This window comes from Bidens hawaiensis, unplaced genomic scaffold (genome assembly GCF_021521415.1).
Source record: "Bidens hawaiensis isolate Kalapana, Puna unplaced genomic scaffold, B.hawaiensis_p1.1 tig00031471_1, whole genome shotgun sequence".
NCBI classification, from domain to species: Eukaryota; Viridiplantae; Streptophyta; class Magnoliopsida; order Asterales; family Asteraceae; genus Bidens; species Bidens hawaiensis.
This window is the reverse complement of record NW_027495305.1, coordinates 50445-122533: the sequence shown is the minus strand read 5'-3', so window position 1 is coordinate 122533 and position 72089 is coordinate 50445. Positions and strand designations below refer to the sequence as shown.

The 72089-nt window shown below is 35.5% G+C and overlaps 6 protein-coding genes and 1 pseudogene across 7 annotated transcripts; 2 read left to right on the top strand and 5 right to left on the bottom strand.

Moving 5' to 3' along the window:
* Positions 1-15778: 15778 nt before the first annotated feature.
* LOC143582156 (U-box domain-containing protein 9-like) lies at positions 15779-18936 on the top strand. The gene is made up of 2 exons (XM_077064786.1): positions 15779-16072; positions 17688-18936. The coding sequence occupies exons 1-2, from the start codon at positions 15779-15781 to the stop codon at positions 18780-18782; spliced, it is 1389 nt and encodes a 462-aa protein (XP_076920901.1). The 3' UTR covers positions 18783-18936.
* A 1462-nt stretch (positions 18937-20398) lies between these two features.
* Positions 20399-23840, bottom strand: LOC143582155 (E3 ubiquitin-protein ligase CHIP-like). Its single transcript, XM_077064785.1, has 8 exons — positions 23727-23840; positions 23574-23641; positions 23413-23476; positions 22672-22743; positions 21766-21899; positions 21478-21631; positions 21282-21392; positions 20399-20551 (listed from the first exon to the last, which is right to left on the bottom strand). Exons 1-8 carry the CDS (start codon positions 23838-23840, stop codon positions 20426-20428), a joined length of 843 nt encoding a protein of 280 aa, XP_076920900.1. The 3' UTR covers positions 20399-20425.
* Positions 23841-28194: 4354 nt separating this feature from the next.
* On the bottom strand, positions 28195-28850 carry LOC143582154 (large ribosomal subunit protein eL32z-like). The gene is made up of 3 exons (XM_077064784.1): positions 28758-28850; positions 28501-28682; positions 28195-28407 (listed from the first exon to the last, which is right to left on the bottom strand). Exons 1-3 carry the CDS (start codon positions 28845-28847, stop codon positions 28278-28280), a joined length of 402 nt encoding a protein of 133 aa, XP_076920899.1. The 5' UTR covers positions 28848-28850; the 3' UTR covers positions 28195-28277.
* A 5345-nt stretch (positions 28851-34195) lies between these two features.
* LOC143582153 (cytochrome b561 and DOMON domain-containing protein At4g12980-like) lies at positions 34196-35091 on the top strand. Its single transcript, XM_077064783.1, has 2 exons — positions 34196-34603; positions 34692-35091. Exons 1-2 carry the CDS (start codon positions 34228-34230, stop codon positions 35045-35047), a joined length of 732 nt encoding a protein of 243 aa, XP_076920898.1. The 5' UTR covers positions 34196-34227; the 3' UTR covers positions 35048-35091.
* A 3391-nt stretch (positions 35092-38482) lies between these two features.
* On the bottom strand, positions 38483-40066 carry LOC143582152 (ras-related protein RABA5b-like). Its single transcript, XM_077064782.1, has 2 exons — positions 39724-40066; positions 38483-38892 (listed from the first exon to the last, which is right to left on the bottom strand). Exons 1-2 carry the CDS (start codon positions 40064-40066, stop codon positions 38588-38590), a joined length of 648 nt encoding a protein of 215 aa, XP_076920897.1. The 3' UTR covers positions 38483-38587.
* A 17137-nt stretch (positions 40067-57203) lies between these two features.
* On the bottom strand, positions 57204-60735 carry LOC143582151 (asparagine--tRNA ligase, cytoplasmic 2-like; annotated as a pseudogene). Its single transcript, XR_013143938.1, has 8 exons — positions 60214-60735; positions 59639-59875; positions 58619-59224; positions 58354-58539; positions 57881-57945; positions 57671-57800; positions 57499-57557; positions 57204-57387 (listed from the first exon to the last, which is right to left on the bottom strand). The product of XR_013143938.1 is annotated as an asparagine--tRNA ligase, cytoplasmic 2-like (transcript).
* A 4923-nt stretch (positions 60736-65658) lies between these two features.
* On the bottom strand, positions 65659-68090 carry LOC143582150 (uncharacterized). The gene is made up of 8 exons (XM_077064780.1): positions 67996-68090; positions 67549-67705; positions 67357-67442; positions 66895-67007; positions 66753-66818; positions 66505-66614; positions 66352-66417; positions 65659-66261 (listed from the first exon to the last, which is right to left on the bottom strand). The coding sequence occupies exons 1-8, from the start codon at positions 68088-68090 to the stop codon at positions 65917-65919; spliced, it is 1038 nt and encodes a 345-aa protein (XP_076920895.1). The 3' UTR covers positions 65659-65916.
* Between the last annotated feature and the right edge of the window lie 3999 nt (positions 68091-72089).

Here is a 72089-nt window from a genome sequence, read left to right as displayed (position 1 = left end):
ACAAACTTGGCGAAAATCATGAAACCTCAGTGGTCTAAATGCAAAAAAATAAAGTTTTTGGATGAAACTCGCAAAAATAACCAAATCTCAAGGACTAAAATGACACTTTACTCCTTTGTTTTTGATGAATCTCAAATATAGGATCCCCGCATGATCAAAACTTTTTTTCATTTTTCGAACATCAAATGTCCGGACGCTAGGGATTAAATCATATCATATTTTTGACTGAAGAATAGAATATGGTGAACCTTTGTTTACTCACCTAGAACTCTAGAAGGAAATCTGCAACTAAAAAAACCTTCCGCTAAACCTAGAGCAAATTACTATTGATGAGATCATTGGACGCAAACCCACAACCTCTCATTAAAAAAAAGAAAAAAAAGTCATGATCGATTGAGCTTTTGGTGCTGACCAAAACTTTAGTTGCCTATTGTCATATTTATCTTTTTAAGAAGATTATAAAAGCAAAGGAGGACAAAACCTACTTTATTAGGGAACACAAAGAAGCAACATCTCGAATATCTACCACCCATTATAGCACGTGTGTTTAATCTGTGTCACATTAGAGTTTTGCAACCTAGTACACCCACCATAATCACAAACCGCCTACTTTCCCATATCTTCATTGGTTTTAAGTTCAATTTTGCTACTTGCTCCAAAATGAAACTCAATTCGGGTCTTCTTGTCGAATAGTCCGTGTGGAGCTTTCTTCCTATGGATTCAAACGTAGCATGCTAACATATAAAGAACTAATCACAAGTTCAATAATATATATCAGTTATGCCTAAAAGATTTAAATTTATGAGGACTCATCATGTATACCAGCAGTGGCAGAGTCAGAAAATTTTCTTATGTTGTTAGTATCTTTCAAGGTGATTGGATTTATAACTATCTAGTATCAAATTTTTAGGACATGCGTGTTGAACATTATGAATGATATATTCATATTTCACGTACTCAAGCTTGAAGAATAAAAAAAGAAACACTAATTTCAACACTAAACTTTTAGACCATAAAGGAAAAACATATATTTATAATAAATAAAAAAAATAGGTAATAGTAAAACAATTAAAGTAGTCGTAATAAAAATAGATAAATAAAAATAGTGATATTAGCAATGAATACTAAATATATATTATAAAATACTAATTTAAAAATAGGATATTATAATAATATATCATTTATCACTTGAAATAAGGTAAAGAAAAAACCTCCTATAATATAATTCTAATCAAAACTCTGTATTTCTCCTAAAAATCCTTAATCTTAATCCTTCGTCTTCAAGAATTCCATCCTTAATCATGTCCTCAGAGAAATGCAAATCTAGCAAATCAAGCTTAATCCTCTCGGCCCAAGTCAATTTGGGACGCCCTCTATCCCTCCTCCCCTCTATATTAATAGTTTCTACTGATCGAACAAGAGTCGTCGTCTCTTTTCTCTTCACATGCACAAACCATCTCAATCTCCCTTCTCTTATCTTATCTAATATTTTAGCTACCCTAATCTCTCTCGAAAAACATCATTTCTTATTCGGTCCAATCTTGTGTGCCCACACATCCACCTTAACATTCTCATCTCTGCTACCTCTAACTTACACGCATGTGACTTTTTGATAGCCTAACAATCTGTTCCATATAACATCATATGTCTAACTGCGAACCTATAAAATCTACCCTTTAGACTAGCCTTTGCCACATTAAATCGACTCCTTCCGACTCTCTTCTTAGCTTATCTCCTTAGTCCCTATATCTATGACTGATGGTTTTTTTTACCTTTTTAAAGCAATTATGAGTTAAGATAATTTATTTATTAAACAACTAATATTAATAGAGACGGAAATCAAAGAGGAGCCGGGCTACAACTGAAAAAGAGACAAATATAGCATAAAGAACTAAATTGTTCGTGAGAAAAGTACACTAGAATATTAAAAAAAGAAAGGAAAAACAACTTCAACAAACAATTAAGTAATCAATCGATGACCCGCACCGTTCCTATAGACAATCAAATTCCACTCGTGCCCATCGCACGAGAAGATAGAAGAAAACATGATCGACTAATTATGGCCAGAAAATTAAAACCGACGATTTGTAGAAGTAATTTAAATACCTCTTATCATTAAATTTACTAAAACATACATATAATTTTGCATTAGCCTTCACATAAAACATGAAATTTGATCGAGACCCATTCGAATCATAAACCAATAGACCATTTTTTAACGATTTGTGAAATACGAGAACTCAATACCAGCCGTTAGCCGTCTTCAATATAGAAAATTTAAAATTAGACATCGCACTCTCTAAGTTTCCCACGTCCGATCATTCTTCATCTAATAGATTATTATTCTTTATATAGTTCAAGTTAAGGAATTTACTAGGTGTCAAAAGAGAAAAAAAAAATAAACAAAAGCCATTTTTGTTTTCTATTATCTAACTCCTTCATTATCTAAAACAAAATTAACATCTATATGTCCTGTTTGTCGTAAAGCGTGTTTAGACTTATATGGGGAGCACGCGGTGCATTGTAAAGAGCTCCCGGGGTTCAAGTACCGACACGATCTGGTTAGGGATGTGCTCTTTGATATATTCAGGCGAGCTGGAATTTCTGTTAAGAAAGAAACACCTGTGAATTTCCTGACTGACCCGTCGGAGGGAAGATCATCTCTTCGACCGGCTGACATTTTGGTGTTTGGATGGATATGAGGGAAACACGTGTGTGTGGATTTAACAGGGCTTTCTCCTTTGGTGGGCTTAGGGAGTAGTGGTTTCGCGGTCGGTCAAGCCGCATTAAAAGCTGCTTCAGGTAAGGTGGCAAAACATGAAAAGGCGTGTCTTGACAACCAACATGTATTTATTCCTTTTGCTTTTGACACTTTTGGTTTTTTCGCGCCTGAAGCTGTGGAGCTACTTACCCGTGTTCAGCGGGTCATGCATAATAATGTTATGACTCCAAAATCAGCAAATATAGTTTTTAAAAGATTGGGTTTTGCGATTCAAAAAGGGGTGGCGGCGCAGCTTGTTGCCCACTTGCCTTCTGTTTCGATGTAATCCAATAAACAATTAATACGGCAATTATTGTTTTTAGATTTTTTAGTTTAAAAAATAAACAAATCATAAAATCGTGCATTTCATAATTAATCGAGATATACTATAGTTAAAGTTAGAATTGTCATGCATTTAAAAAAATGTCTTAAAAACTATGATTATTTAACTCAAAACAGTATTCCTCGTTTATATTTAGTTCGCCGGTCATTCAAAAATTACGATTGATATTTTTCTCGTTGACGATCAATAATCAATTCCTCAGCCCTCTTTTAGTCACCCGATGCGTTCCCTGTTGATCAAGTGTCAAGTGAGAACAAATTCATTGATTTAGATTAAATGAATCGGTTGGTTGCTCAACAAATCAAATTCAATCACCAAATCCCCCCTCTAAAGTCCGATCAGCTCGAGTAGTCAACAAGAACCGAATCCAATATGAGTCAAGGTTAGGTTACTTGGTCCCATGCATATGGTTTTGAAGTCGGAGGTCTCTCTGGAAACAACCTCTCTATTCTTTGGATGGAGATACGGCTTGCTTATATCCACCCTTCAGGCCAGACCCTACATCCTAACCTCTCTATTCTTTGGGTCTCTCTGTCAACCGCTATCGACTTTGGTTGGTGTAAGCTGGGTCTGGATGGGTTGGTTACTTGGTTTAAGCATTGACTCTCACCGGTCCTAGTATGTTTAAAACCAGACCTAGTTATTATCAACGTTAATTATTTACAGAATATACGTACGTTCTTCTACGTATCGATCTGTAAGTAAAAATATAATAATATAAATAATATACTATAAGATTAAACTTATACCTAGATTAATGTATATAAAAAGTCACCCAAACCATGATGTAATGTGCACCAACACATTTACTTTTCCCTTGTTGAGAAAATGTAGCCGAATACTATTTTTATAAATAAATAAAGAAAAAGGGGGCACCGAAACTTAAATTGGAAAAAAGGCATATTAGATTTGGTAGTGACGGTGGTCAATATGAGTCTGGTTCGCGGCTAGTTGTTCGGTCAGACTTCATGATTAACCTACAAGTGTTGACCCCACCACCGCCGGTAAACATTCACACACACTTTTTATACTGTCATTTACAAATAAAAGAATAGTGGACTATGCAAATATATAATTATTCAGAGCTTATAGAATAGATAAAAAGTTTAATTGTTATAAAGCTCTATCTATGTATTCTAATAAAGTAAAATAAATGTGGACGCATGTCATGTTTTGGTTAACTCTTATAATTTTTTCCCTTCAAAACTATTATACCCTAATATATGTAATAAATCAATAATTATTCACTTTTCTTTTACACTATATTTATATAATATCTATATATTTTTATAAATATAAATATTAACATATTATTTTACTATATATTTCAAAATACTTGGTAAATTTCAAAAATAAAAAAACAAATCATGTTTCTCAAATGAAAATTGTTTCGGGTTTTTGTGGAAGTTAAATTTGATTTTATGGGTCAAAAGTTGGTAAATAGATTGTTTGGTACAAGTTAACTACATTTAGTTCAAAATTTGTTACGAGTCAAATATGAAACTTTTGAGTATTTTTAAAAGTTTGAGAATGCAAAATAGATTTATCATCAAATTTGTTATGGGTTTAAAGTGTTGACATTAAAATGTCAAAAGTATGAAAGTTAAATTTTTAAACATGATTCAGGTTTCAAGTTTATTTTTAAGGGCATTTTTTGAAATAATCAAAAGGTTCGGGATTTAATAAATTGACTATTTTTCCCTCAACTATTAAAATTTAAGAAAAGATTGCGAACACTTTCGACATGCCACCCCTATGCCTATCAATACTTCTAATTTTTATCAAATTTGAAATATTTATGTCAACATTAATTTTTCCTTCAATTGTGATCAGAACGTTGTATGGGAATCATGTCATGCAAAACTATGCTCAAATGAAACAAAATATTCACAAAATTGAATGGGTTAACATGTTATTTTTTATGTTGTCATTATGACAAAGTCGAGAAGCCCTCTAAAACTTATCAAAATCCTTTTTATGGTGTCGCTCAGAAAAACATAGTTCTTGAATAACATCCATTACTACAATTTAAAGTCCTATTTAATTTCCTTTGACGGATGGTAAATTGATAAATATATCAATAAAGATAACGTCTCTTTTGTATTTAGGCTGAATGGTTAAAATTACTATCGTATTAGAAGTCTTATTTTCGAATTGGTTCATAACCAAAACCTTTTCAATTATACATATATGACACCGATAATGAATTTTTCAATAGAAAGAAGCATTATCGTGTACGATTTATGTACGGACATTTTTTTATTAAATTCATTTTAAAAAATCATTTTGTGATATAAATAAAATCAATTTCTGTACACATTGTATAGATACAAGCATATGTAATACATTTTTTTCATAGACGCTATGTAATTATATGTTTTACTTATAATTTTATAATTTGAATTATTCCGTGTACGACATGGGCTCTAAAACTAGTTATTTTACTATATAACAATTACAATTGTTGGTGCCGTAAAGGCACCATCGGGCCACGTGGCGGCTAACAATTGGGCCACATTAAAATTTGTTTTTTTTAAATTCTATGTTTTACTTTTGATGGGATATCTAACATAGTCGAAACCAACTGAATTTGCGTCAACTAATTACTTTAACCCTTGGAATCGACAACGCTCGGGTTTTACCAACTGATCATTACAACACACGAGACCGACAATGATCGGGTTTCACCAACGTTCGGGCTTTACTCATCGAATGAACACCGTTTTAAATAGTTTATATTTTTATATGTTAATCTTTATATATTTTAAATCAACGAATTTATATCTTGGGTTTTAACACTTAGGTTTTACCAACGCTGCTTATATAGTACCGTAATAAGCGTAACTGAAACCAAAGAAATTTATGTCGACTACCGATGTGACACACGAACCGACAATGTTCGGGTTTTACCGACTCACTGCTGCAAGCCTAGGCATCACCAATGCTCAGTTTTACCGATCAAATAAACGTTGTTCTAAATATTTTATTTGTTTATATGTTAGTACTATTATCATTATATGTATATAAAATATAACTTTAGTGCAACAAATATATGATTGGGCCAAGTGGCAGCCCTCCATTAGGCCACTTCACTTTTTTTAGTTTAGGTATCGTAACAAACGTTAACTTTGTTTTTGTTTTAATTTCAGTGCTGTATCGAACGTGGCAGATACTGAGCGAACTTGCGCAGACTCATTGCATTTTGTTTTAGTTCCGGTACTGTAACAAACTAACAAAAAACGACCGAATGACAATTTTGTTTTTGTATTTTTTACTTAGTTCTGGTTAAGTAACGAACGTGACATAAACCGACCAAATTTGTATAGACTCACTTCCTTAATGCCCCGAGATCAACAACGTTTGGGTTTTACTAACCCGCCCTGGCACAACTTGCCGGGCAAAATATACTAGTTATACTATATGATAAAATTCTACCACGTATTTTCGTTTGCTAGTCATATATTAATACTTATAATTTAAAACAAACTAGTTTTCTAAAATCACCTTGTCACACTTTATTTGTTAATAATTGATAACTATTAAATACTAATCATTTCAAAGACGAAGATAACTAAAAAAAAATACTTAAGTTGTATTAAAGATTACTATTTTTTGAATTATTAAATTTATAAAACTTACTAGCTTGAGACTCGTGTACTGCAGGCAGGGGTGGCAAATGGGTTGGGTTGGGTCGAACGGTCATGAGTTGGAACGGGTTAGGGTTGAAATGGGTTAGGCTCAGAATTGGCCAATTAAAAAAGTGTTATTTTGGTTCGGGTCAGAACGGGTTAGGTTAACAGGTTCGGGTTGGAACGAGTCCGGGTCAAAACGTGTCCAAGTCAGAATGGGTCAAAACGGATTTTGGATCGTGTTTTTTTTCGTTTTTTTAATGGGGACAATGTATTAAACATTTTTGTTTGTTTGTTTTTTTTTACAGTTTTTGTTTCGATTTATATTTTGAGTTATGAATTTTTTAAGAATTTTTTTGAATTTTCTTTTGAAGGTTTTTATTAAGATAAAAAACCCGTAAAAAAAATAATAAAAAAGCATAACTCAAAATATAAATCGAAAATACAAAATGTAGAAAAACAAAAATGTTTCTTACATTGTCCTCGTTAAAAACAACCCAATTCGGAACCCGTTTTGACCAATTCCGACTTGGACCCGTTCTGACCCGGACTCGTTCCAACCTGAACTTGTTGACCCAAGAAATGACCGAAACCGAAATGAAAAAACAAAACTGAACCAAACCAGTCGAAATCGAAAAAATCGATAAAAACGAAACTAAAAAGCTGAAACCGAACAGAAATGAACTGAAAAAACCGATCAAAACAAAACAAAAAACCGAAAACGAAACCGAAATTGAACAAAAAGAAACAGAAACCCAAACCGTCCAGTGCAAAAACTCATGTCAGCTCAAAACCGGATCCAAGCCAAAACCTAAACCAAACTCGTTGTAATCCAAAACTCGTTTCGACCCGAACCTGCCACTTTCCCTTAAGACACTAACCCACATCGACCCATTTCTTTAAATTTGTCAACCCATTTTGACGCGTTTAGTTAAAATTTATGACCCAAACCAACCCACATGTTTTTAAAAACAACCGAAATTGACCTATTTAAAATGGTCTGGGTCAAGATTGCCACCCCTATGCACAGGTATTAGATGAAAAATAATATTTAATAATTAAGTAAAATACAAAAATAATAAACTCATCATACATTGTTAAGAGACGGTGTTATTCAGTAATGTTTATATCTATAAATATCACAAGGATTTGATTTTTAAATCTTAGTATTTTCGGGGTTATCATCATCATCATCATCATCATCGTACTCATAAATCCCACCGATAGCAAAGCTATGGTAGGGTCTGAGGAGGGTAAGATGTATACAACCTTACCTCTACCCCAAATGAATAGAGAGGCTGCTTCCGGTGAGACCCCCGACTCGATAGTAGTTTTGCATCAAGCCTTGGACATAAGGCACATTACACTCAACCACCGGGACATCGGCCGATTGGTACGTGTACCCTTGTCTTTCGACTATCAGCGCCACCACATGATGCCTGATTAACCTTCTGCCACTTTTAACGTTATTTTCACGAGATTTGTAAAATAACGTCAAAATTAGTGCAATGTAGTATAAATTATGATTAACACTACAAGCTAACAAATACAACATTAAATGTAGTATAAAAAGTAATTTTTACTAATTTTGTGATTTATTACAGTGGTGTTTACTTTTGTAATTGTAATGTAAAATTTATAAGTTATTAATATCATATGATAATGTTAGTGTTTACTATATTATCTTTATGTTTATCATATTCTGTTAATTTTAATTGTTTATGTTTTACTAACTTTTGAACCCGTGTATTACACAATATTTGTCAAATGATAAAAATAAATAGCGTCCGTTATTTGAAATAAATGAACAAAATTAAAAGTAAAAAAATAAAATAAAATATTTAGTTCAAACAATAAGAAGTCTAGAATACCAAATTTAAAAATTTGAGGAAATCTCTTTATATACAACATTTGTTGGTTTATCACAAGTATTCTCATCGTCATCTAATATAAACATTTTAGACCATACCTGCTAGTTATCTTAAAAAATGCAACATATAGTGTCAATGGGAAGAAACTCGACACCGTAAGAACCCAACCCTGAAAAAAGGGGCTATTTTTAACTTGTTTACCTTTCATATTTCCACTTGTTTGATCTTCAATCAGCATTTTACTTTTAATTCACTGACTATTTAATAACCCAATTGTTAAAATAGTTTTGACCTACGGTTCATGGATAACTATGATGAATAAAATGAGAGATTAGAATATTATGAGAGAAAATTGACAATTTTATAGCCTAATTGTCAAAATGGGTTTTGACTTTTGACCATGACCCATGTATAGATAGGATGGATGAGACAAGAAATTAGAAGATTAGGAAGAAAAATTATGCTATAATTGAATATGTACATGACACTTAAGCCTTATTATTTTACTTTATTAGAAGAGTAAAATAAAATAAGATTTTTTTTCCTGAAACCTATGTATTACACTAACCAAAACAAATATATATATATATATATATATATATATATATTGTAACTCATTAGTGTATTTTTTTTATTTTTTAAATTGTTTTAAACACTATTATACAATGGCTGTCTGTTAGTTATATATGCTAAGCTTGTTGTTTTTCGTATTTTGCTTAATTATTAATTTTTTCATCAATACAGTAACGGTTATCAAGACAGTATATTATATTTTATGCAAACAAGATAATATCTAGATTAATTATCTAACAGTCAGATTTTATGTTGGATTCAAATGGGTTATGGTTATAAAAAAGCTGATACGTCTATCATGCATAATAAATGATGCGTATTCGTGTTGTGGTGTTAGTAAGCTGTTGATCTTTAACCAATTTATAATAATGCGTTACAGTCTATAGACCGTTAACCACTTTATAATAATCTATTATGTTTCGCCGTCCATTTGACCGCTTTATAATAATCTGTTACGATCTGTCGACTATTTGACCACTTTATAATAATCTGTTACGTTCTGCCGACCATTTGACCACTTTATAATAATCTGTTACGATCTGTTCCATTTGACCACTTTATAATAATCTGTTACGATCCGTTGACCATCTGACCAATTTATAATAATTCGGTAAATATGTGTAGGTTAGGATAATGCTTTTCTTTTTTTACACAAATAATTGTAAGGGTCGTATTTGGATTAAGTATACACTTACATAATTACCATTGCGTCAACTTGAACCCGGCACCAATTATCACCCCTCTATTAAAAGCAACTTTATTTTGTATTTTAAGAACTCTTAAAATTTAATATACCAATTTCGTATTTTTAAAACTATTTTACTCATATCAATTTTATTTAGACACACCAATACCATTTAATCATGATTTAGTTATATAAAAAGTTAGGGTGATTATAAACAAGTGGTTATATATTATGTGCACTAATAATACGCTATTATCTATATAGTTACTATAGAGTGGGATTTGAAACTAACCCTTGGATCAAAATCTAAAATTGATTCTCAGCCCTTCGATAAGCCTACAGTGAAATTTAAATCTGACCGTCCGATAAGAACCAAAATTGATTCTCGGCCCTACGTTAAGATAAAAAACAGTTATTTCTTTTTTCTTCAGGGAGGTTGCCGGCGGTTTCCATCCTCCCATGTCGGCCTCGTTCATCGGATTTGTTAATAACATCATCGATTAATTGCTTCATGTATTCTCCACTCCCCCGCCACCACCAATATTTAATCAAATCGATCGAACACATCAGACCTCGAGACAATGATGAATCTCTTTACCATAAGGCTTCTGGAGAACTCCTCCTGATTTTAGGGTTTGAAGAGGTTAAATTGACGATCATCGTCAGGTAATGTCTCTTCATTTCTGCTATCTATAATTCCCTTCCACTATTGCCTGACTGATTTGAACTTCAGTATGATACTATTTTGATTGATTAATCGATATTGCTCATCGATCATACACAGTCAATCTCCATTTTCCAATTCAGTATCAATTTCCAGGTTAAAGTGTCATTTTATTATTATTATTATTACTATTATTGTTATTATTATTATTATTGTGATTCTCACCTTCTATGATATTTTGTGATCATGATTTAAAGTTTTATTTGACTTTTCAAGGACGGTTCGAATTGATTTGTAATATCAATTTCCAAGTAATAGTGTTTTATGATTGTGATCATCTGCTTCTCTGGTTTTTTCTGTTGTTGATTTGATGTTCTAATTCAACCATAAAGCTTTATACTTAGAAGTTGGTGCTGACAGATAACTTTGGTAACTAATCTATTGGCATTTTCATGTGTTGGAGTTCTTCATAATGATGTTTGTTAAAATCCTTTAAAACTTTTTATCACCCTTTAAACCCACTATCTAATTTTTTTCTGGCTTGCCATGGTATTGAGAGCAAGGGTGAATTCACATATGAAACTAGATGAGGATGGCATAAAAGTAGATGGTGATGTAAGAGCCAAAGCCTAGGAGCCCTTGCTTAACCTGCATGTTGCCCAAACATATAGTGTAGGTTAGGATAAATGATAAATCATTCCACCGGATTATATTTAAGTTATTACGATGTATATATGCACTCAGATTGTATATTTTGATTTCATCTAACTGTGAATTCGGTTTGATCATGACCAAAAGGCGAATCAACCATCGGTGGTAGGGGATACAGTCGAATACATAAACGAGCTCAAAGAACAGCGGAACTGATGCCTATCTCTTTCATAGAGATGATTCGGTTATGCATTGACAACATGGAATACAAAGTGCCATTTTGCACTGCATGAAATTGCAAGTACAATTTAACTTCTTAAGGTAAATTGTCTCAAACTCTCTCCTATTCCATATTATTTAAATTAGTGGAGGTCAGGAGGATGTACCACTGATTCATTTTGCTAACCTTTATATATCAATTTGCTTTAGGGTGCTATATCCTGTCAACATCTGATGTGCTCCGTCAATGTGTACTTATGCTATATGGTTAGATAGTTGTTTATTTACTTGTAGCTGCAAAATTATGGTTTTTTCTGTACTTACGGGTTGCATTATGTTATGTATGTAGCCCATGATATGTATGAATGCAACATGTTCAAAGAAAGGTAGACGGCAACAGTTTGTACATCGTGGTTTTCTCTTCTTTTTGAATATGTAGAAAAGCGACGTTTTTTTATCAATGCTTTATTTATCTTTCATGTATGTTGGATCTTCATGTTGCTTACATCATGGTTTTCTCTTCTTTTTCTTTTTATGTTTTTCTTTGTGTGTTCGTTTTATGAGTTGTAACCGCCAAGGACAATTTTTGTTGGTGTCTTATCAGTTTTCATAAACCATTTGATGCTTTGTGTTTGCTTGTTAGCATCTTACCCTGTGTTATGTGTTAAGTTATAAGTTTTACTTTATCGGCTCATTCTATAACATGATTAGTACTCAAAAAATGTTTAGTCCATGACTTACAATCAGTTATACTTTATATTGGCCCATAATCACAATTTATTATGTAAACAAGCTCAAAAGTTTCAGAAGTAATGTCAATAAAAAACATCCAACAACCCCCTTTCTTTGAAAATTCAACTATTGATATTGAATATTGCATGTGATATAATCATTAAATTACTTTTATATGCTATTTTTTTATCTTAATTATATAATACTTATACATATATAAAAAATTATATATAAAGGTGAGTAAACCATACCTCTAAGAAATGCATCATGGGAACATAGAAATTATATTAATCAGAGTTACATTATAAATGTGTATGTCCAAAGTTACTGATAAAGACATTTTTTGGCTTAAACAAAACTTAATTTTCACCCACTTTTCCAGCAAGAGACGTCACATTACAAAAAAAAAAAGAAAAAGAAAACAATGCAAAGCAAATTGAATCAACTATAGTCCAATGTCTACTTCCAGGTGCTTCCACAAAAGGTTCATGGGCTTCGATATAAACTTTTGCGGAACATTATTCAATTGAATGGTGGCTTAAATATGCTCAATTTTTTTAAATTTTAATTTGAGTTATTGTTTTAAGAATATCACATCTATTTTGCTTTATCTTCTTTGAAATAAACTTTTAGCATTTGTATTGTTGTGAAAATAGAAATAATAAACATAGACTGATCGAATAATATTTAAATATTCTTATTGTTATTTAAGTTTTAATTAAAAATATTTGGTTTTAAAGACGTTTATTAGTAACGTGCTTTATAAATGGTTAGTGAGAAATATAAGGTGATCATGGGTAGTGGGTAAGTTACCACAAACTTAGTTGCTTTAGTTGGTTCATTTTGATTTAATTTTATAGTTTTACTTGCATTGGGATAGGAGGGAAATTTAAACCTTTTTTATAAATGGTTATGAGATACAAAATTTTCAATGGTTATGAAATTTAAACATATAATAATAATAATAATAAAAATGATAATAATATTTTTTTAACAGTATGATGTAATTATGGATTTGGTCCTAATTTGAAACGGTTAGTCAGACGAAGTAATTACTAGCTTTTATATTTTTGTGCTATTTTATAATCATATGGATTCGGTAAAATCCTAAATATATGCATTGCCATTAATTATATAAGTTATGCTGCAACTAATAATTGTTTAGGGTAAAGTAACTCAAAATTTTTGGTTCATTTGCAAGTAACATTTACGTATTAACATATTTTATTTATTGTGGAGATTTAACCTAAATTTGTTTCAAAACTATGTTGCAAAGTTAAGGTGTGGTTATTGTCCACTAAACATATAACACTTGAGGATGTGGGTTAGTGGGGTTGTGTAAACTATTCTTTTACACATATTTTCAACGCAAACAAACATACAGAAAACTATGGAAGACATCTTAATCTCAAGAGATTTTCTTCATGACAATGCAAATGTATGAATGTTTCATTTTTCCCTTATAGTTTCTATACTACCATTCTTATTAAAAGATATCAATATCTTTAATTGTATGACAGGTTTAGCCGAAAATTATGCCAGCTACTGATAAAACACAGGTTTTTTCGTCTATTATATTATCCAAAATTCATCACTACAAACTTTTATGTGTAATTCTACTAAATCATAGCTAATATTATAAATTTTGTACTTACAACTTAGACGGTGAACTTAAATACCAAACATGATGAAACTGAGTATGAGAAAACACCGCATTCTCTTGATGATACCAAGGTATCTATAATTTAAGTCAATTTCAATCAAATCAATTGTTTATTAGTTTAAAATACACCAATCCTATTACATTTGTTAATATCAGAAAAATAGTGACAATGTTCAGATTATTGACTTTAGTCAACACTTTAGTCCATACAAATCTCAACTTCAACGTAAATTTAGCGAAGAGGTACGTTCGTATTTTTGTCTTAAATTTAATGTTCTTCAGTAGACTAACTTATTCTTTTAATAGGATCGCGAATTTGAAAAACAAAGCAAAAGGAGAAGAGCACTTATTCAATGCAAATGGGATGAGGTAATTGATGTTTCGAGTTCCGAGGATGAAAACCAGTACGAGGTAATTGAAGTTCCTAGCGATGGCGAGGAGAATGAAGAAGATGAAACCGGAGACTCAGATTCAAGTTCCCCTCCAAATTCCAAGATTCCAAGAATTAAGGTCATCAGCCGCAACCGAGTTGTTCGGGTTTGACTGGTTTTTATAATAAGTCGTAGAACGCATGCATGTTTTGATTAAGTCTATGCTATGCTTTTTAAGTTTTTTATTTCAAGTCTATGTTACGCTTTTTATGTTTGTTATTTCAAGTTTATCTAAATGTGTGTTACAATTGTTTTGATATATATATATATATATATATATATATATATATATATTAAGGTTTAAACATGTTACGAGTAGTTAAACGAGTGTGTTAATTTCGTGTCATATACTAATGTAAAATATATTTATGCGTATTTACATGAATCTCTTAATCTGAAACATAGGTTGGCAAATGTCTAAAATCGGTGTATCAAAAAATGTGGGCGCTCTTTTGTTCCAACACATATAAATATAAATAGGCATGAAGTAATACACTTCTATTTGTAATTCCTGTGAATCCGTATCTCTCAAAATGTATTATACCACAACAAAACTGTTGCATATGCTATTGACTTAATGTTAGCATCACATTACTGCGTATATATTCCCGTCTACCGGACGGGTAAACTGCTAGTTGTGAATGGTTACAGTCAAAAGTTCATTGGTCTCATCTGAATTCAGCATCTACTTGTTTTAATACAAATGACTCATTCTAATACTATATGTATAAAGTATAAACTAGTGATAAAGAAAAAGTATGTTTTTATTTTTCATAATTATTAAAATAACATTATTATTAAGAACAGTATAAAAACTATTTACATAATCTGATATCTCATTTTAAGATTCAAATATTATATTAATTACCTATAAAAGTCAAAAACAACATTGAAATAGGCCAAATCTTTATTATGAAAACTCACATACTCTTTAAATTAACTTATATATTTTTACCTATATCTTGATTATGATTATGTGACTCGAAGCTTCACTCATTTAAAGAAAAAAACTTATCTAACATTTTGATACCACATATCTATTTTTATTATTAATAAAATAAAAAACTCTTTTTCCATAACATAGCATCTCAACTTAACACAAAATGTGATTTAAATAATCTACCTATAAAAGTCAAAACCATATTCGAAACAAGGAAAATCCTAAGAAAGAAAATAATATTCTCTTTTAGCATTATCTTTAACTATTAACTACAAAAATTTAATGATAGTAAACAAAAATATACAAAAAATAAATGAACATAATAGCATATTCTTATTAAATTTATTAAAAGAAATAATTAAAAATAAGAATATACACATCACCTATAAATAACTTAAAACATCTATTTCTTTTTTAAGTCTCTCTCTCTCTCTTACACGCACCATCATTCTCTTTCTACTCTGAAACCCACACGTCCATATGCTTTGTTTCTGCAGTGTCTTCAAACCTTAAAATAAGATTTAACACAAAGATTAATGGGAATTTAACAATTCTTTGAACCCACACCCATATTGTTAGTCCGTGTAATACCGGTACCGGTTCTAAAAATACTGTAATGGCAAAAAGTGGCGTATTTGACCCAGACCCCACCGACAACTTGAAGAAGGAACTACGGAGACTCGTTACCGCGATCGTTGAAGATTCATCATCAGATGAAGAATTTGGATTTGGGTTTGGGTTCACAGAGTGTGTGGATAAAGCTGTAAAGATTTTACAGGATTTGAAAGAGGGAAGAACACATGGATCGTATTCGGTCATGAAATCGGGCTTTGATTCTTGCCCGAAAGAATTTAATTGCCCGATTTCGAAACGAATCATGATGGACCCTGTTATCATCTCCACCGGAAAAGTAAGTTCTTTATTGTATTCCATATCAGTCAATTTCAATAAAGTTATACGGTCTATATAACTTTATTTATGTTATATGGTTCTGTATAAACTATTTAATTTTTAAATTTTATACGGCGTATATAATCTTATATTGTCGGCATGATATAGGGACAATATTATACGACTTGTATCACATGTAAGTCGTGTAAATACAAATTATTTAATCTTATTCGTGCCTTTATAAACTTTTTCAGCATATTATACCACCTGTATAACCTTTTCGACATATGATCCAGGTACGTATAATCTGTCAGTGTTGTAAATAAAAATAATTTTATTTTACACGGCATGTATAAACTTTTTCCTCGGGCCCGTATAAAATTTTTCTAAATATTATACGGATATGACAAAAATGGTATACTAGTAGTATAATCTATTAGTGGGGTGTGAATATGATGTCAGTGATGTGCGAGTACGTATGGTAATTTGTAGTTAATAAATTATTATTATTTAATTTTATACGGGCCGATAACTTTTTTTATATATTATGCAGTCGTATATAAAATTTTTCTTTCTATATTATAAACTAGATTTTATCCCCCATATTACGGGGGTGGTTTTTGGATTTTAATTTTATTTATCGTAAGAAAGTTAATAATTAATATACTTATACTTGACACTTGATGATAAAATGGTTTTATAAATAGATGATATGTTATAATCCGGTTTAAAAGCTAGCTGTGTTTGGTGATACTCATTACCCGTTTATTTTGTTTATTATAAAATTATTTCTTAATTATAAATAATATCTTTTTTTAAATAAAATAGGATATTAATTTTTAGTATATCCCTGTTTTATAGGATTTTCACATCAAATATTTGATGAGATTAATTTTTAATATAATGAGATTTTATAACCCGTTTAAAAGCTATCTGGGTTTGGTGAGACCTTAAACCGTGAATTCGGGTCAAATACGTAAAAAGCCTTCATTTACAAATAAAGCAATATGATGGCTTTAGAGAATGATTGCTTTACATTTTTCACTTTTTAATATTTATTTTTGGGATTTTAATTTTCTTTATTGTTAGAAAGTTAATAATGTACTTTGAGTTTGATGATGAAAGGGTTTCATAAATAAATGATATGTTATAACCCGTTTAAAAGCTATCTGGATTTGGTGACCCATAACCCACTTATGTTTTTTACTATAAATTGTTTATTAATTATAAAATATCTTTTTCTTTTTAAATTGGATATTAAATTTTAGTATATCCCTATTTCATAGGATTTTCACATCAAATAATTGGTAAGATTAATTTTTAATTTAATGAGACGTTATAACACGTTTAAGAGTTATCTGGTTTTGGTAAGACCCATACCCATGAATTTGGGTTAAGTCAATGAGAGGCCTCCATTTAAAAATTAAGCAATCTGGTGGCTTCCATAAAAGGGGGGAGCGACCACATCGCGACACATAGGATTTTAGGGTTTTGGTTTATATATATTATTGATTTATAACTGAATGAAACAATTGTTGTACTTAGTATAACCTATTAATGTTGTGACAATTATAGGTCAGTGATGTGCAGAGTTTGTTGCATATATAAATAATCTAAGATTTAATGATTTGCAGACATATGATAGAGCTTCAATCCAAAAATGGCTAACAGCTGGAAACAGAACATGCCCAGAAACACACCAAGTTCTTTCGCACACAGTTCTAACCCCTAACCACTTGGTTCGAGACATGATCACACAATGGTGCAACAATCATGGGCTTCCGGTTCCGGGCCTGAGCCCGGTTCACTATGTGGACGAAAACAGGTTAACCGAAGCCGATCGCTACCATTTCCGATCACTTCTGAAAAAAATATCATCGTCCTCGTCATCCATAACCGAGGTGAAAGAATCCGCAAGCACATTGCGGTCATTGACTAAAAAGAACCCCTCTTTTCGTGCGGTTTTTAGTGAGTCGAGTACAGCGATACCTGAGTTGCTAACCCCAATAACCCGGGCCAAGAACGGGATCGACCCGGATCTTCATGAAGATTTGATCACAACCCTTTTGAATCTATCGATTCAAGATGATAACAAGAAACTCACGGTAGAAACACCGAATGTGATCGCGGTTTTGTTAGACGCGTTAAGGTTGGGAACGATTGAAACACGAGCCAACGCGGCTGCGACCCTTTTCACCTTATCGGCACTTGATTCAAACAAGTTGGTTATTGGGAAAGCTGGTGGTTTAAAACCGTTAATCGAGCTTTTAGAAGAGGGGCACGCATTGGCTATGAAAGATGTTGCATCCGCGATATTTAATTTGTGTATTGTGCACGAAAATAAAACCCGAGCGGTTCGAGATGGGGCGGTAAGTGTGATTCTTAACAAGATTAATGACCGGGTCCTCGTGGATGAGTTGTTGGCCATTTTGGCTATGCTTTCGAGTAACCAAACCGCGATTGAAGAAATGTGTGATCTTGGGGCGGTCTCGTGTTTGTTATCTTTGATTAAGGAAACAACAAGTGCACAAAACAAGGAGAATTGTATCGCGATTCTGTATGCGATATGCTTTAACGATCAAACAAAATGGCGGGAAATGAGAGAAGAGGAGAGTCTCTACGGGACTTTGACATGGCTCGGGCAAAATGGGACCTCAAGAGCGAGAAGAAAAGCGAACGGGATTCTTGATCGCATTAATAGGCCGGTTAATCGCACCCATACCGAGTAAGCTTTATGGGGTTTCTAAAAAGATTGTAAATTTGTCATCTTTTAGGTCAAAAGTTGATCTATTAGGATTCATGGGTTCATCCCTTTATTGTATATAAGATTTTTAGACTCTTTTAGTCAACTTTTTTGCTATGATTGACCTCAAATTTGCAGTATTTTTCGCGTCCTTAACATCTTTGCGTATACTATTAACGAGTCGAGCCATATCTCGAAACCGTCTGCATCAGTTCCTTTGATTGGTGGAGATAGATACTCAACTTATCCTAGTTAAGATGATTAGATTCTTTGTGGTGACCGGATAAGAAGCCAAAAAATGATGTGATTGTTACAAAATATCATGATGAAGAAATTTCAAACTCTTAATAGTTTTTTGGATGATTGTACGGACTTGAAGTTTATCATGTTCATATCAAGCTCTATGAAAGGGAGGCAATAATTGTATTGTTGAGGTGGGGTGGGGTTGATTTGAAAGGTAAAAGGCCAAAATAGGAAGAATGTGCCCATAATCAATGGGGCAATGGGCCTCTTGTGTGTGTAGATAGTAACATATTACTGTGGTCCATTCATTCAACCATCCAAAATGACACCTACGCTTTTTGTGAAAGTCTTTATAGGGGTACCACCAACATCACCCTTTTTGTCCCATGCCAATTCGGTAGGGCAATTTAAATGACAATCCAAACATGTGTCTTACATATATTCGTGTTAAACACAACCACCCTAATTCAAACACGCTTAAAACCATGTAACCTGAACATGACTCGTATAACACGTTTATCTAAACAAGTAAACTGGGTTGGGTTGTGATCAAGTTTATAAACGAGATGGTGACTTCTAAACCGAATGTAATAAATGAGTTAAAGAGGATAACTTCACACAATAGCAACCTAGTTTTCCACTGAATCACCCAAAGTTATCAAACTTAGTAGGTGTTCCAGTCTTGTGCACTTTTTACAAATATATATTTTTAAAATAAAATTAAGTATTGCGGATAAAAATATATATGAGTTTTGGTTACTATTTAATAATAATAATAATAATAATTATTATTATTATTATTATTATTATTATTATTTTGCAATTTGACTTAAATTAAACAATTGTAAAACTTGGTTAATTTTAGTAACATTCTTTTTCTTTACTATTTATTACCTTCTATTACAGGTGATTCAGAAGGGGAAAAAAAAACTAAATAATAACCGTGATTCATACATGTTCCACTTAAATCACTAAAATTTTAAAACATTTAACATATATAAAGTTTAGAAAACATCTAACAAAAGTTAAGCGACTTTAAATAAGCAAAAAGATTAAATAACTATAGCCGAAGCCTTAAGAAACTTAGCTATTACTGGGTAGTGTTTCGACAATTCGACCTATTTAATTAAGCGGGCTAAAACTTAAAAGATTAGTATGAAAACGGCCCGTTTAATTGAACAAAGCAACCCAATTAGCGAAAGCTGTGAAAAAATGAATTCTAACACATACCCAACCAAAAACTGGGGTTTAAAATGCATTAAGTAACTGTACAACAGATCAATGCATCACAATTTTCAGGATGCAAGAACTGTCATCTCAAAGCAAAGCTCCGCTTACAATTCACTACTATACCACTACAATATGTATGTAGACTTGTACCATCTTCTAATTCATTTTATATGCCCAACCATGTTTTTCCAAATATGCCCCCACTGCTTCTTTAATTGCCAAATTTGACGCTAACTGAAATGGGTAAAGCGGTTCCCGTGTAGTTGGATCAAACTTCCCCACCTACCGCGTCGGTTTTAATGATAAATAATACAAAAAATACAAGTTTCAACATATTATACTCTCCCTTTGTCCCACAAAGAGGTACACTTTTGACTTTTGATATCAAATGGGCTAATAGATAAATTGAGGACTGGTTTTGCCAAATGACTTCTCCTACATTTAGATATAGACTTGCATGGCAGTATGAAAAAAAAAACAAAAACGAACCCAAACTATGTTTTGTAAAAACTAAAATTTCGGTTCGGTTTCGATTTTGCATGCAACTAAAACCAAAAATCAAACCGAACCAAATTTATGGATTTTATTTATTTGTTTTATGTTAAAGTAACCAACAAGAATTTAATAAACAGTGTAACCCAATATTATAGCTCAAATGTATAATAATCAATCATTCATGAATTAACAAAAGGATTCAGGCCCAAATTCATTATTTTGGGTCTTTCGGCCCAAAAATTTCAAACCCAAATAGTAAAAACTGAATCAAATCGAAACTGGAAAAAAAGTTGCCTTTTCACTTGTGATGTGATGTCAAAATAACCAACTTTTGACCCATTTTCTATTTCACTAACTTTTTTTATAAGATTAAATACAACTCATTCACAAATAAACGGGTCAAAATTGCTGCCTATAAAGTCTAGCTAATCTTTAGACTTCTCTTTTGAAAGATAGTCATTTTGATATCAAAAGTGAAAGTCTTATTTCATTCTTTTGTGTGAAGGGAAAGAAATACCTTTTCAAGATGATCAAGAATAACAGCTCTTTCATAAGTTAAACCACTCGGAGTAACAACAGGATCACGGAATATATCGAGTGTTATTTTGCAGCAAAGATAATCGGGTACCTGAAATTACACATATGGCACTTAAAAAACTTGCATTTTGTTTATAACAGCATAAAACTTTATAGCAAATAAAAGAAAAACTTACGCCTGTCGGTTTGTCGTCTTCTGCAGCTTTGCTGAATACTTTTTTCAGAGCTGTTATTTGTTCTAAAGGTGAATAAGTAACTTCCTCAGTGTCATCCATCTGTTGGTTAAGATCATGCAGAAATTTTTCTTCCAAAGCTATCTCACACGATTTTCTGTGACAAATAATTAATTTTTGATAAAGGAACAAGAGAGTGTTTGTGGCCGTGAGTGAAACCAAATGGGCCCGGCCCGATTTGACCATTACTAGCCCAAACTTAAAGATAGGACAATTTAGTAAAAAACATACTCAAGTTTTTGCAAAGCTAAATTTCGTTCGGTGGAATCATGCACCCATTCCTTATATTTTGCACTTGCAAGCGCTTGCCATATCTCTTCCACCATGTAACTATTTGGGTGTGCACCTCTACCAAGATCCAAAGCCTACACAGGAAGTAACATACAGTCTCAAAATATTAATAAAAACGGTTGTTGGATGCAAATCACCCAACATTATTCTTCTCAAATACGATCATTTTAAACAGTTAATGTCATACAAGGGATGGCAAAACGAGTTGATTTGGGTTTAGTTTTTTCTCTAACGGGCCATATACCGTGTCATCCGAAACACTTGTTTCATTGTTTCATACGCAAGTTTTGTATGAAAGTTAGTTTCGGTTAGCTAGTTTTGTTTGTTTGTTTTGTATATAAATAGCTTTGTAAGTTTATTTCAAGTTCATGGAATCAAATCAGAAGCACCCCAAACTTTGCCTCGGCTTTTACATGCACAAAACATTTTTTTGGATGATGAAGACTAACAAACAAAAGGCTTGAAAGTGTATTGGACTCAACCTTCCAAATCAATTTACTGAACAAAGTTATAGAATTCTTTATATTTGTTAATTGTATTTGACACACAGATTATAAGAAAAAGGTTTAGAATTTGAACAAAATAAAGTTTACAGGTCACCCAACAAACACAAACTGTTTTGATACAAACTAGAACTAGAAGTTACCTGTTTTGACCTGTTACGCAACATCCATATTTCTCTTTAAATGTTAACTAAATCCTAATGCTAAAAACTTATTCAAACACATAATAATGTTACTTTAACTAATTAACTATGTAAATCATTTATAAATACTTATTACCAACCATAAAAGCAAAGCAACAGTTTTTTTTTTGTTTAATCTACACGAATTGTAGAAGACGTACCCTTTCCAAAGCTTTTATTCCTTCAGCATAAACTTCCCTTTCTAGCAGTGCAAGCCCTAGCATGTAATGACCCTGCAGTTCAAGAAATATTTCACACTGTTACCAAATCGTAAACTCAATAAGATATATGAGGTAGTTCACTCGACACCGTATCTGCAATTAGCGTAAAAAGAAATCCACAAAATCCATCTAATTAAAGTATAAGCAAGGAAGCATGCAAAATCAGGCTATTGCACTCAAACGCACTAGGTGCAACCAAGGCGCACACGCCTCGGATGGGGCCTAGGCACTAAACAACGTGAGGGCCTAAGAAAAATAAGAGCGCAATTAAATAAATTTTTTTAATAATATTATGTATCAGAACAATAAATACTATTCTTCATAAAAAATAAACAAAAGCTATATAACACTTAATATCATCTAATTAGCACCAAAAGTTCTAAAAGAGTCAAGATTCAAATATAATTCCTAAACTTGAATACCGAAATGTTCAAAACATGAAAACCAAAAGTTAAAAAGTAATAAATAGTAAACGTTCAATCGATCAATGTTCTTGATCCATCATCAATATCAATAGAGGTGTCGTCAAATTCAAGAAACAAGGGCCTAGGAACTAGACGCGCATATAACCGAGGGCTTTTAATAACTAAGATAATTACATTGTGTATAAGATTCACATAACAAAACATTATAGGTAAAAAGAGCTCAAATGCAATAACAATAAAATCTGGTAACATAAACCTTGAAGGATCTGTGATCGAGCTGAACCGCCCTCTGAGAATCCTCCTCAACTCTTGTCCATTCACTATACACAATAACGTAACAAACAATATACAAATTTAGTCAATAATCAACTCAAAAATGAACATGATTGGTAAAGTGCATTTAATACTACTACATACTTGCGCTTGAGATGGCATAAAGCACGATTGGTATAATAAACCGGAACATTAGGGCACAACGTGATCGCCTGAAATTCAAAAAACAAGCATTTGGTCGAACAGTTGGTGAGCATGAAATGAAACAAGATATAATAATAATAATAAATTAGTTACCTCGGTGTAAGCATCGATGGCGGCATTTAGTCGATTCTTTTTGAAATAAAGGTTTCCGGCTTGCTTGAGTTGATCGGCTTGCTCGGCTGCTGAATTAACAACTCCTTTTGTCATTGCTGATGGTATTGTGACGGTGAGTTGTTATGTTTTGGAGGCGGAGAGAATGATCGGAATGAGAGAGCTGGTGGTGGCTGACGGCGGTGGCGGTGGCGGTGGCGGTGGCGGAGATGAATAGGAGAGACACAAGTATGTATGTCAAGTCAACGATTGCGTGTGGCGGAATAAAGAATAGGCGAAGGTTTATAGTTTAGGTAAAGGTTTTTTTTATTAATTTTGTAATTTTTGAAATGTATATATGTTTCATGCGGTGTGTTTAACGGCGATTTGGTGCATTTGGCGCTCGTGAAATGCCCTTGTGTTTGAAGGTAAACAGATAAACATTAATAACGTGATTGACGAGATTAAGACGCTAAGTTTTTTGTGGGTAAAGAACCAAAGTCTCACATGAGAGAAGTGACGGGGCTTTAATTTCATGCTATAACAGACGGGTGTTCGAGAAGCGTCTCTCATTTTGTTTGTGTTTATTTTGGTATAACGTATAGGGGTGGTTTTTGTTCTTTGTTCGTTGCTAGTGTCTTACTTGTAACGATAGTTGTTATATTAATAAAGTTTTGATTGGTCGTTGAAAAAACAATACATGTGAGCTAATTACATGTTTTTTAAAATATATTTATTTAAAATAAGAATACTACATGTGGCGTATTTTAGAAGACAAACCTTAGTGCTAAAGCTCTTCAGTGAGACTGATATTACAGGGAGAATAAAGATTTGGAAAGAAGGCTTATAAGGTCTCAAGTTCGAATCCGATCTTAATCGGATTTTACCGTAGGAGGCTTTCGGGCGGTGGGTTTTCTCAAGAACAGGAGATAACAGACTTGGACTACCCAGCGATGTCTGTAATCGTGAACGTATGATGTCACATTTTTCCATTGAGCTGGCCTTTATTCGTTGTATGTTTTTTAAGACAGATCTTGTTAAAAGTTTATGAGCAAAGTTTTATTAGAAATATAATATATAAATCTTAAAATCAAATTCAAACTTTGGAATTTAGGTTATTGGTATCCAAAATTATAATTATTTTGTGTGTGTGTGTGTGTGTTTTTTTTTTTTATGGTTTATGTTATCTTGAACTCGTCGTATCTAAAAAGTTTAGTTATACTTAAAGTTCACACACTAACCTTTTGTTTGGTTAGTTACTCCAATTTATCAAGTGTCCTCTTGTATAGCGCCTGTTTTTGGTTAGTGTTTTGAAGTTTATGATAGATTATTTGACTTATACGAACTATGCTTAGCAAATTAAGGTCCACTAATATTGTAAGACGTTAACGTATAAATTACTTCTTTTTTTTTTATAACGACAACTTATATATTCTTCAACTTTATTTCAAAAATGAAAATTTTGATATAACATTTTCGTATCACTATAGAAAAAACCCTTTGATAATGTACAAATTATTTAGTATAAGTACAAACTTAGTCGGGATATAAGGTCTTGTACTCATGAACTTACGTGAGTGCCGAATATTAATTTACATAAATCTATATAGGATGTTTGATATCTTAAATCTCGATTTAAAACTACGCTGTAAAATAATTATTTGATGGTATTCTAATCTTATAAAAATTAAAGGAATAATTACTAGTTTCCAACATTCCAACCATTATACAAATAACATAAGAATTTATTTTATATCTTGATATTTTTCTATAATTTACACTTTAGAGTTATTTGGGGTCATTCATTATCTAGAAAACTAGAAAGTGGCGATATAATGTGGATGCTCCACGTGGTATATGGGTGAAAAGTGGTTGACTTCATTATTTAAAAATGAAATTATAAAATAATATTCTATTTTGCTACGGACGATATCTTTTAATGTTAAGGGGGTGTTTGGGATTGCTTATTTTCATCAACTTATAACTTATTAACTTTTTGAAAAGTAATAAGGTGTTTGGGGTTGCTTATATTGTAAGAGGAAAATTTTTATAAGTTATAATATTGTAAGAGCATTCTCATCTAACCCCTTATTTTAAGTGAGAGATGTTTTTATAATTTAGAGAGTGATTCAGAGTGTTGTGAGTGAATAGTTTTTATATTTTAGAAAAAAGAGTGATTTTTCTGTATATTTGCAAAGCTACTGTTCATCCTCTATAATTTTTTAATATAATTTGAAAGTGGTTGTGAGTGAATGAAAGAGAAAATGTAATGATAAAAGGTATAAAAAGTATTATTTAATTGAAATGGAGAGAAAAAATGTAGTGAATTTTAGTGTAATTTTTGGTTTAGAGATAGGTGATGGGATGAGAATGCTCTAACTTATTAACTTAATGAAAAGTTATAAGAAGGTAAAATAAGGAATTCCAAACACCCTTAAATGTGATCAAATGGTCCATGAACTTGTAGGTTACAAGAATAGTAACATAATCAATCATGTTATAATGCAATAAGATAATTATTATAAACTATATATAAAATTTTCAAATTAGATTGATGCTGATTATGTAGTTAATTGATAATATCAAATATGTATGTTCAAAAATATCATTTTCCTAATCGAGTAACGAAATTATCGTGAATATAACTTATCAACCTGAAGTCATTCTTTTTTGCTATACACATAACTTTTCTTCTAAAGTTGTCATAAGCCTCATGCTAGATTGATTTTTAAATTGGGTTTTTTAACCTAATCTCAATCAGGTTGATTAATCATAAAATTTACTAGGGTATGTCATGTTCGTATCATCATATTTACTTTCCATATGTTTAAAACTATGCTACCTTCTTTTTCTTTTTCTTTTAACTGGGGAATTTCTGTTATTTGTAGGACTTGAACGCAAGATCTCCTAACGTTGGTGTTTTAACAGTTTTGCCTTTACCAGTGGGTCACCAACCTCGTTGGTAACTATGCTACGTTCTTAATAATGAACAACGATTGAGAAAAAATTTATCCATGGCTAATATAATTGTTTGATTTTTACTATTGTTTAAGAAAATATTAAAACTGTAACAACTTTTAGTTTTTACTATCACCATTGGCACTTAAAAATCTACTCGACGGACAACAAATCAGTTAAGTGGAACCATTCCTTGTTTAACTTGTTTGTATGGTATTGTGGAGGATTTGGAAGGCATGACAATTACTCTCCATGAAAAGCGTGTAAGCTGGTTGTTAAAATCGTTTCTTTCAACTAGTTGAAGTTTAAAGCACATTTTGATTGTTTAGTTTGGTCTTATTAGTGTAGTTCTCCCTTTTCTTTTGTGTTGTAATAGTTTTTGCTAGCTTTTCTTTTATAAATGTCATCATTCAAAAAAAAATTGTTAATTTATCCTTAAATAGTTGTTTATTTTGTTGGTAGGTTACTAACAGTTGCTTTAAATAGTTATATTTATTTTGTTATAGGTTACTAGTAGTTTCCTAAATTAGTCAATGTGAATATATAAAATGTTACAAAAAATATATAATGTATAGCAATTAACATTATTTGCATATTTATCTATTATAATGGTATTTGTGTAAACTGTTTTCCTTTCAAGTTTAGATATTTATATTTATTTAACTGCGTTAGCTACCAGTATGAGATGGTCATTTAGGTTTTCTAATTTAGCAGATTCATTCACAAATTTGTTACTGGTTATAAGTTTGAATTGTGTTTAAAGTTTTTAAATGTTGAGACTAAAGAACATGGCTCTTCTATTATTTGGTTAATGTCTTTTAAGAGGAGGATGGATGTTAAAAGAGAGAAGTGCAAGTTGGAGAAACTTCATGGGGTGATATCACACAATGTGAAGATCTGTATAGTTAACAGCTATTATAAACTAGGGCTTGTATGTTCCAATTGTAGTTCAGTTCAATTCATTCTCATTTGTAATGTGTTTCTTTTGATTCTTGTTTCTCTGTATTCATATTCAATAAACAATTGTTCGCCCTAATTCAAGTTTGGGATCCTTTGTTCAATTCTTGATATGAAAATGACAATAATCTTTAGCCTTATTCGACTCTTTACGCTAATTTGTTAACAAGCAGAACTTGCACACCCCCACTAGCCTGCATTTTATTTTAACTAGACTGTGAAAGTGATACGTTTCTCCAGACATAACGCTGTAGAACTTTTCCAGAAGTCCAGAACCCAGGCGTCCATATTTTGATAGCAGCAGACCCAAACACAATGCAGTTATTTAGGTACATTTTTGAAAAATGTTAAATTTTGTGCATTTGGGTTTGGTAAAAAGGTTGGCCCCAAAACGTTAATAAGACCATTTGAACACTCTTCCTAATCCACATAAACAATGACTAACGAGTCGCAGTGTTCTACGCTAAGGCTACAGACCAGTCAAACCACAATGGACTGCCTCACGCATTTTCACAAAACTAACAAACCTCTGAAATAATCCATAATAATAATAAAGCCAACAGGTATTCTTGTAACAAAACTACATAACACCAAAACCTCAAATCCTTCAAACCACCAAAACACATCAAACTATAACGCTTACTCATCTTCCTGGCTGCGCAACCTGGCGGTACTGTTGGTAACAACAACATCCAACTGTGCTGCACGCTCCATTATCTCCTTCCTTTTGCGGGTTGACACATTGTGTGCAATCTCAGCACAATAAGTCCTAAAATCAAAGTCAGCCCATTTGACCCGTTAAAAATATTAGTAAAACATAACCCAAATCCAATCCATTAATACTGGCAACGAAACAGTATACCTGTTATGCATCATAAGAACTTCAAGCTCTTTGGCATTGTGCACAACAAACTTCTTGAACCCATTTGGCAAGTAATGTCGGGTTTTCTTGTCTGACCCGTACCCGATATTGGGCATAAGAGTCACACCTTTGAATTTACGCCTGACCCGGGAATCAATACCCTTGGGTCTGCGCCAGTTTTCCTGTTGAATAGTGAAACGTTAAAAAAATGCAGGTAGTGTAAAACAAATATAACATTCATGGTGATAATGAAGTACCTTAACACATATTTTCCAGTCACTCTGTGGCCTCTTGAACTTCTTTACACGCTTCTTGATGATCTTCTTATCAAGCTTAGGGACCGCCATTAGATACTAAAAATAAGTTATGAATGGAAACAGGTTAGGCAATAGAAACTTATAATCAAATCAATGATTCAATTCTTGCATATAGAGGTGCAACCAACCCGAGACAGCCTCAAAACAATCAAATTCTAGTCAATAAAAAGCTCAAAGCAAGCCAAGCTTTTTCAAGATCATGACAAGCCTGAGCCTCAAATAAAGCTCGTTTAGTTATCGAGCCAAAAATGAGTCTTGTGTGGGAGTGCACTAAGCGTCATCAACCCTTAAACAAGGCTTGTGTATTTTATAGTTGTACAACTTTCAAACTTCCGTGTATTAAATTCGCACTGCAGAGCCGAGCTTTGGTTCGCTTACGTACTACCCAAGCTTAAGCTGAGCTTAGGCTAGTTTAACGTTTTTCATAAATAAATAAAATTAATAAAAATGTACATTAATAAATAAACAATTAATAAACGAGCCGAGCTCAAGCTACAAAAATAGCTGCAAACGAGCGGCTCGGCTCGTTTACACTCCAACTTGTATAGATTCAAATAAGCAGAAATTAACTTGTAATTGAAATGAAATATAGCAATATTGTGCCAAAAACCAAGCTAATTAATCTTTAAATTCCAAATCTAGGTTACAAATTAGAATTCAAAACCCTAATTGGCTAATTTCTCTATTAACAAAAAACCAGGTCAATAATCACTAACAATTGAAGCTGTATATAAAATATAACTTTCTCCGTTCAAAATTTACAGCAAACTACACAGAAATTACACGACAGATACAATAAACGGTTTCATGTGCATTTTATACCAGCAAAATTAAATAAAAACTGATTCAAGTAGGATATTAGATCAACATAATAATAATAATAATAATAATAATAATAATAATAATAATAATAATCGAGTGTAAGAGAGAATGAAAGATTGAAACCTGTTGATGTAAACGGCGGAAAAAAGTATTATCCGCAGAGGCAAGGAAAGAGATGAATCAATCCCTAGGGTTTATACTTTATACCAATACTATGTAACATGGGCTTCATGTATAGAAATGAGCCCAATTACTATGTTTTAGTATGTCAGGCCCAAACGCTAACCCTTTTAATTGTGGACCTGGTAACAAAACTCGTCATGTTGCGTCAATATAACAACAGGAATTTGATTGGTATTGATACTCGTATGACTTATTATGAAAAATTATGTTTATGGTAGTAACTTCATTTATTGTAAATGTCCAAAACAATAGTGATGCTCGTACGGAATTGGCACTCGTAAAACAATATCATCACTCGTACAATTTATGGTTAAAATAATAAGTTCGTTACAGTGTTGGCACTCGTAAAATCAAGTTCATAAAAGTAACATTTTAAAATAACAACATAAATTTGTTGATGATGTGGCTAAATAATAAGCTATGGGAAGTGTCTTAAGCTAATAAAATAATAAGAAAATTGTGACACCGACATCTATGTTTAATCTATGGTATAAGAGCATTCCTAACAGGTCCTCTATATTATATAGAGTAGATGTAAGTGGTTGTGAGTGGAGAAGATGGAGAAACTTTTGCGGACTAGTAAATTATGAGAAGCAACGTTCACCCTCTATAACATCTTAATGTTTTTTTGAAAATGGTTGTGAGCGTAGAAAAGAGAAAAAGTAATAATTAAAGTATAAAATAGTATTATTTAATTAAAAATAAGAGAGAAAATATAGTATTTTTTAATATAATTAAAAATATGGAGATAGAGATGTTATTGCGAATGCTCTAACTTATACCCAAAAACTTCACACTATGATACCTAAAACTTGTTTGATTATTCTGAGGAAGATTAGATAGCATTTTATTTAAAACTTTTAACTTAACTAAAAGTGTGTGATGAAATAAGTTTTGCTTCGGGTCCATACAACCCTAATAATAATGTTCTTTGTATTCTTCATATATATAGAGATGCTTTGAACTAGTCACTTTCTTAGTTTCTTATAAGATGTCACGTTATCCATGCCATAATAACATGTCAATGAAATCCGGTGGCTAGTAACTAATAAATGCTCGAGGTACAGAAAATTTAATATCCCATCCAAACAATAAAATAAGTTTGATGTGATAAAAATAGTGATGTGTATTCAATGTTGAACGGAAATCACTGCCATATTAGAGATAGGTATTTAACTATGGTCACATCAAGTGTAATTAGAGATAGGTAGCATCTCATCTTCTAACAAATGAGAATTATATGCATAGTGTTTGTGTGTTGTACTTGTAAGTCTAAATGTTTTTGAATGATAACAGTACTAGACAATGGTCAAGAACCAAATGGAGTTTGGTCGATTAGTACCAACTATCAAGGTGTTAGATAATATTTTGATTTTTCAAAGGATGAGGGTTAGGGGTTCAAGTCATATTGTTGTAAAAAAAAATAATAATAACTTAGGAGTAGAGACTTAAGAGTATTTGAATTTGTGTTCAAAATGCTAATAATAAAAAAAAGATAATGGTTAAGCACAAATAAAAACTAAAAATAAATATCTTTATATATGGTTTGGATAAACACATACGATTTCAGGTAATCAAAGCTGATATCACCTAATACCATATATGTAGGTTGTAAACAAGCCCGCAAATCTTTATATCATCTCATGCACAAAATATTAGGTCCGGATTTCTTAGGTACTCAGTGTATAGGTTTGGATTTTATTTATCCCGTATGTATTCGTCTTTCATTCATCCTTTGATGCTTGAGAAGTTGTTCAAAGAAGTTTGCAAAGCCAAATTTTTATATTTAAACAATATTTTCACTCCACTTCTAGATTCTTATAAATTTATTTAATTTAGATTATTTTGGAGTTATGTATTATAATTGGTTTGGTAATAATACACAAGAATGTTTGGTGACCCTAGTTAAGAGGTTATGTTCCTTTTGTTTGTTATTCCTTTTAATGCTTCTATTGCCTTTTTTAGACTATTGGCTGATTCACACAATGAATTACCAATAAGATAATAAATATTAAATAGTAATGTTTTAATACTAGGGCACTGGGAAACCATGAAATTGTGTATGTTTTCTCGAATTAGGATTAAAAACAGATCGTCCTTTAAGTATGTGTCTTAGATGATTTGTGTAATTTCTCGTTTTAGTTGTGTTCATCTGTTTAACTACTAGTGTTAAATAACTTTGATCATTTTTAAATATTAGTGTTAAAAACCCATAAGTCTATTACAATGACATTATAACCTTATCTTAAATAAACAAAAACTTGAAAAAAGAAATAGAAAAAAAACCCTAAATCACACTCAGGGCCGTTTCAAATAATCCCTTAAAATTTTGGGGTCTGGGACGAGTAAACAACAGACCCCTAAAATCGCATTCTCAAATATATAATAGATAATTTGACAAGTTTACCAATATGGTTGTCTTTCAAAAGTAGAAAGCAAACAAAAAATAATAAACATGCTATTAAAATGATTCATATAAAACACAAACGAAATTTTTTTTTGTATAAAAAAAAAACACTAATTGTGAGAATTGAACCAATGACATTTGTTTCCATTGTTTATAACATTTTCTATTTAACCAAAGAGTCGCTTTACAGAATTTTGTGTTAAAACAGAATTACATATAAATATAAATTTTATTTTTTAATAATTATGGGCTTGTCGGGAGAGTGGGCCCGGATCTGTTGCCCTCCCCTTGGGCCGGGCCTGACGCTACTCTCCTATTTCCTAGACCATTAGAAAACCATGTGTTATTTTGAGAGCTCCATCATCAGATCTTCTAATATGAAAGCCCCCAACATCCTTCTTTTGGTCCCAACAAACTCATAGTTATTCGCAAACATGTAACGCCACCAACAATTTTTGGTTTATATGCATGTTTGATGACAAGGGGATTTTGTTTACGGTGGAATTCTAACGGCCTAGTTTTTATGGTTGTTTGTGTGACGGTTGGATGGAAATCATATAATTAAGAGCATAGGGGATGATAAACAATGAGAGAAAGCATAGCATAGGTGTGCTATATCCTCAACTACCCCGCCATCATCAACAGAAGATATGCTCAACTTATTCTCAGTAACGTTACTTAAAAAAAAAATCATAGAATACTCTTAATTTGCTTTAGTTGATTTTATCATTAAACACTTGATCACACATGTGTGCTCCACCAATGCACATATTGCTTTATTTGATTTCGGATTTGATGGATGTTGCTAAGCCGGTTTAGGTTTGTGGCTGGACAGAGGGGGACGAAGGAGAATGGAGCGGGGAAGAAGCTGGAGTTGTTGTGAAATACTCTGATGACTGGTAACACGAGAGGTTACCAATCCAATGTGTCATGACTCATGACGCCAAATAGAGGATCAATTCCGTAATTATTTATAAAAAAAATCTTAAATATACCATGTCTTTATGGCATTCATGTACGTTATTATATAATTTGGATGTGTTTTGATAAAAATAGAGACTCTTAATACACCATATATTTTACTTATAAATGAAACATGATATTACAATAGAGTTTAATTTGTTTGCTCTATTGTACAGAAAAAAAATTATTAAAATATAAACTACCTACCAATAATTTAAACACTAAATGAATGCCATATATTTTATCATTTATAAGTAAAATATATTAGTATCAAGAGTGTCCATTTTTATCGGTATATTTTGTATAAAGTTTAAGTATGTTACGTCGTTAGATCTTTATTCATTACTGAAGACAGAATCTTCGATATTTATGAAAGCACGTATATTCCAAAATATGATGAGAGTATATATGCATTAAACATCTTAAATGTTTTAAATACACGTATTATGCAACAACTTGGCAAATTGATGATATAAAACATCTTAGAATTATCGATTAGGAAATATAACAACCTATCTAATTAAGTACTCTTGATATACCCTATCTAAAAGCCATCAAGCCTCTAGTCTAGTGGCCATGATGCTTTCCTTTACGGGTTTCCTATTAGGGAGGTCCTTTGTTCAATCTGTAAATCGTCTAATAATTGACGGTTGAAATTCCATACGAGGGCTTGAACTTGGGTCTTAATGACGGGAAGGCCTAATAACTTAACGGACAGTCAAAACACCGTTTAAAAAAAATCTGGTTTTAAAAAAGGATACAACCTATATACCAGTATAACCATAGACTCAATGAACCATTCTATCACTAGACACTTTACAAATACAATTTAGGAAAAGTGAAAGAAAAAAATACAATCTCATTTCAAAACTAGTCATCTGCTATTTGATAACTAATTGTCACCAATACACCATACTGCCACTGTCACACTGGTCCCCTCTTAATTTCAAATCAACCAAAAAAAGTAAAAAACTCTATAAATGTCCCGTTTCCACATATAACTCTCCACACACTTTGCTCTCTCCACCGGTAACCATGGCCTTATTCCACCACCCAAAACCACCACCGCCACGTGTTATCCTACTAACCTACGCATCTCTCCTCCTCCTAGCCTCACCGGCGCACTCTATCACCTGCTCATCACAACAGTTTAGCAACAACCTCTACACTAACTGCACCGATCTACCAACTCTCAAAGCATCTCTTTACTGGAATCATGTTGCGAAAACGTCGTCGCTACAGATCGCATTCGTCGCGCCTCCGTCGAAACCGGACGGGTGGATCGCCTGGGCGATTAACCCGAAGGGAACCGGTATGGCCGGTTCGCAAGCGCTTGTGGCTTTTAAGGACTCTAACGGCTCGATGACGTTGAAGACGTACAACATCAGATCGCACTCGTCAATTGTTGAGGGTAACGGAATATACATACTTGATATATACTTAATTTGTTGATTCTTATCGTAATTTATTACCTATCAAATATGTATATTCTGTTATAGGTAAGCTCTTGTATGAGGTTTTGGACTCCAAAGCGGAGTATAGTGCCGGAACTATGAAGATCTATGCAACGGTGAAGTTGCCGAAGACGATGAAGGAGTTTAATCATGTCTGGCAGGTCGGTGGTGCGGTTGTGGACGGAATGCCGGTGAAACATGAGTTTCAGCCGGAGAATTTGAATGCCAAGGGGAAATTGCAGCTGGAAGTGACGGAGAAGGCGCCTAGTAGCAATTCAATCGCCCGTAATCCGGCGATTGCTCCAGTTTCAAGCCCTAACCCTAGCCCGAACACTGGTTCTAGGAACACTGCAATGTACGTGTTATTTATGGTGATTATTGGGGCTTTGATCTCAAATTAGAAGATTAACATTATTATCATGTTGATTTCAATTATTTTTGGTGAATTTAAAAGCCTTTGATGATCTACATTTTATAATCAATTGTGTTTTATCATAGGTTAACTGATAGAATCTGGGAATCTAAAGTAATTAAACTAACATAACACATTCGAGATAGGCTTGATCTCCGATTAGCCAATTCGAGATGGCAATTCTCCAAACACTACGTTAAAGAAACCCTAATTTTATATTAATAACATCGATATCTCCAAATAAACCCAGAACATGTTACAAATACTAATCCTAATTAACAGTTAATAAACTGCTCCACTACTCCTATTTTTATGAATGATCTAAATACCTGGTTTCGTATCATTAACATTATTTGTTACGTCTAAAAAATCATATAATAGGACTGGTGTCACACTGTCACCAACCCGAACATCTTGCTTCACCCCTAGAAAGGCGAGGTGATGTTCCCACTCCATTCCACCCCAAAAGTCCACCATGAATAGACCAATTTCTTCTTTGTTTATCCAAGATATCAGGGTGTGGATGTTGCTTGGGATGACTTTTGGGTGGTACTGGGGAGGGCGGGACGGTGTTCCCGTCAGTGCCAAGGCCCCCCCCCCCCCCCCCCCTCCCGGAGCCCACTCTGTCTATCCCAATAAATTTGATTTATAATATTGGTTGACTGCGAATTTTTAATAAGGAGGAGAATGTAGTTATGAATACTTTATTATGATCATAATTATTGTTGTCTCCTGTATGGATGAATCTATGATGAGTTAGACATGCATATTAAAGAATCCTATGGCTAATCATAAAGAATTCAATCAATAATTAAGATTTGTACCACATGTCTTATAAAGCTTAGACATTAAACTTGAGGTTTAAAGTTTAAACTGTATAGTTTCATTGACTAAGCATGTTAATCATTTTGGTGAAATAGTGAATCTTATAAAAAGTTGCCTTTAGAGGATTGAACTTGCAATCAACCCAATTATGTTTTACGTAGACGAAATCATATAAAAAGCTACCTTTAAAGGATCGATTTAGACGGGTATGGTAGATACTCGAGATAGTCATTAAGAATGGTATTGTAATAAACAATTGGTTTGGCAAAATGAGTATCGTCCGAACCATTACTTGTTTGGATGACATAATATTCTTTGGACGAACTCCAGTTGAATGGTAGATTTGTTGTATTAGAACCATTGTTGGTCGGGATGGTAGGGTGAGTTTAGTCTGATTTAGTGTGAGCTTATATACGGATGACACGACACAACATTCCCTTGTTCCCTTCTTTATGTATCTATAGTTATATGCTTAAATTGATCAATGGCACTTCCTTAAGAGTCCTTATCCTTTTTTCAAGGATGACATTGTAGAAACATTCAAACTACTGTACCATGGAAACGGCTCACAATGATCTCACATATTTTTAAAGTTGTCTTTAACCTTTATACTTTGGTAGTAGACAATGCATTAATGTCGCCAAAATCCCCAATTCAAAATTGTACAACTTCAATAAAGTTGGTTTCTGTTACTTTTATACTACTCAATCATAAAAGGCATAAATAAGTGCAAACTCTCCATGTGATATTTGGTGATGTAGTTACATTGGTATTGATGAATAATAAATTGGTGGATAATATCAACTCTCGTGAATTCTTCAAGTTCAATCAATGCAAATAAGAAAACTGCTATATTAAACAAATCTTAATCCTCCAAATGTGATTGTAATTCTCCAAAAAAACAAGAGAAGAATATCTAATAACCAAATTAGGGTTGGTGATAAGACGTGACAGCTCACAAACTACTTGATATTGAGGCTGTGGGGCGTAATAGCGTCATCATGAGTGTGCGTGCCATGCTGGTTCATGAGCATGACACCATGCCCATGGTCGTGAGTGAAGCGTGGTTAGAAGGTGTGTGAGTGTGGCAACAAGCATTGGATGATGAATTTAAAAAATAAAATATGCCATTGTGCATCATATGAGACCATGATCCACAAACTCACTCATGGGACATAGCTGCGTGCAGTCTACCTTCTTTATACGTTGGCTGAATCAGAAAAAAATCTAGTAGAAGTGCCATGACATCATCATCCTCGTCGTCGTCATTATCCAAGGCCGATGTTATTTTATACCAAATAGTTGTAATCGTGGTCCACACGTTATTGCAAGATGCAGGGAGTTCACGCCAATTAAAAAAGTATTGCTTTTAAACCAGGATCATCAAACTGCTCATGAACTTTTGGTGCGTCTTTATTTTTATGATGGTGTTATATACTAAATGTTTAAACGGTGTTTTTGTATGAACTTTTCCTACAAATAGTTGTGGATTCTGAAAGAGAAAAGCCATGGTTTAGACAAAAGTATGATATGAGAGGTCATTTGGGAAGGGGGGGGGGCACATTAACAATTCGTCAGATCGGGGTGGGGGTCGGGACCTGCACAAACTCATAGGACAAGCACTTAAAGATGTCAACTAAAACTTTAAAGTTAAAAATTTGCAGATTTTGTGAAGGCGTGATAAATATCTCTGCCATGTAATATTTACCTATAGTGACGTGAGACAACATTCAGCTTATACATGACTTGCATTAAGCTAAACACAGCTTTTCTGGAAGCTTGGTGACATTGATTGCACACATTAGCAGTGGTCAAACTGCCCTTCTTGGCGAGGTCAGTACCAACATGGTGATGATCCGATTATGACAATTATGCTTGAAGTTGTGCCATCACAGGATCTTTGGATTTGGTATGTGCTCTTTAGTGTTACCAGTTATGTTCAAGATCAGTCATCAATTTTCAACATCATAGATGGCACCACACTCGAGTCTTCATATTATGTCAATCGAGTGCAATACAAACATATTAGCTTTTGTTCATGTTATCTTTTCTTTAAAACTGTTTTAAAAAAGATAAATATGTTTTCTAAAAAATGAAAATAAAACAAATAATTAAATCAATTACAAAACTCACTGTCACTCCTATTCACACAAAGACAAGTTAAGCACTTCCTGTGGTAATAATGTGATACTCGGAGAATATGTGTGATCGCTCGCACCAGCTATACCACCAAAGTTGAGTCAAGTCAAGCGTAAAATTATCTACCCTTAAGTCGAGCTAAAAATTACCTAGCCGAGATTAATCAAGTCGCGTTGACCCAAAACTCGAAAACATTGACCCGTTAATCAAGCTTTGGTAATATAGGCTCCATTGAACTCGAGCCAAGTTTCAGCCTTTTAGTTCTATAAGGAGTTTCATACATGTACAAATCATCTTCCTTTCTGAATAATAGCATAGTGTAAACCGTAAACAACTCAAACCTCTTTGGTGAAAAAACAAACACCGGTTTATTCGGTTCTCATTGTATATAATTGGGCCACGACCCTGATTATAAATTAAACTCACAAAAAGTCCAAATAAATAAGACAACTAAAAAACAAAAAACCTCCCATTAGAGACCAGCATTCAAACATGCCACCACCAAGCGTGTTTAAACGAGAGTAGTAATGCCACTAGCAACTTTTGGTCCAAACCCGAATAAAAATCAACTGGAACAACAATAACTTTGCTTCGAGTTCCCGTCTTTAACCAAGCTTACACTGTTCAACAACACTTCCGTCTTGTAAGAATCTGAGTTCAAAACCTTTCTTCTAACATTATCGTAAATAGCACGAATCACAATCTCGAAAGCCGTTGTAACGTTCATTGAGTCGAGTGCAGATGTTTCAATGAAGAACAGGCCTTCTTCTTCTGCAAGACTTTTGCCCTCTTCAATGCTTACTTCCCTAATATTCTCTAAATCACTCTTGTTCCCTACCAGCATTGTCGCCATTGCGGTATCACAATGAGCTGCAAACACGTTATGTTAACAAATCAATTCTTTAAGACAGATACAGATACTTAGAAAGATAGAACCTAAGGGTATTTTGGTCATTTACTAATAATATCATACTCAATCTGCTTAATGAAAACACCTAACTGAAGCTTATAAAGCATAAGCACAGTATGCAAAACCAGCCAAACCTAGGGCTGTAAACGAACTGAGGAAGGTCTTGTTCATGCTTGTTTGTCAGGCTTTTATTGGACAAGCGAACGGTTCACGAACACCTAACCGAAGAAAATTTCTTGTTTGTGTTCGTTTATTAAGGAAATGAACTTGTTCATGAACTGTGTACTGACACAAACGAACAAACACATATTAAAAAAACAACATTTTATTTGATTTGACTAACCAAGAATAGTCAGTGACTCAGTGTCAATGGTTCGCTCCAGGCTTCCGGCTACCAAATTTGTGTTTTTTCTAACGTTCTTATTCATATTTTATCGTTATCCTTACCTATAAATTAATCACATAATACTCATACATATTTGTTTTCCGGTTAATATTTTTGCTTAGATCTATATGAAAATAAGATTTAAAAAGTCATTAAAAAAATATTAAAAACCTTTAATGAAAAACATAAACAAACAAAAAAAGCATTAAGCAACGTTCACGAACACAAACGAACAAACACGACATCTGTCCGTATATAAATACCTAATTAAACTCTTGTCAATTTCAAAATCTAAACCTAATTAGTCAAACTATTCATCCCATCTTCTAGATCTCTTCAAATTTGATAATAAAATTAACAAATCAAATCAAAACCAAATGTAATAATAAAAAAAAAAAAAACTTACTATTAAGTTCACCAAGCCAGCGCTTAATACTCTCAAAAGTCGTCCTTCGACTAATATCATAAACAATAAGCGCACCAACCGCACCACGGTAATAAGCAGAAGTAACCGCACGAAACCGCTCTTGACCGGCAGTATCCCACACCTGAGCCTTTACCTCCTTGCCGTCAATATCCACCACCTGCGTCTGAAACTCTACGCCAATGGTGGCCTTTGAGTGTGCGTCAAACTCGTCTCTTGCGAACCGAGACAGAAGGTTGGATTTACCCACGGCTGAGTCGCCGATCACCACGATCTTGAACAGGTACTCTTCTCCGGATTCGGATTCGGATTCGGGTTTACCCATTTTGGAGAGAGAAAGTGGGTTTTGGAGAGAGAAAGAGGTGAGATGGATTGGAGAAGGATAACGTGGGAACGTTTTAAAGCAAAATTAAGCCGCGTTTTCTTTCCTGTTTTTTTTTTTTTTGGCTATTTTTTTGAACAAATATATTGTTTTGTTTATTATTTTTAGGAATAAAATCCTTGTATAAAATAGTGTCATAATTTCTTTTTAACGTGGTATAGTGGTATGGTGATAGGAAACTTGGGTTTCTCAATTGAGATCTAAGTTTAAACTTCATTCATAACGTTTTGGAAGGAGCGTGTGTGTTTCAATAAAGGAATACTGAGATCTTTGTGATCTCTAGTTCGATCCTGAGAACGTCCGGTTTTTACCACCAGTGACCCTTCAGCCTTCCGGATGATGGGTTTTCCTCAAAACTGAAAGATAACTTGGAGGCGCTTAAGAGCTTCGTACGGGTGAGTTGAGCAAGCTGGTTATGGCCTTTTGCCATTGGGTCACCCCGTATGAAATACCTAGGCAATTCTTTGTTTGTCGGCTGTTAAAAAAATAGTGTCGTAAACAAGTTGAGTTGAGCCCAAGCTCCACCAGGCTTGTTTTGACATATAAAAACACAAGTTCGGTTCATTTCTAGCTCTTTTCCTAAATCTCGAGTTCGACTCGTGAGTTGTATTTTAAAGCTTGGGCTCGGGCTAGGCCTGTTTATAACTAATTTATATACATTTTTGTTTTTAGTATATATACGATGTGAAATAAGTTCAATTGAGCCTAAGGTCGACTCGAACTTATGCAATATACCTTGAAGGAGCCAAACTCGACTCTAACTTGGCTATGTAGTGTGAAGTTAATACATAGAAGTCTAAACGAGCTTCTTCTATAAAGCTTGAGTCAGGACTCGATAAACTAAACGAGCTTTGTTTGAGGCTTGAGTCAAGGCTCGATAAACTAAACGAGCTTTGTCTGAGGCTTGACTCGGCTCGAGATCGAAAAAGCACGGCTTGATTCGAATTTTTTATCTATCCAATCTTGAATAGCTTGGCTCGTTTGGACACCTAGTATATATTTTGTAAAAGATGGTATGCTAGTATATCTTGGATAATAATAATAATAATAATAATAATAATAATAATAATTGTGTTTATTTGATAATTTTATATTTTTATGATAATAATAGAAAACCATATGAAATTAAATTAACATTACATGATAGTTAGGGGTGGCAAATGTAACCCATGGGTTGAATAAGTTGTAATAAAATGTATACAATGGGTTAGAATTAGTCAAACTAAAAAATAAAATGATTGAAACAGGTTGACATTTATTGAGTTTTTTTTTTGAAACTTTTTAATTTCTTTAGTTTTTCAGTTTTTTATTTATATTTTGAGTTATAATTTTTTAATTATTTTTTTTTTATTTTTTTTAATGAGAGGTTTTTGAAATCTCGACCCATTTTGACTTAATTCAAAAAAAATCATAACTAGAAATATAAATCAAAAACTAAAAAAGTAAAAAAAACTAAAAAGTTTTCTCCGTTTTTCTTGTTTCATAAAAAAAAAAGAAATACTCAAGAAATGTCAACCCGTTTCATTCATTTTTTTTAGTTTGATCTATTCTGACCTATTATATACATTTTAATACAATTCATGGATTATATTTGCCACCCCTATTAATATCACTTGTGAAGACTACTTTGTTTTGTCATCTTTGAAGTTTGAGAACACCCATCGAACCAAAAGTAAGTGGAGTCTATGTGGAAAAACTTTTCTTTATCTCATTGAAATGGTACTTAAGTGCTTTGTATTTGCATTACTAATTGAGAATTGTTTGAAAACTAATCATAAGTCATAACTAACATTAACGATAATCGTGAATTTTAGTTCACTGTTGATTAGTTGCAAAGGGTCGTCAATGATAAGTGATAACTAATGATAAATGGTATGGGGCTACCCAGGGGCTATGGAGAAGTATAAAATAAAAACCCACCTGAGTTGTGAAAACCTGTGATAACCCTATGTAACATTGTTTTTTTTTTTTTTTTTACACACGTAATATATGTTGTAACATTTAATACAAAACATCGAAAACAAAAAAAAATGTTTTGCTATTTTTTAACATTTTTTTACTAATTTTTATATATGTTTTCAGGAGAGAGAAAAAATTATATTTATATTTACATTTTTTATAAACTTTAATTATGTACCATAAATTTCAAACTTTAATTAAAAACATGTGGTTGAGAATGAGTTTCTAAAATTTTCACAACTCAAATAGGTTTTTATTTTAACCTTACCCATAGGGCTATAGTGCTAAGTGGTAACTAATTTATTATTAGTTATGATTGTCAATTGAAATATTGTGATAATTTATTCTATGCACATAGTTATAATCATATTCACTTTCCCATTTTAATAATTTATGGTTCATGGTTTATATAACAAATTATGTGTATTCGTTATTATTATTTTTTTTTAAGTTTCAAATAACCATCAAAATATTTAATAAGAGTGTCCAATATAGTTCGGAGAGATATTTAGATCTATGGATTCTAAAACTCACAAGAATTTTGAGTTGTCGTTATGGTGGTAAAATCACGATGATTATAATGATAATTGACAAATAAAAGGAGCTTGGCTATGAATAAATCCCATAATTTAACAAATAATTATTCCAAAATAATTAAAAAACTTGGCATATGATTGGGAAAGAGTGGAGGAGGGGTGTGTAGCAATTAGCAGGGAATAAATGCGTGATAAACGGAATCCTAACATGCATAGTTTGTCCATTGTCACCATCTCGTTTTCAATTTTTTAAATTCTTATTGTTTATTATTATACTAGCTTTAAAATCTATATGATGTACTTGAAGTCAAAATAAAAAAAGAAATACAATTAAACTATAAATACTAAATGATTAAATTTAAAAAATCTATATTTTATCAAATTAAATAGTTTAATAAGTTCAAATTATATATTTTAATGATTATTCATACCAATACGAGATGCATTTTCACGCAATTTCTTCATAATCACGAACAAAATGCATCTGATTAATTTACAAGTTGTAATTATATTATTTTAACGTAATAGCAAATTCTAAAAAAGATGATAATCATTATAAGATATTTCATTATAAATGAAAACTTGTTGTTTAAAAGTTTACAAATACGTATACATGGATTAACCTTTTGAAGCATTTAACATGATTAAAGGTTTTAGTAATTTTGTTAAATTAGTTATTTTAATAAAAGTAAAGGGAATTCCCGTGACAAGACAGTCGGTATATCAAGATGAAATAGGAAATTGAATTACTTGTATTTATACAGGGAAAAAAATATTTTCAGTTACGTTACAAACAAGAATTGATAATATTGTGATAGCTTACCAAAACTCCAACTTAAGCATTTGAAGAGGTAGGTCCCAGCAGAGCCCAGTTGGACCCGCAATACTCACCTTGAACAGGGAAGTCTGCGCAACGACCAACTGCTTCCGCAGGACCCACCATGCTCAGAGAAGACCTTACGCGCAGTACGCCAGCTGTACCCGCAGGGAAAGCCTCCCAATGGTGAAGTACCCCGCTTGTTCCCGCAGTTGTGGATACAAGCCATCAGGGAAGGCTACCCGCACTGATAGCAAGGCTACACGCACAAGGCACTAACTCTTGCTACTTCAGTAGTCACCTGAAGGAATGAGCAAGGCGGGAATACTCCCGCCCAAATGTGCCAGTCCGTATGCTTCTGGAAGATCTTTTGTACTATACCTACCAAGGTATGGGCAAAACAGACGATTTGACCAGAGACACCCATGAACCAATCACAGGGTGACAGCTCACCGACAACAGTACGAGGAGGTGCACCCTCTAGTACTGTTTGTCACTATTAGCCGCTGCCTACTCACCAACCCTTACTGTGGGACGTGCGCAGCCTACAGTTGGTGGAACAGTGCATAGCCGGCAGTAAAGGAACAGTATACAGCCGACCTTGTCACTGTCGGCCGCAGCCTATCCACCAACCAACATGGCTTGTGCGTAGCCCACTGTTGGTAGAACAGGAATACTATTCAGCCGGCTGTACCTTCTAGGAAACCTACCTTCGGCTATAAATACTCCAACACCTTGGAATGGTAAGGACATCATCTGATATCTCATTATCTTGTCTTATCTAGCAATCTCTTAATATACACTTATATTCAGAGCAATCTAGTCTGATTCTCACGCCGGAGGGTGGTCACAAGGAGGAACCCCCCCTTCTCAGTGACGAGCTTACGGTGTCTGTTTTGCAGGTCATCTGAAAAACAACCTTCTCTGCTGGACCTCATCCCCGTGGGAAACATTACTTAACCCACAGATTATCTGTAATCTGCCCTGGGTCACATAGTGTTTCTTCAACATTATAACGCTTATTATTGAAACATATGTTTTCATTAATTAATCCCTGCAGGCTTTAAACGTAAAACCAAGATAAGCGTTTAATATCTTTAAAACCTTTTATGTAATTAAAGATCCGCGATTAAGAAGCTACGTAACAACTTTTACTATAATAAATAGTCATCAAGCTCTCTTTCAAATACCATCTATATAAAGGAAACAAGCTCATGGCTAACCATCAACAAACCTAACATGAGTCATTCAACATATTTTCTATTCCTTTCGGTTTTAACATTATCTCATGTTTACTTTGTAACATCTTCATTCGACCCGTATTGGATGCAAGTGATTGATGGTAACATCGGGCGTCTCGTTGCTCATGTTTACTCTACGGAAGATGATCTTGGAAACAAAACAATGACCGCAAAAGACGCATTCCATTGGAACTTTCGCATGAATCTTCGTGAAACAACTAAGTTTGTTGGGGAATTTTTCTGGCTAGATGATGACAATACGATTTTACGAAAGGCTTATTTTAATGTTTTCGATCATGATGTTGCGAGAGAATGCGGCCAAAGCATTATAAAGCAGCATAAATGCTTATGGCTGGTAACTACGAATGGTTTCTTTTTTTCTAAAGGTAACCCAGTCTCATGGGTGCCAAAGCATAATTGGTCGTAGTTTAAATAATATGAATAGTTGACACGTATCTTTAGATAATACTTGATTGTTCACAAAAATCACTAAAATGATAAATTATGGATTTGAGTTCTTTTATTATGTTTTGATTCAAAAAATAATTCTTGATCGATAGACAATAATCTCAAATGTTTACGAGCAGTACGATATAGCACCACATATGTCGGCTCACATGAACAAAACTCATTTCTTCCAACATAGCGAAAAATATTTTTTTATTCCTTAAAGGTATGATAAATTCGTTTCCATATAAAGATATGGTGTATTGAGTTACTAACTATCAAAGTGCACCCCCTTAGTGTGATAAAGCCACATATAGGAAACTAACGAAACATTTAAAACAAGTCAAATACGTCAAAGGTACGCCTAATATGCACGTGGTATGGATTCCAAACTCACATCCCATATGCATGGGGATGCCAAAGCGTATTGAGGCCTATATAACGGCTAAACTCATGCGTATGGGTAAAATTTCTAGGCATTTGGTTCACTGTCATACTGTTATGCTGTCGAAATCTCACCAGGATGGTAGGCCGCCTAGAGGTGCACGTCCAGGCGGATCAAGCTTAACCGTATGCATGTACGCATGTACCTTCATCTGTGATCATTCTGTTATTAATACAACGTTTAATATTTCGGCTCGATTATCATCTCGTATGGTCTCAATATCTCGATGTTCACAATTGCGACTAGCACCTGGCTATTTATGGTTTTATCAATAATAAACATTCACATTTAAACGTTGGTTGGTAACTTTTTTTTTCCTTTTAATCATAAATGAATAATAAATTTTTTTCGAACTGTGATTTTTATAAAACACACCAAACAAAAGCACCACACTCATCCCCTCTCCCAACTCTAAGAGAGGCCACAAAATCAAAAAATTACATTAAGTTAAAAGAACATAGTTCGACCGCATAATATATTTAAACCTAGACCTTTATTTGTACCACAAAAACCTTACGATTTAGTTCTATCAATAATATCTTCAATCTTCACCTACGTGGCTTCAAAAAATCTTCTCGTTTGACGTTTTCCAAATACACCACCAGCCGATAAAAATAGTTTTAATGTTTTTTTTTCTGTTTTATATAAGTAGATATTTTCATGGGTATTAGACTTTGTTAACTGAATTTTGTTGTTTTAAAGGTTTACAAATATGTATATATGGATTAACCTTTTATAAAGCATTTAACATGATTAAAGCTATTTGTAATTTTGTTAAATTAGTTATTTTAGTAAAAGTAACGGGACTTCCCGTGACAAGATAGTTGGTCTTTCAAGATAAAATAGGAAATTGAATTACATGTAATTTTATAAGGAAAAAAAATACTTTCAGTTATATTTACAAACAAGAATTGTTAGTATTGTGATAGCTTACCAAAACTCCAACTTAAGCATTATAACGCTTATTATTGAAACGTATGTTTTCATTAATTAATCCCTGCAGGCTTTAAATGTAAAACCAAGATAAGCGTTTAATATCTTTAAAACCATTTTATGTAATTAAAGATCCGCGATTAAGAAGCTACGTAACAACTTTTACTATAATAAATAGTCATCAGGCTCTCTTTCAAATACCATCTATATAAAGGAAACAAGCTCATAGGCTAACCATCAACAAACCTAACAGGAGCCATTCAACATATTTTCTATTCCTTTCGGTTTTAACATTATCTCATGTTTACTTTGTAACATCTTCATTCGACCCGTATTGGATGCAAGTGATTGATGGTAACATCGGGCGTCTCGTTGCTCATGTTTACTCTACGGAAGATGATCTTGGAAACAAAACAATGACCGCAAAAGACGCATTCCATTGGAACTTTCGCATGAATCTTCGTGAAACAACTAAGTTTGTTGGGGAATTTTTCTGGCTAGATGATGACAATACGATTTTACGAAAGGCTTATTTTAATGTTTTCGATCATGATGTTGCGAGAGAATGCGGCCAAAGCATTATAAAGCAGCATAAATGCTTATGGCTGGTAACTACGAATGGTTTCTTTTTTTCTAAAGGTAACCCAGTCTCATGGGTGCCAAAGCATAATTGGTTGTAGTTTAAATAATATGAATAGTTGACACATATCTTTAGATAATACTTGATTGTTCACAAAAATCATTAAAATGATAAATTATGGATTTGAGTTTTTTTTTTGTTTTGATTCTAAAAATATTTCTTGATCGATAAACCATAATCTCACTTATTTACGATCAGCATGATATAGCACCACATATGAACAAACTCATTTCTTCCAACATAGCAAAAATTATTTTTTTTTTATTCTTAAAGGTATGATAAATTCGTTTCCATATAAAGATATGGTATATTGAGTTATTAACCATCAAGGTGCACCCCCTTAGTGTGATAAAGCCGCATATATAGGAAACTAACAAAACCTTTAAAACAAGTCAAATACGTCAAAGGTTTCATCTAAATTAAAATTTGAAAATTATATTTGTGCAAGATTGGATCCCAAATGCACCTCGGTGTTATTTAGACGATCTAAACTCTAAAGCATGGATTAAAACTTTAAAATTGCAAAATTCGCAAAGATGTAGATTCTGGATGACCCAAAGAGTGTGTTAGTGCAATATTTTATGTCCATGAGTCCAGGACTATTTGAATAGACTAAGGTTAATTAATCTAGGGTTGTGTACATGTCTTGCATAGGCTCATATCCATGGATTGTATGCGTATGATGCCTCATGCAATTAGACTTGAGCTTATTTGCCTGGATGTAGGCGTATGGTGGCTCATAGGCATAGAATAGAGTCCATACGCTTGAGTTGTATGCGTATGGGACTCCATACGCATAGACTTGTGTTCATACGCCTAACGTGCAAGTGTATGGACTGGGGTCTGGTTAGTGTTTCTTCATGGGTGCCAAAACATACAGCTCTCCAACCCCCAGGTTACCAGTAATCTGCCCGGGGTCTGGTTAGTGTTTCTTCATTGGCGCCATCCGTGCATAAAGCTAGAACTTCATTTTTCTCCAGTTTTTTCAAACTTCTAGAAAGATGGTTAAAGAAACTCCGGTAACCACAACCCCAGCTACTGGAGGGAATACCGGCAACACAGTTTTTACAAACACTACCCCGGTTACCCAAGCCGGGGCAAGTGAAGTAAATTTTACGAACACTACCCCAGTTACCCAAGCTGGGGCAAGTGCAGTAAATAATCGCCCACTGGGATTCACCGATACCCAGTTTGAAAAACGAACAAGACTCCCCCGCCAAACTCTCGATGAAGTTAAGGCATGGGCGGAGGCACGACAAAAGGAATTCCAAGCTGAGTTGGACGAACGCTTGCGTTCCGTCCAACAGGCCGACGAATTCGAAGAATACTTGGACAATGACTCGGAGGAATCCGACTCCGACGCGAACCCTCGCCATAGGGCAAAAGGGAAGCGTAAGGAAACGGACTCCCAACCGAGAAGGCATTTTGGACAAGCCTTCAAACCAAAAAGCACAGGTGGAAGTTCACGAGACTTCTCCAAAACGTTCAGACCGAACGTTGCAAATGCGGGAACGTCCAAATTTGCAAGGGACATTGCGGAAGCAATTGCCCCAAAAAGTGCCAAACAAATGCCCAACATAGGCACTTATGATGGTATGTCCGACCCAGACGACCATTTGAACAGGTTCATAGCAGGGGCAACCGTCAGCAACTGGACGGAACCCACGTGGTGTTACATGTTTCAAATGACGCTGGTGGGGGCTGCTAGGGTTTGGTTTGATCGTTTACCGGTTAACCACATTTACGACTGGGCAGACTTCCAGCAGAAGTTTAGCCAACACTTCAGCCAGCAGCGAAAGTATACCGAGGAGCAATGGACAATCCTCAAATGCATACGGGAAGAAGATGAATCTCTGCCAAACTTCATCACTCGCTTCAACTCAAAGAAGTTAAGTTTGGGCAATATCAGCGAGGATCTTGTTCGCGCAGCCTTCATCCAGGGCGCGCAGGACCCAGAGCTTATCCGCACCCTAACGGGTAAAGATGGAATGCCATCCACATGGGATGGCATCATGACAGCAGCCAAACGCTATGCGGAAACGGAGAAGCAACTGGGTAGAGACCTTCCGCAGAGCACAAACCTTTACACCCAGAGGACGAGAGAGGACAACGTCCTCACCGCCCGATTGAACAAAAAACGGAAGCAAGGCATTTGGCAGTCAAGGGTAAACTTTGACACCTCATCCGGCTTACAGCACCGATTGGGTGAAAGGGATAATGTAAAGCTGCACCGGAACTCCAGATGGACGCCACTTACCAAAAGCGTCACTGACATATTTGCTACTGAAGAGCTCCCATGGCCAAAGCCTCCAGTAATCCGACATCGTCACGATGCTGATCGGAGCAAGTACTGTGACTATCACAGAACAAAAGGCCACAACACTGAAGAATGCATAGACGTAAAAGACATGGTCGAAACATTTGTCAGAGATGGGACGCTCGCACACCTCGTGGCGAAATAAAAGCTAAGCAGGCAGGCAGGTGCGTGTGGAACCATGGCTGGGGTAAACATGAATAAAAAATCAGCTTCAATATGGAGACTACATGCTGCGTAAAGAACGAGATCCCGAAACAGGTGCGTGTCGGCTCGATGGCACTCCTGTCCCAACATGGAAGGGAGTTCAATTACACAGTTTGCATATAATCAATTCCAATTTGTACAGAAAAGGCCAAGAGCCACTTCTAATGGAAATGATTCTCTTTCAAACGTCGAAGCTGATGATTTACATTTATACTTTTGTACACACTAATATGCCGGTTTTCACCGCATAATTACAAAAAACGTCATTGCATGGGAAGGCGGTCCTACCCGCACGAACCCAAAAAGCATGATAAACCTTCACGCAGGTCAGTTGAAGGGGAAAAAAGTTACCATATGAAAGTGCTGGTCTATCCGCATGAATCATTCGAGGGAACTGCACCAACCTATCAACAACCGCGCGTGGGACGGTTCAAAATTCTTAAGAGGAAAAGGTAAACCTATACGCAGGTCAGATAAGGGTAAAGTTTTGCCATCCTACCAAGTGCAAGTGACGGTTCTACCCGCACAATCACGAAAGAGGAAGCAAAACTTCACACCTATTATCAACCACGTTCAAAGGTTAACTTATCCTCAAAAGGTAAGAAAAACCTACACGCAGGTCAGATAAGGGTAAAGTTTTGCCATCCTACTAAGTGCAAGTGACGGGTCTACCCGTACAATCACGAAAGAGGAAGCAAAACTTCACACCTATTATCAACCACGTTCAAAGGTTAACTTATCCTCAAAAGGTAAGAAAAACCTACACGCAGGTCAGATAAGGGTAAAGTTTTGCCATCCTACTAAGTGCAAGTGACGGGTCTACCCGCACAATCACGAAAGAGGAAGCAAAACTTCACACCTATTATCAGCCACGTTCAAAGGTTAACTTATCCTCAACAGGCAAACCTTCACGCAGGTCAGTTGAAGGAGAAGAGTTCAATTATTCCATTAAATGAAAGTGCCGGTCTATCCGCATGAATCATGAAAGGAAAATGAACACTAACCTATCAACAACCGCGCGTCGAACGGTTAAAACTATCCAACACTGGTGACGGCATTCACATTACGTGAAGTCGTTGCGTGGGAAGGCGGTCTTACCCGCACGAACCCAATAACGTGGCAAACCTTCACGCAGGTCAGTTGAAGTAGAAGAGTTCAATTATTCCATTAAATGAAAGTGCCGGTCTATCCGCACGAATCATGAAAGGAAGATGAACACTAACCTATCGACAACCGCGCGTCGAACGGTTCAAAACAAAATTCTTAAAAAGGTAAGAAAAACCTACACGCAGGTCAGGTATGGGTAAAGTTTTGCCATCCTACTAAGTGCAAATGACGGTTCTACCCGCGCAATCACGAAAGAGGAAGCAAAACTTCACACCTATTATCAACCACGTTCAAAGGTTAACTTATCCTCAAAAAGTAAGAAAAACCTACACGCAGGTTAGATAAAAGTTAAAGTTTAGCCATCCTACCAAGTGCAAGTGACGGTTCTACCCGCACAATCACGAAGGAGGAAGCGAAACTTTAACCCACTATCAACCACGTTCAAAGGTTCTTATTCTAAACACTTGGAAAATTGCTATTTTAAACTAAGTATGCAAGTCATAAGTTTATAAAGCAAAGAATCCAATGAAAGGAATAACAATCGTATATTTCAATGATATATTACAACAGTGGCCGGGTAACTACCCGCCTAAAAGAAATCTATACAAAGCTAAGTCTATCCTAGCAGTGGGAAGGGATCTTCAGGATCAGGCTTCAGGGCCACCTCCGCTTGGACCAGCACCGTCAGAGAGCGGCTGCCCAAGGAAAGCCTTAAGGATGTTTAGCCCATCATCAGCAGCAGCAGCTTCATTCACCTTCTCCACCACTGGATGCGGGAAGGCAGCGTACTGGTTCACAGCTTGGTCATAAGCAGCTTCAGTATTAACATTGAATAAAGGGAAGTTGGAGGGCGGAAAGCCTCTCTCAGCAAACCCTAGACCAAGCAGGAAGCCAGTCTTCTCCCCATCCTCATGAGAAGCGTTGAGGGCTGCGCTCATCGCATCGTCATAAGAGGTCTCAGAAAGGACCCGATGCACAACCTACAAAAGAATACAAGTTAGAACATTTTCTAATTACGAGCGGAAAGCGTAAAGAAAAAGATAAAGATACCTGAGGCAACGCTTCTCGAAGCAGCCATTGGAGGGTAGCTTGACTTTCTTTGTAAGCACGTTCGGCTCCGCTTTTATCAAGGTTGGCAAGTTGAACTTCCTTGGCGGCAGCCTCTTCGACGCTTTTGAGTTTCCTTTCAGTGCGGTCAAGCACCCCCCTCTGGTCAAGGATCTCCTGCAGCTTCTTGGCATCTTCCATTGCCAAGGCGTCATGAGCATGCTGAAGAGCCTTTAATTTGCATTTAAGCTGCTCATTCTCTTCGCGAAGCGGCTCAGCAACAGCTTCAGCCTTGGCAGCCCTCTCAGTTGAGTTTCGCGCAGTCTCCTTAGCCAGCCGAAGCTGTTCATTCACAGCTTGGGCAGCCTTGGAGCGGGCCTCGAGTCGCGCCTGGACTTCAACCTCGAGGGCCTTGAATGCTCTCTCCTTCTCGGCGGCGGCAGCGGCCAACTGCCGGTTCTCCTCCCGCAGAGCCCGCGTCTCAGATATTTCTTTGGCGCGAGCTGCTTTTAACTTGTCGTTTTCACGACAAAGCAGCTCGACGCGGGGCTGCATCCGGGCTTGGAGAACCCGAAGCTCATTGGTTAGCCTACCCTCCTGGTAGCTAGCCATGGCTTCCCCCAACGCACCATGAGGAGCAGCGTGGCGAGCCCAATCCACGCACTCCACAGGGGTGCGAAGGGTTGTTCCTCGGCGTATGTTCCATCTTGGAACATACACTTCATTGGAATCCGACACTGCAAAAGAAACAAAGGCAGTTAGGAAAAGATGACAAAAATATACACAGGAAAAAGAACCCTACGTACCTGTAGGGTCAATAACAGGCCGATAGCCGCCAAACCCATCACCTGAACCTAAAGGAAATCCATCCAACAGGTCAGGCAGATGGGAAGGTGGCATAGATCGGCGGGAAGCCCGGCGCGTACCTGATGGTCCGGCCGTCGGTGCCGGTGGCGCAGGTATAGTGGCAGCCGCTGTGGTAGCCATTGTTGGCGTCGCCTCCTCAGCAACAGTAACCGCCGGCTCCGTGAAAGATGCTGTAAAAATTGCACTCACGGCCGGCGGAGACACCTTCTCAGCTGGAACAGCCTCAGGAAGGCTGGAACCAACGGAAGCAGGCGCAGACGCCTGGGTCGACGCCTCGGGAAGGCTGACCGAGCCTTCCCTCATTGGCGGGGGAATACTTGCTCCAACTCCACCCTGGAATGCGTCAACATCCACACCTGCACAAGCAAAAGTGTTAGAAAAATTTATTTGAAACAACAAATCTAGACAAGAATTATGGGGGTACTTACGGGGTTTCTTGAGCTTGAACGTACGGACGAGCGGGGGCGAACCCGATGGAGCCGGCCTCTTGACACCGGTAACCGTCGTCGTCGCTGCCTCCCCGGAGGTAACAGCTACAGCCTCCGGAGCGGTGGTCTCCTCACCACCGGGCTTCCCCGCCACCTCTGCACTATCTGACTCCGAGTCAGATAGGACTACCGGGTCGGCCGTAGAGGCCACCTTCTCCTTGCCTTTCCCGACGGCAGCCTTTTTCTTCCGCACCAGTGGAGGACCTTCTGCGGATTCCTCAGAAGAAGAAATGTCAACTCCAGCAGCAGGCACAGCATTGAGAGGTTCAGGGTAGAAGATAGGCTTACCTGGCCGTCGGTGGCTCAGGATCTCTTGGCCTGGCGGGTAAACCTCCACGAACCGACCCGCGGTCTGCTCTAAGATGGGCAACTCGTTCTCGTCCAGAGCACGAGTACCCATCCGCGCGGGACCATCTTCCTCCCGCGGGTTCAGGAGCGACTGAAGATCGTTCCCCTCTGAAATCAACAAGAAAGTTAGAAAAAATCGAAGTCAGCAAAATGAAACAAGACGTACCATAAGGGACAGAGTTCGAACCATATTCAAGGACGATCGGAACCTTATCCGCATTCGCCGCCTTCCACACCCGGCTCATCCCCAGCATCACCATCGCCGACTCCGAAAAACGGAAAACCGGGGACTGGACCCGGGATATCTTCGAGAACCATTCCGCCTCCTCGTAGTTGAGGGCGGGAAGGTTCGGAAGCGCCTGGCCATTCTTGAACTTCATGGCGATGGGGATGGCGCGAGCGGATATGAAGAAGAACTCTCTTCTCCATGAGCGAAGACTCCGCTCGGTGGTACAAATCTTTAAACCCTTGATACGGGTTGTAAGAGTGTACCACCCCTGGATGCACCTCCAAGTGTAGAAGGTCATCAGACGGTCAACGAGGGGCTCAAGGCCCAGTATCCGGCACACCCACTCAAAGTGCCGGACCTTGGCAATGGCCATGGGGTGCACCTCTGTCAGGTGCACACCGTGCCTCTCCAGGACACGGTACACAAACTTTGTCAACGGAAACCTAAGGTTTCCGTAGACAAAGAATGCAGCATAAACCCCGATCTTGCCACTAGGGGCATCGTACACAGTATGGTGGGGTTCAGGAAACTCAGGCTCGAGAGACTCGAGCATGAACTTCCTGACGATATACTGGTACAGATCGACAGGAAGAGAGCACTGGCATTCGCCAGCAGTCTTCTGGTCATCAGCATCATGAGAAGACATGGTGGAAGAAAGATGAAAAGAGATTTCAGGGTAATGCTTTACTGAACAGAAAAATTCGCCGGAAATTACTTGAGAAGAAGAGATGAAAGTGAAAAGTGTGAATTGCAAATAACCCTCTCCCCCTTTATATAGTAATCGCAATTAATGCGATGAATTTAATACGGAAGAGAGAGAAATCAAAGGTGCAATGAAACTATGACGCGTGGCAAAAGCAAGCTGGCAACATCTGTCACAAGGACGTATGCCAGAGATTTCGCGGCTACGCGCCCGAAATCCCATGCCCACGCGCCTGAAAAAGCAACTGGAATGACCATGTTCTGTCACGTCACCATAACTCCCTGCACGTCCTGACACAGTCAGAAGAAACCGTCGCACGACGTTTCAGAGGTTTGGACTTATCTTTTCACCAACTCTTCGAATTTCAAAATTCAAAATTCGAAAATATTAAAAAGTAAGCGGAAAAATACCCCTTACCCCTTAGCAAGCAAGTAACCGTAAGACGGATGCGGGTACAGTGTAAAGGCAAAACCCTTCACATACCTAGCACCCGCAGGGAATTGAAGCCAAATAAACCTTGGCAAACAAATAACCGTAAGACGGCTGTGGGTAGTGTTAAGGCAAAACCCTTCACATACCTAACACCCGCAGGGAATTGAAGCCAAGAAAACCTTGGTGAACAAGTAACCGTAAGACGGATGCGGGTACAGTGTTAAGGCAAAACCCTTCACATACCTAGCACCCGCAGGGAATTGAAGCCAAGTACCTCGGCAACCAAGTAACTATAAGACGGGTGCGGGTACAGTGTAAAGGCAAAACCCTTCACATACCTAACACCCGCAGGGAATTGACGCCAGGAATACCTTGGAAGTAAAGTAACCGTAAGACGAGCACAGGTACAGTGTTAAGGCAAAACCCTTCACATACCTAGCGCTCCGCTGGGAATTGAAACCAAGAAGGATCTTCTGGGCAATGCTTGCGGAAACGGAAATAACATCCCCGCATAGCGGGAACGTCGAGAACTACGTTGTTTGAAGCTCCAAGATGGAATTGGTGATCTTAACATAATTGATCACTATGTTCAAAACTACCAAAACCTCATGGAAAATACATACAACTGGGACTCAATGCTCCTGACTTGCGAGGAGGTTACAGACCTACCCGCATCATACCCAAAGACCAAGCAGGAAACTCGGGCATTTCTGCAAGTGACAAGGACTTCCGCGGAAAGAATCCCCATGGAAAACCTTACAAAACCCTTTTCAAAACCCTTTGCTCAAGTCCAAAAGTTCACCTCATTTTATTAAACACTCATGAGAAGAACATTGGACTGGGGGGACTTGAAGAGGTAGGTCCCAGCAGAGCCCAGTTGGACCCGCAAGACTCACCTTAAACAGGGACGTCTGCGCAGAGACCAACTGGATCCGCAGGACCAACCATGCTCAGAGACGTAACGTCCTTACGCGCAGTACGCAAGCTGGTCCCGCAGGAAATGCCTCCCAATGGTGAAGGACTCCGCCTGTCCCCGCAGCCTCGGATACAAGCCATTAGGGAAGGCCACCCGCGCAGCATGGCTACACGCACAAGGCACTTAACTCTCCCCAGTGTCACCTGAAGGAATGAGCAAAGGCGGGAGGGGGAAAACTCCCGCCTAAATGAGCCAGTCCGTATGATGGAGGATCTTTTGTGTGATACCTGACGAGGTACAGACAAAAGATCTGACCAAGAATGCGACAGCTCACTGACAGCAGCATGGCAGACAGCACGCCACAGCACTGTGACCAATAGCCGCCGCCTACCCACCAACTCCTGCCATACCACGTGCCTAGCCTGTAGTTGGCAGAAGAGGAAGAGTGCACGACACGCCTGCTCTGTGTCAGCCGCTACCTATCCACCACTCACAGGCAAGGCACGTGCATAGGTTACAGTTGGTAGCGTGTTGGGCCGGCTAAACCCCTTGGAAACCTACCTTCGGCTATAAATACCCCAATGGTATGATCATCTTAGAACATCTTATCTTATCATATATACCTGATATCTGCTCTAGCAATCTCTTAATATACTTTTATATTTAAAGAGCAATCTAGTCTGATTCTCACGCCGGAGGGTGGTCACAAGGAGGAACCCCCCCCCCCCTTCTCAGTGACGAGCTCACGGTGTCTGTTTTGCAGGTTATCAGAAGAACCATCTTCCAAGGGTCTAACCCCTCGTGGGAAACATCTATCTAACCCCCAGGTTACCAGTAATCTGCCCGGGGTCCGGTTAGTGTTTCTTCAGCATAGAATAGAGTCCATACGCTTGAGTTGTATGCGTATGGGACTCCATACGCATAGACTTGTGTTCATACGCCTAACGTGCAAGTGTATGGAGCCCATACGCATAGCCCATATGCCTGGGGATGCCCAATTTCTTTCTTAGAGATGGTTACACACTTACACAGGAAATAAGGTAACGTATCTTTCTTGTGAGCAAAATCAAGTGTAATTCTAAGATAATTTGGCAAGCAAGCGTGATTACTTTGACCACAAACTGAGAGCGAGGAGTGTTACTTGTTTAATTGACAATATGATGAGTCATAATATAAATTATTAAAATCTAATTTGTTATATTTATTAATAAATATGTTAAAATGGGCCGGGTTGAGTAAATATCCAAAAGGTTTAATAAGATCAATCAAGTACTATAAAGGTCACAAACCAAACCATAAACTTATTTCCCTTTTCAACTTTTTACATGTATACATGCTATAAAGTATCTTGAACATCACTTTTGCACTAAACGAGTTTCATATGCCTTTAAGCAATAAGCATGATCAATTATGGATTTTTCCTTGATGTCAGGGGAACGGAACTGCATCTCGAACATCATTAAGCCCCGTGGTGAAAAGAACCATAACGTCAAACGTAACACTAAACCCGGAATGTTTCACTGTTCCTTGCTTTCGAAGATCTAAATACCATTCGTATTGATCTTTCTTCAACCCTAATTCCGTAATCCTGGAACATAAAAAACCCATAAAAATTAGATCATTAATGTAACAATATAGTTTTTAAAATCATATTTAGTACTTTTAAGTAGTTGTTAACAAACTAGTTTTATTATATTACCTTTTACTTAAATGGCTTAAACGTTCATCCTTTTGGCTGCCTCTTATGACAGCTCCAACCTGTATAATAAAAATTAATAATATTAAAAACAATCATTTACTTATTTGATTATGAACGGTCAACTTGGGTCAACTTTCGACCCGTTAAAACGAAAAAAAAAAAAAAAACTTGCCTTTGGTATAATCACATCGAATGATGCAACGGTTTTCCCATCATCATTTAATCTCACATTGAACGGTTTTAATTCTTTAGGGTGATCATAAATAATTACAGGCTTCTTGTAGAACTCGTCAACCAAATAACTGCATTAGAAAATTATGTGTGAAGGTTGATAATTAAAATTATAATAATAATAAAGAAAATTTGTTTCTTCGGGTCAAACCTTTCGTGTTCTTCTGTTAGAGCAACGCCCCATTCGATTTTGATTTCAAAGGTTTTGTCTGTAACCTGAAAGATAATAATCAATTATAAGTCATAATAATTGATTTGATTATAACAATACTATCTTTGTTTGCTGATGTGGCCATTTCAACCCATTTACTTATGAATGGTCCGATTTGGGTTATGTCACTTATGTCGGTCAAGCAGATAAAAAAACATGTCAAATGGGTCAAACGGGTCAAACATGTCAAAAGTAGCCAAAAGTGTAATTTTGATTCATAAAATCTCATGAATCTTTTTGTTCTAAGAGTTAAGTAAACTTATATTTTGACAAAAAAGAAAGTGCTTTAGGTCAACCCCGCACGACCCGTATAAAAAAGTTGACTTTTTTTACCCCAACATGTTAGACCCATTACCCAATCCGCCATTGTGCTACCTTTGAGTTGCTTGTTTAAGTGAAATCTTGAAACTTACCTTGCTCAAAACTTCTACGGCGGTTGTATACGTGATCTTTTCAAATACTGTTGACGCCAATGAATTTAAGCGATCGGGAATCGTACGGTCAACTCTTTTTGAAAGAAAATGAATACTTTCATAACAACTTTCGGAAACCCAACTCGATATAAACTTCAAGAAATCTTCAGCACAATTCATCGCATCCTGAAAACCGAAACAAAAAGGTGTTTAAATATATACTAAAAAAATCAAAAACTTTTAAGCAAGAACCATATATATCAACCTCAAGTTCTGAAAAAGCTATCTCGGTTTCAACCATCCATTTTTCCGCTAAATATTTTTTCGAATCTGATTTATCCGCTTGAAATCTTGGCCCAAACGCATACACGTTTCCGAGAGCCGACGCGCAGCTTTCAAGATGAAGACTTCCAGAAGTAGTAAGAAAAGCCTGATTAGAAAAGAAACCATCATCCGTCTTAACATTCTCCAATTTTGACTTCGACTTTGACTTCGACTTCAACTTTGACTTTGACCTCGCTTCGAGTTCAGCAGCCAATAAGCTTGTTTTATGAAGATCTTGAACAGCTGCATTTAGTGCTTCTTTATTGCTATCAGTTCTTTTAAGTTCTTCAACTTTCTTAGCTTTTTCAACAATCGAAAGCTTTACGGTATCAAGATCAATGTTTTCTGTGTCGTCTGTTGAAACGGGCTCGTCTTTTTTTGAATCTTTAGCAGAAAATTTTAAACTTGAAACTTGGAAGACATCGGGAAAGCCTTCGGTGTTGGTGGCGGTTATAATTGGGACCTCCACGTGAATAAACCCGTTGTTTTGGAAAAAGGTGTGACTGGCTTGATTCAGCCCGTTTCGTATCTTCATAACCGATGCCACCTAAAAAGCCCGTCACGTTAACTTACAAAACCTCATCCAAAAAGTAGAAAACTATTGATATAATATAACTTATTCAATTATATTTTGACAACTGATACTTTACATAAAAAGATTACTTTTTGAAACAAAATTCCTGTTTTGACCCATTACTCAACAGCCCGACCCACCTATCTTACTGGTGAACGTGAAGTAGAAAATATTGAAAGAGTATACTTTTTATATTCGTATATGAACACACGAATTGTTAAAAAAAGATAAACTTTTGCCATAATGGCCCATTTCAAGAAATAAAAATGACCCTTTTGACCCAAACCATTTCTAATCATCACCCAAAGGGCCAACGACCCGACTCACCCACTTATTAAACAAAAAACAGTAAAATACGGAAAAAGACAATGAAGTTGAAGTTCTTACGGTGGTTGTTCGAGGTCTAAAGTGCACACAATCTCTTAATCTAGCCAAAGGTAAACCTCTCTTTGATAAAGGATAAGTATCGTGATCAACTACCCCGATATGCAACAACTTTTCGGCTTTGAGCTCGATTGCATGTTTTCCTTGCAATGACGGTTTTTGCAAAACACCTTCTGCTAGTATACAAGTTCCGGTAGGCATGAGCTGGCTTGGAGGAGCTATGGAAGAGTCCACAATGACCTACATCAAATAATAAGTTGTTGTATGAAATTGTGAAGGCTTATGTTAGTTAACACGTTAGAGAGTAAAATGATCATTCTACCTAAATGTAAACTTGCACAAGGATAAAATGGTCATTTTACAATGTTGTGGGGGGGGGTTTCAAAATGGGTTTTCTACTTAATTTAAAAAACTGCGAATATTTACGTAAATTTATACGTTAAAGGATGAAATGGTTATTTTACAATGTTACTGAGACTTTTCATAGCGGGCTTTCTACAATTCAACCTAAATGTATAAAACTGCGTATATTTACGTAACTTTACACGTTAGAGGGTAAATCGGTCATTTTACGATACCTGGAGGCTGATCACAGAAGAACCATCATTTATTTGCAATATTGAAACCGAAGGAGTTGCTTGTTTCGGAAACACCGTTTCAAGTTTCTCCTTAGTGTGAACAACGTTCCCACCAAACACTTTAATAATGCTTCGAAGAAACGGTATTCTCGATTGAAAAACTTCAACACATTTCACATCTTACCACCATCAACCGCTTTCGCATCACCGCCAGCTGGCGGCTGAGCTCCAGGCAGAGGATCTTTCCTCATTTCCCTTGAAGACTTAACCCATCCACCAACCACAACCCTCTGATCAGTCAACCCCAATCCACCGTCCCCACGGTCCATAATCGTTTTCAAGAGCACCCGTTTCGAGTATTTTGAACGATCCAGTGGAATCGGTGTCGGAACCGGCGTCGAAACAGGTGTTGGATTTGGCTTAGGCATTTCATCGAACACTTGGTGTGCAGAAGACATTGCAGACAAATTAGGCTGAATTAAGAGATGGGTTTGGATGGGTATTTGGAATTGAGGTTAAGGTGATTGGATTGAATGATTTGATTTGGGTTTTATGGTGATTGGAAGCTGATGTGATGGTGAAGGATGATGCTTTACTTGAGAACGAATTTGGTTTTTTGTGGGTAAGCTAAAGCTTAATGATGAAGAAAGAAGATGTTTTGGTGTCTGGAATTTGCCAATCGCCATTTTTATTAAGTGAAAGAAATGAGAGAAAACAATGTGTAGAGACAAGGGTTTGGTATTCTTCAAAAGTTGGCTAGTTTTCGCGGGAAAATTGATTCATAAAAAAGCGAATCCGGATGTGGGTCCTTTTAAAATATTTTGTGGTTATTGGTTCTTCTAAAATTGAAAGGATTTATTGCAATTCACTTAAATTTAAATTCGAATTTCATGTCTTGTTAAATTGAACATTTCGGGTTGCAGGATTTAAATTCGAGTTTCAATAATTTGCTATGAATTATGTGAAACGAGCGTGTCCTGAGGCTTGAAAAAGATCATATGAGTTGGATTGATCATGTAAACTCAACTTTCTCTTTTAACTTTTGTTATTATTTTCTTTTTCCATTTTAAAAGTATAATGTTGTATATACGTATGTAGTATATTGACATATTCCTCATCAATTCACTTACTTTATATTATAATACATATTAAAGAAAGCATTTTGAATATCATGTAGATGTGATTGGACCAGTTAACCATAACAACGTTGCTCTATCCAATTGACGCCTCCCATATGTATCATTGCTGGGTGCTTCTAAAAATAAATTTGGACTATAACAAAATACAAATCAATCAAGATGATATAATTTTGAGGGATTTGCATATGGGCCGATATCTCAAAACAATATAATATCGACCATGTGATTTTCCAGCTCCACAACATATGGTCTTCAAGAATCAAGAGTTAAGGATTAGCATTTGATGATTTGATCATACTTTATTTGATTTGAGGCCTATCGGGCCTCTTTTATGATAAGAAAACGAAATCAGGTTGAGGCCCAGAATGGCCAATGGCCTTCAAAGGGCGCTTCGACATTCGGAATAATGAGAGAATTTTTTGGGTCACAAAATCTCATTTCGATTTAGGCCTTCAACATCGTTGAGTCGGCCCTGCCCTGGATCAACTCAAATTAGACGGCGCGTTGATTTGGATCTATTAAAATTAAATGGGTCAAAATGGACAAATGTTACATAACTAAGGATGGCAATGCATTGGGTTTGAGATGAGTGTTGGTAATCTTAGTCTCTGTGTGATTATAAAATTGCATCTAGTACCCGGCCCTATGTCTGACGGGTATCGGGCATACTCCATAGTTTGTTAAAGTGACATATCAAGCGAGCTAGTATTTGTTAAAAAACATCCAATGGGATTTCTGGGTACATTATTTTCTTACCATTCTAATTTGTATATAACTTTATGTTTTTACAATCATAATGCATGCATATCAACATCACAATAAAAATATTTGAAATATCTAAATTGTCGTTGTGTATATTTATCTTTGTACAGACCCTGATCAATACACAATCATTTGCAATCGTCAATACCACATCCACCCTTTTCTCACCATCAACACAATTGCATTAGTCGGCACCACTATTGTCGTCACCACCATCAACCCTACCATCATTGTTGTCGCCACCATCACCACCGCCGCCACTGCCACTCCCTCCACCTTGTCTTCATCAAGGTCGCCATCACCAACCCGCCGCCTCCACATTAGGCAACATCACAACCATCACTCGTCACTTGCTAATACAAAAACATATATCGGGTGGACTTATTTTAATAATTTTTTTTTCTCAAAATGACTCATTTCAATCCATGTATATCTATGTTAGAAATTAGAACTCATTTTGATTCAAACCAAATTGTTTATTAACCCGAACTCATTATGTTCAAAACTCATTTTAACCAAGGCCCGTTCTGGCTGTCATCCAACACCCTAGTTAGCCAGGCTTAGTTTATTTCAATGTTGTAACGCAAACTCAAATTAAATTTTTTTTCCCTGATGAAAATTTTCTAGTTTGTGTTCTTTGTTCACTACCAAACTCATAAAGTGATACAAGTTATGCAAACTCAACTTAAGTGCCTTCTTTAAGTGATACTAATAAAAGTTGGACGATGTACTCATTTTCATTCTCGTATTATAGAAATTGTTTTAAGAACTACCATGTGTCACAAGTTTTGCAACTACAAATTTCCTCCTAAAACCAATCTTTGTGTGTTAATGATCATCTCATTAATGATACAAGCTATGTTTATAAACCATTTAAAGTTTTAAACCGCCCGAACTGTTCAAACTAAAGCAAGTTACCAAGTTTGAATTTTTGTCAAAGCGGATCAAACCGGACTGTGAACAACTGAACACTTTACTTAGATTAGACTTTTTCTAAATATAGATAATTAAATTAAAAGTAAATCTTGTTGATAAAGCAGATGATTGTCCACTAATTTGATCACAAATAGTAGCCGGATTCCTTTGGGACCATTAAGGCCAGTTTTAAAGCAATATGCATCCCCCTCTAATCATGACTCGAGCAAGTAGCCACCCCACCCTTCACCCCTGCTTAATAATGTATTAGGGATTCTTTCCTATAATCATTCTTAATACACAATTAACACAAAATATCAAACACATTTTCAATGATCTAATCACCACAAAATGATATTAAATTGTATTTTAGTTATTACAACACTGTTCGTTTGCAATATCGTCTTCTCCATCTTGATTATACGCCTATTTTAATTATGTTTTATCTTTAACGAGTGAATTATAAAAAAAAGTTTATTAAAAGTTTAATATTAAATGCTAGACTCCCCAAGTCATTTTAATAAAAAAGAAATTATTATTGATATAACATATGTTTTAACTTGTAACCATGTTTGACACCTCTTAACATAAATTAATAAAAAAAAATCATATTGGCCAATTCGGTAAAAACATTACGCATGGTTGACCCGTTATTCTAAAGGTGACAGTCTTGACTCATTCTATAAATAATGGCATGCTGCGGGTAAAAAAAATGGTGTGTATGGGTTCATTTAAGTCAACTCAGATGAATTAATACGAGTCTAACGAAACTAGTCAAAAGATCAATTTGAGTCGTATCAAATTTGTCGAATTAAAACGGAAAATATTATTAACTTTGTTAAATGGTTTAGCACCATTGGTGACTGTTTTTTGTTTCCGCCGCCACCAACACTAGCACCACCACATAGAAGTCCCAAGCGCCATTGTCGCAACCACCTCCACTGTCGCCACTAACCACCATATAGTGGTTGAATCTAATTTGTTACCTTTTCACAAAGGGACTCATTTTAGGCTTTTAGCCCGATTCCCAATTTGACGACATCCCATTTTGATCCGCAACGAAAATTGATACTTTTTATAAACAACCTATTTCAACTCGAATTCATTTTGCTCCGAACCCACCCAACATGTCCACTTTGCGAGACTTAGGCTATTTTGGTCTCCATAAAATCCCCAAAAAGAATATTTAAATATCCTAAGCAATTGGGTTTAGATATTAATTTAGTGATAATGATCATTGATTTACATGGGACCACTAAGATCATTGATCATTAAACTTCGAACTCCTCAAGTTAAGCACTATTAATACCAACTAGTAGAAAGAACAACATGAAAAGAAGCATGTTTAAAAGAGAAGCTACAACATTCCCTATGTTTGCCAACACCAACACCGCCACCATGATTAAATGGTGCCGCCACCAACGCCACGAGCGTAGGAGGAGAAAGAGCAGCACGGTCTGGTTGGGAAACAGGCGTATAAAGCTCCGGTCTAGATCCCGATTAGTGATACATTGTCAGGTTGTGGCAAACCCGTTTTTTGTAGTAAAGAAGTTCATCATGAAGATGGTATCAAAAGGAAGGTTCATGGAAGCCTATTATTTGACGTTACCAATTCTCAAACCCCGACTATTTCCTATGTGTTAAGTGTTGGTATATTTTGTGATTTTAGCTTCATATCTAATGTTTGAAGGTTAAGACTACACTGTGTTCCACTGTTTTGTGTTCTTTTAGACTTTATTTGGTTATAAATGTTATGTTGAACTTTGAAATTTGATTGTAGTCTGATGCAGGCAGCAGTTATGAATTCAGATTACTGGCCGTCCGCGAGCTGTAAGAACATTTCGTGTGATCTTATACCAATAGCTTTGCTATTTGCTATATATGAATGGAATTTTACTGGTTACATTTGTTTGATTAGTAACCCCTTGTCGTGTTTGGTTTTTACATGCATGATCCCTTAACCATTGGTTTGTTACTCGAACAGAAAGTGTTTCAGGTAAAACTGATCCATTTTCGTCTATGAACCAAAAATTCCCTTTTTGGCCCACCAAAGTTACCATCTCAAAAATAACTGGTTGGCCTAGCTGTAACTGGTTAGTAACCGAAACCAGCGCGACCTAATAACCAGTTTGTAACCGATAAAACAGCAGAATAAGAATCAGTTTAGGTTATGCAAGTGAGAAACAGTAAGTAAAAGGGAACTGAAACCGGATTCTTTATCGGTTAATAATCGGTTTTTTTATTACCTGCTTTTTTAAATAACTGGTTTTAGCTACGTTGATCAATAACCGGTATGACAAACCGGTTAACTGGTATTTGCACCTCTACCTACAGTCATTAGAAAAACTGTAAGTAGCAACACACTTAGATACCAGCTCTGTCAGTTTCGACAAAAACTTTGCTGCTGAATTGCCAAGTAAGATTTTGGAAAAACAACAAACCAAACAGGCCAAGTTGGTTGGGTTGTGTTTGGCAATATGAACAGTTAAAACATTTTTATTTTCTTTCAAAACTGTCAACTTGTATTAAATACAAAAATATTATGCATATTCATAGCTACCATATTCCAAAAATCGCAAGAAAAAAAAATAAACATTTGGGTTTTTAACAGTTGGTTCCGTGTTCCCAGCATTGAACCAAACCATTAAACCTGCTTTCTCAAATCGTTAACTGAACTGAATAAATCTCAAACCGGCCAAACTTACCGATTCACTTCGGTTTAGACAGTTCATTCAATTTCATTAAAAACATCTTAACCATAACTGTGGGTCTCATACCCACATGTCAAAAAGGTACAACCAGTCAAAGTTTAACCCCTACAACAAAGCCATCCCAGATACAACAAAAGATCAAGTATATTTACACATTCGTGAAAATTTAAAAAAAACTAACCTTTCCCAAAGTACGAGAATAGTGTTTTTTGTTTATCACCTGGACTCTTAAAGTTTCCCTTTTTAGCCGGGCTTTTAAACTGCTTGCCAGCTTCTTCATTAGCAGGCGATTTTACATCAGAACAAATGTCATCATACTCGCGTTTGAGATTCCATGTGCCGGGACCCGCAGAAGTTGCATGCTCCTCTTTCGAGCCTTTTGGCATGTCTGTTTCGGGTTCCTCTTTCGGGCCTTTTGGCTTGTCTGTTTCGGTTACCTCTTGATGCGCTGACTGGTCTTCCTTTTTAGTGACCTTTTTTGCAAAGAACATTGAGATCGGTTTTGTTTCCTCGATCTTTACCTGAATGTTTAGTTATAAATTTAAATATATAAAATTAGTGGCAAGTTTCAAATATATAAAAATCAACAGGCACCAACCCATATTTCATACCTCCTTGATACACTCGGGTCCATCGAATGAAGGTTTTCCCATTGCAGGGGTTACAGGGTACCAAACCTGCAAAATTACATAATAATGGTAATAAAAAAACTACTAATTTTCTTCAATAATATAACCATCTTTTATAAAAATATGTGGGCTTACCAAGTCTGGCTCTTTGTACGGTTTAAGTAACGAATCAAACTTGGAAGATGAAGAACCGTCTAGCCACTCATCAATTGACTCCTTGTTCCCTAATATGACAGGCATCCTGTCTACAATAAACAAAAGTCTAAAATATTTATTTCTTAATGTAAATAATTAGTGTGACAAGTTATATTAGCTCACTAGTTGTCAATATGAAATAAAAGAGCATAAAAAAAAGATGCTCAATAAAATAAGACATAACTAACCATGCAGCCAACCTAAGGCTGATGAAGAACGTGTTGTCAAAATAGTGAAGGTGTACTGAATCTCCCCTGTAGCACCAAAACAAAAATCATTCAAGAGAACTAAAGAAAGCATAATTTTATAAAGGGTAAAAAGTTGTGCTACCTTCAGAGTTTTTCCAGGAATCATAAAGGGCAGCAAAGACAAGGGGGCGGTCATCCTTCATATGAATATAGTATGGCTGCTTTTTGGAGCCATCTTTCTTCCACTCATAAAATCTGGAAATGGTAAACGATAAATGTTAAACCGGTTTTATTAATAACAAAAAAAAAATCATCTTCCTATATAAAGTCACTAATTACAATAAGCCTTTACTAACAATAATTCCTTACATACAGACATCAAACTTCGTTCTAAATCTTCAGCATACAAATGAAAATTGTAAGCTGACAATACTAAAGCTTTAAGAGACATTACTCTGATCCAGAAAACCAAGTTCTAAAAGCTCTTATTTTCAAACAAAAGAATGTTTTAAAGATTTACAATAGAGAATGAGAAAGACTGAATACAATTTTATTTCTACAAAAACATTTACAGCAATACAGCGTGTACAAAACTTGTACTTACCCTTCAACAGCAACCAAACACCTGTTTCCAGGAAGAAGGCGTCGAAAGGAAGCCTTTTCACCAATTGACTCTGATCGAGCATTGAACTAAAACACAAAAATCAATCTGTCTGAATAACTTTATAATATCGCAAACCTTAAATAATTAGCTGTTTATAATGTCATCAACCAAGAACATGTATTGAGGCATTACCATTCTATAGTAGTCAGGCTTTTCGGACTTTTTGGTGAAACTTGGAATAAGCCCCCATTTCATGCACTGCACAACAGCTCCTTGACCACCAGCTTCTGTATCTCTTCGAACAACAGGGACGTTTGATCCTGGTGAAACGTTATATGCTGGACGAAACCTAAAATTTTCATCCAAAATAATAGAATTAACAATGAACCAGAACCATTACATAACAACTAATTAATTTGGCAATCCACCACCAGTGAAAATACATCAAATCACTAGCAAAACATCAGTGTTGTAAAAATCACAATTAGGCCCCTAAAATCAGTAGCAGTGAAAAGCGGTCAATAAGTGAAACGTTAAGACTGGTCATAAGTGAAAAGCATAAACTGATATCAGCAAGAAGTGAAACATACTTAGTACTCAACAGACTGTAAAGACATATATAAGAGATTTGTAAGTTACCGGTGAGTATCGAGGAAACGAACGGGGCGGTTACCGACGTTACAAGAGCGAGGGATGTCATCTGGACGGATAGAACACCGACAACGCCCGCACATCGCCAATGCTCAAAGTCAATGGCGGGAAAGAGATGTTGTAATCACTTCACTTCACTTCACTTCACTTCACTTCACTTCACACTCCTGGTTTTTATTTTTAATTAACTGCGCGGAACACTATACACGAGATTCGACCGAATTGTATTTTTTTCTTTTTTTTTTTTACGGGCCAACTAAAACATATTTTATTAAAACAACACGTCTATTAAAGACAAGTCGGACTAGTAAGAAACTAGCCCAACACCACAACGAAGCAAACATCAAAAGAGCTATCCTAATACACTTGACAAAGATCCTACTGATCTATTTTTAACCCAAGGGTAACTACGCCCTCTAATGTCGCACACTATACTATCCAAAGTAATCGTCGTACCATTAAATATAGGGCTGGCAATTTAGACACGATGCACCAATAAATATACACGAATTTAACAGGTATCAGGTATGGTCTTAACAGGTTTCGTGTACTAACCAGGTAGACTCGAATCAACTTGTTAATCTTCGTGTCTAAACAGGTAAAATACATGTTTACCTGTTAAGTACCAATTAGTGCCTGATATATTTTTTTATAAATAGAAATATATAATAATGTAATATGTTATATACCTAAATAGTTAACCCTAAATTTTTATACCAATCAATTGAGCACGGCGCATATCCTTCCGACCCAACATTAAGCAGGCGGCGCACAAACTCTTCTATGATTCTCCCTCTCTGGATCTCGGGTAGTATGGTGGTTTCCCTTCACATCTCTAATAGTCGCAGCCCTTCGATTCTCCGGTCTACCATTCCATATCTCGGATTATCCGACGGTTCGGCCTCCACGTAGTTGCGGCGGTGCCACCAGTATTAACATGTATGTGTCTTATCGTGTCATATCATGTATACCTGGTACTAGCAGGTTCGTGTTCGGTGTTTGGAATTGTGACATTTGTCAATTTCGGGTCTTGTTTGTATTCGTTTTTGTATTTGTTTATTATGTAAACCGACCCGATTTGTAAACCGAAGCTTATGTTATAATCAAAATAATGGATTTATGTTACAATATTGTTTCACACTTGTTGGGTCTTGAAAACATCATATTTTTATTTTTATTTATTTATTATTTATTTATTTATTTTGTTGTTTTGTGTTTTTGTCTTGATCCATTTTGCATGAAAACTCTTGTGTCTCACACCCATATTTGACCACCAACATTACCCTATATATATACCACCTTTCCTCTTCATTTTCCCTTGCTACAACTCAAAAAAAAAAACTCTCTCAAACATCAAAGATTCAAGGTTATCTTCTTAAGTGTTCTTAAAGGATTTTGGTCTTTCATCTTAATTAGTTTATGTAGCCTTATTAATACTTGTTTATGGTTGTGCAACATATATATAATATACACCCCTTGTTTACCTTTGGTAGTTACTTCTCCGATTCCGGTCAATGAGGTTTCAGACCCCATAAGGCAAGGCTTCATGGAGGACTTCGTGTCCTTAATATATATACATCTATATAACTTGTTCATACATATTAATCTTGCTTATTTTAGTTTGTTGGTCATGTTTACAAGTTCCATGGTTATGGGTTTTTAAAAGTCTATGCTTCGGTTTAACCGTAAATAACTCTAAACCGTAAACCGAACTTTGTTACTAGTTTTGTTTGTTTAAACATAACTTAGTGTTAGATCTAAGTTTCTAAAATCATTTTTTACAAATTCTATGGTTATGGGTTTGTAGAATCTTACCTCGGTCTTAACCCGAAACACGATCCGAACCGAAAACCGAACTTTTGTTTAAAGACTTTATTGTTAACTTTTGGTATTTTTTTATTTGTCCATTATTATACAAGTTATTTAGTGTTTGGACATGTGGAAACCATCTATGAACTTGTTGTAAGATGGAAACCGAACCAAACCGATTCTTGCTCGCTTAAGACACACAAGTGTGTTTTTTTTTAGCCATCAAGACTTGTATATTTCTTTAAAAATAGTTACAAATTGATTTTTAAATATTTTCTTAAGTACTTGGAAATGTTGGATCCAACTTGATCTCATAACAAAGTTTGGACCGACAAAACCGAACACTCGCTTAACGTGCGTTGTTAGTTCTAAAACAATTGAACTACATACTTGGTTAAGTCTTATTAAATTTTATTGAGTTATCTCATAACATTCAATATTTTGGATAGTTGACTTTGGGTTTGACCAATTATCAAAACCCGAACCGACAACCCGAACACTCGATAAAAAAAAACCCGTTTTAGTATCTTTATTCCAAAGGGATTTGCATTCTTGCATTTTACCCACCTTATTACTTAACATAGGTTGAGTAAATATTAAGGTTAGATACTTTAACCCGGTTTCGAGCAAACTTACATTTTTAAAGGGTTATTATTATAAATTCTTAAATAGTCACATTTTAAACCTTAAACTTTAATTATTTACATTTCTTAACATTTATTTTGTTTAAAGACCTTCAAGACAACCGTTCTAAATTCAAGACTTCTTTTGTTTTTAGGCATTGTGCGTTAAACTCGTCGTTCCGACAAATCTCCAAATTATCATCTTTCAAGTTTACTACTTGAAGGTGAGTACTTCATACCCCATTTTTCATCTTTTATTTTGGGGGTGACATTTCATACTTATTCAACAAAATGCTTTATATTTGAATCTTAAACCACAAACGTAGTTGTATACTTTACCTAAATAATTGCTCGATTTGGTGTTCTATGCTTATATGCCTATGTGTTTATCGCTTTTGGTTGGTTGAACTATAAAATCCTAGACTATTTGGCATCCCCTTATAGCAAGGTGTCGTTAACGTAATGCAATTAACGATAACTATAAAATCCTAGACTATTTGGCATCCCCTTATAGCTAGGTGTCGCTAATGTGTTTAGCGATATCTATTTATCCAAATTACCACTTTTATTTATCGTTTCGTATGCAAGTTTTGTGGCTATCTTTATTATATACTAATATGATTAAACTTATAAATTGCTCACCGACCTTTGTGTTGACAAACTTTATTTTATGAAATGTTGCAGGTTTGCATCTTGGTTGATTTATGATTGTGAAGAAAACGACATCAAAGACCTTAGGATATTAGTAAAAATGAACAATATCAATTTGCCATATTTTGTGATATCTTGTTCATGGTTATTTTATGGATAATTGTTATGTGACATTTTCGATGTTGTGAAATGAAATGAGTTTATTAAATACTGTCACTTTAATTAGTGTCATGTGCTTATGGACAATCGTTACACCTCGGCATGTTCCGCCGCCTTTGATCGGGGTGTGACAGGAATACAGGTACACGATAAGTTTTTATGTCGTGTACATGTATACATATTTCATGTTCGTGTTTTATCGTGTTCGTGTCTTGTCGTGTAGGGGTATACACGATATGACAACCCTAATTAAATACCATGTTGTTTCGCGCCTTCCATAAACACCACAATGAGACTAGACAAACCGCATGAAAAAAACTTCGCCTTCCTTTTATGGAACTTTGAGAATTTGTGAAGCTTGAGAATATCCCTAGTATTAAAACCATAGTTATGAGGAACTTTTACTCCAAATACTGATTGCTTGCTAAAGCGCTTGGGGTAACCTGGAAGAAATAAAAATGTATTCGGCCGTCTCCTCCGTAACGCCGCACGCCGGGCAGTCCATTGAATCAGTCCTAATATTTTTTGGCCAAAGATGTCAAGACCGGGGCCCTATCTAACTCCGCCCGCCAAGCTAGAATTCCCACTTTTCAGGAAACCCAATTATTTCTCTCGATTTTGTAACCCTATGCCTCAATTGTTTTTTTCTTTTAGGCTAGAAGTAAAGAAGCAACCAGAATCATAAGGGGGTGTTTGGATGAGCTTTTAAAAACTAATCATTTGATTTTTGAAAAAAAGTAAAAGCTGCTTGGTAAACTTCTGTTTAAGGCTTGAGCACTATGTTCCTGAATTCATTTATTGAAGCAAAATAAATGAAATGGATGGAAAGGAAAAAAATTG

Bases quoted from the DNA above. Each gene is read 5' to 3' on its own strand.
- LOC143582153 (XM_077064783.1), top strand. From the start codon at position 34,228: ATGGCCTTATTCCACCACCCAAAACCACCACCGCCACGTGTTATCCTA. The intron at 34,604-34,691 runs GTAACGGAATAT...ATTCTGTTATAG, and splicing joins GCACTCGTCAATTGTTGAGG to GTAAGCTCTTGTATGAGGTT.
- LOC143582150 (XM_077064780.1), bottom strand. From the start codon at position 68,090: ATGTGCGGGCGTTGTCGGTGTTCTATCCGTCCAGATGACATCCCTCGC. The intron at 67,706-67,995 runs GTAACTTACAAA...TGAAAATTTTAG, and splicing joins CGTTTCCTCGATACTCACCG to GTTTCGTCCAGCATATAACG. The intron at 66,819-66,894 runs GTAGCACAACTT...TTGGTGCTACAG, and splicing joins TTCCTGGAAAAACTCTGAAG to GGGAGATTCAGTACACCTTC.
- LOC143582152 (XM_077064782.1), bottom strand. From the start codon at position 40,066: ATGGGTAAACCCGAATCCGAATCCGAATCCGGAGAAGAGTACCTGTTC. The intron at 38,893-39,723 runs GTAAGTTTTTTT...ACGTGTTTGCAG, and splicing joins CTGGCTTGGTGAACTTAATA to CTCATTGTGATACCGCAATG.
- LOC143582154 (XM_077064784.1), bottom strand. From the start codon at position 28,847: ATGGCGGTCCCTAAGCTTGATAAGAAGATCATCAAGAAGCGTGTAAAG. The intron at 28,683-28,757 runs GTACTTCATTAT...ACTATTCAACAG, and splicing joins ACTGGAAAATATGTGTTAAG to GAAAACTGGCGCAGACCCAA. The intron at 28,408-28,500 runs GTATACTGTTTC...CTTTGATTTTAG, and splicing joins GTTCTTATGATGCATAACAG to GACTTATTGTGCTGAGATTG.
- LOC143582155 (XM_077064785.1), bottom strand. From the start codon at position 23,840: ATGACAAAAGGAGTTGTTAATTCAGCAGCCGAGCAAGCCGATCAACTC. The intron at 23,477-23,573 runs GTATGTAGTAGT...TATTGTGTATAG, and splicing joins TTATGCCATCTCAAGCGCAA to TGAATGGACAAGAGTTGAGG. The intron at 22,744-23,412 runs GTTTATGTTACC...CTTGAACTGCAG, and splicing joins TCGATCACAGATCCTTCAAG to GGTCATTACATGCTAGGGCT.
- LOC143582156 (XM_077064786.1), top strand. From the start codon at position 15,779: ATGGCAAAAAGTGGCGTATTTGACCCAGACCCCACCGACAACTTGAAG. The intron at 16,073-17,687 runs GTAAGTTCTTTA...AATGATTTGCAG, and splicing joins TTATCATCTCCACCGGAAAA to ACATATGATAGAGCTTCAAT.